General features: G+C 44.5%; 3 protein-coding genes and 1 long non-coding RNA gene across 6 annotated transcripts in view; 1 reads left to right on the top strand and 3 right to left on the bottom strand.

Annotated features, from left to right (window-relative positions):
* The first annotated feature begins 43502 nt into the window (after positions 1 to 43502).
* On the top strand, positions 43503 to 44570 carry LOC136460756 (mitogen-activated protein kinase kinase 9-like). Its single transcript, XM_066460336.1, has one exon. The coding sequence runs from the start codon at positions 43503 to 43505 to the stop codon at positions 44568 to 44570; it is 1068 nt and encodes a 355-aa protein (XP_066316433.1).
* Positions 44571 to 64742: 20172 nt separating this feature from the next.
* On the bottom strand, positions 64743 to 66650 carry LOC136456213 (uncharacterized). The gene is made up of 3 exons (XR_010759383.1): positions 66539 to 66650; positions 66016 to 66183; positions 64743 to 65507 (listed from the first exon to the last, which is right to left on the bottom strand). It is a non-coding gene; the product is annotated as an uncharacterized lncRNA (long non-coding RNA).
* Positions 66651 to 66948: 298 nt separating this feature from the next.
* LOC136460755 (transmembrane E3 ubiquitin-protein ligase FLY2-like) lies at positions 66949 to 68105 on the bottom strand. The gene is made up of 6 exons (XM_066460335.1): positions 68073 to 68105; positions 67856 to 67971; positions 67647 to 67707; positions 67342 to 67405; positions 67186 to 67263; positions 66949 to 67042 (listed from the first exon to the last, which is right to left on the bottom strand). The coding sequence occupies exons 1-6, from the start codon at positions 68103 to 68105 to the stop codon at positions 66981 to 66983; spliced, it is 414 nt and encodes a 137-aa protein (XP_066316432.1). The 3' UTR covers positions 66949 to 66980.
* LOC136456212 (poly(ADP-ribose) glycohydrolase 1-like) overlaps positions 67957 to 72089 on the bottom strand; it is a 4611-nt gene continuing 478 nt past the window's right edge. For 2 of the 3 annotated variants that reach the window (XM_066456000.1, XM_066456002.1), the window contains 8 exons: positions 71946 to 72089; positions 71795 to 71852; positions 70696 to 70893; positions 70472 to 70576; positions 70063 to 70181; positions 69794 to 69937; positions 69622 to 69691; positions 67957 to 69351 (listed from right to left, as the gene is read on the bottom strand). The exon at positions 71946 to 72089 is cut by the window's right edge and continues 101 nt beyond it. In XM_066456000.1, the coding sequence (XP_066312097.1) occupies positions 69217 to 69351; positions 69622 to 69691; positions 69794 to 69937; positions 70063 to 70181; positions 70472 to 70576; positions 70696 to 70833 (711 nt within the window). In that variant the 5' untranslated portion in view covers positions 70834 to 70893; positions 71795 to 71852; positions 71946 to 72089 and the 3' untranslated portion in view covers positions 67957 to 69216. The remainder of the gene's footprint in view (positions 69352 to 69621; positions 69692 to 69793; positions 69938 to 70062; positions 70182 to 70471; positions 70577 to 70695; positions 70894 to 71794; positions 71853 to 71945) is intronic. The other variant, XM_066456001.1, reaches the window with a different exon arrangement.

The raw sequence follows: 72089 nt of genomic DNA, 5'->3' as shown, positions 1-72089 counted from the left end.
ACGAGTGAGCTGGTCCCCTCTGCCTGCACCACTTGCAGGTCATGGTAGACTATGCCAAGGGCAACCTTTAGGACATCAAGCTTGTCGCTCTCCACTTGAAGAAGACTCCTTGCCTCCATGACATCCATGGCTAGTCTAGCCAGGCACCCTTGTCCTCTAGCTTCTAGGCTTTTGAGTTTCCAAGCTCGGTCTAGAGGGAGCTGATCCTCTGCTGTGCCTCATCACGCTCTTAGACAGCCTGGTCGCGCTCCCCGTGGGCCACACCGTGCTCTGAGTGGAGCCTCTCCATGGTCTGGCATAGCTTGTCTTGATCCTTATGAAGCCGAGAGATCGTCTTGGCATCTAGTTTCACCCTCTACTCTAGGGCCGCAGACCCCTTAGCTTCTAGCCTCAGATCTCGCTCCTTCTTGTCCTCCGCCAGGAGGTCGATGATCCACTGGCGGGTCTCAGCATCTCGCTAGAGTAGCTCGTCTCGCTCCTTCTACACTCTGGCGGCCTCCTCCTCATCCTATTATGCCCTCTCTGATAGTTCCTCAAAAGATTTCTCAGCGTCCTCTGTGTCCTAGTGGGCCTTGGCCTCCCGTCATCGAAGATTGTTAGCCTCCGCAGTAAGGGGAGTTAACTCAACCACCCTTTGTCGGAGCTGGGTGGTCACGTCCCTATGCAGCCATGCCTCATCGATGAGGCGGTCTTAGTCCTCCTTATGTTCGCAAAGGAACTAGGATTTCTCTCGGCTACGAGCAATAAGAGACTGAAAAAAGACAGCGGTCAGAACACAAAAATAGATGAAGAAAGAGGAGGGCGAGAGGCAAGACTAAGTGAATACCTAACTGGTGGGAATGATGATGTCTCGTAGGGTGTCCCTGGCCTGGTTCAAAGTTTCTAGCATGACCATGATCCCCTCATTGAGACTCTCCCACTCCATGCCCTCAGTGGTGTCATTGAGGGTGAAGAGCTTCGACGACGGGTCCTATGGACTCATCCACCGGAGCAGGGGCTCATCCTGTGCGAGTGGGTGGTAGCCCTCTGATGTCAGGACCAAGGACAACTCCCTGCCAGTCTCCTCAGCAACTGTCGCGATGTCCTAGGGTCCCTCAACCACAACCCCTCCATCCTACCCACGACAGGCATCATCTCTAGGGCCACTAGTAGCACAGGACACGCCGCTGCCTCAGGCGCCACCACCGCAACTTCTGGCTATGACCCATCCATCATAGCCACCATCACCTCTACCTCCATCAGTGAGATCTTGTCTAGCTACACAACGCCCACCATGGTTGATAGAATGAGTGCGACCGATAGCTCCACCTGCTCCGACATCGGTAGCGAAATCGCTTCCATCGTCGGGTGCTCGGTGACCTCCGAGGGTGCTCCCTTAGCCTCACCGACTGCTAGACCCACCAAGGGCATAGGCACCATCCTAGGCGACGCCTAACCGGCTGATGAGGCTATGACGCTGTCTCCGCTCTCACCCAAAATGAGAGCGGTATCAGGCGATGGCCCCCGCCTTGCCTAAATGACGACGCTCTTCTTGGGCACCAATGCTAAAGAAGTGTCCCATCTCACCCATCTCCGGACACTGTAGAAGAAACAAAAGGCATGAGTCATGATGAAACAGGAGAAAATAGAGAAGCTAGTGACTTACGTTGGCGCTGTTGGGCGGTGGAGACATTTGGGGGACGAACCCCTAGGCCCTTGCTCTGCCTCATTGGGTCAGGACCATTTTAAGCCCATCCCCTGCTCCTAGGCAGAGGGGTCCACCTCGCTTGCATCCGAGGGCATGGTAGCAGAGCCGCCCCCCTCCACCGTCACCTCAGGTGTGGCGATAGATCTGCTCACCCCTGATAGCTCTTGAGGTGCGGTAGCGGGGCCACCCCCCTATGCTAGCACCTCGAGCATAGAGGCAGAACCACCCACTCCTGCTATCTCTTGGGGCAGGCCAATGGCTTGGCCCATCTATGCTGGCCCCGCAGACGTGCTTTCCCCATGTGGAATGGGAAAGGCCCCTGCATGGATGAGTGGATACCTATCAGCGTATCATCGCTCACCAGGTTGTCCCACTCAATGTCGGCAACTACCTCATCATCCTCCTCCTCATCATCATCATCACTATCTGTCTCCTCTCCTCACTCCCATGCCCACAACTTCTATTGCTTCTTCTTCCTCTCATCCTCCTTGGCCTTCTTCTACCACTCAGCCACGGTGCGATTCACTACCACCACAAGCAGGTCCTTCGGCAGCAGGGCTGGGTGATCCATAAAGAGGAGTCTCTTTGGCTAGTTCCCCTATCTCAATATTGACATCAAGGGATCAGAAGTCCAATTAAAAAGGAGGCATGGGGAAAGAAGAATTATGAAATCGATGTACCCCAGTTCCGACCGCATTGGGGGATGCCCCAGCACCGGATACATGAAATCAAGAATAGCACCGGTGTCATCTCGGGAAGGCTCCATCACCTCCTTGATGCGCTACGCTACTTTGGAGGGGGAGAGTGCTCCCTCGGCGAGCGTCATCCCCTTGAGCGACACCCCAGGCGCCATCATGTGCAGGTGAAGCGCACGCTTCATCACCGGTGCCACCCTTCGTGTGTGATAGGCGCCGATGATCCCCGACCCCTTTGTGCCACTCTCCTTCAGGATTCAGATGGTAGTGAGATGGTCCTAGATTTTCTTCATGTCTTTCTCTGGAACCCCCACTTCCTCCATGATTCAGGGACCTCTTTGATGAGGCGCCTGGTGAACTCTAGCAAGGGGGCAGCCGCATCGTTCTTGATGTAGAACCAATGCGAATGCCACCCCTTGTTGGAGGTCGATAGATGCATCGGCTGGTACTTGTTGACCTGGTTGTTGCGGAGCTGGATGCCAGCGCATCCCATCAGCATGTTTAGCTCTTGCCTCTTCTCCTGCTTCTTCAGGAGGGTGATGGCGAAGAAATGCCGCCACAGGTTGAAGTGGGGACTAATCCCTAAGAACCCCTCACATAGGGCGATGAACGTCGCAATGTGCTGGATCCCATTGGGAGTAAGGTGCTACAGCTCCACATTGTAGTAATTCAGCAACCCCTGAAGGAACTTGTGGGTGGGGGTGGTGAATCCCCGCTCGTGGAAGTGAGCGAAGGACACAACATAGCCTTCAGGCGGTGATGGCGTGTCCTCATTGCCGGGCAGCCACCACTCCTTAGCAATGGTCCACGCATAAAGAAGGCTACGGTGAATGAGGCCCTCTAGGTGCTAGAGGGTGACATTGGATCTACACCATGGCTCCATTAAATGATTGGGGTGGATGGATGTGAACTTGATGGTGGCTGAGATGCGGATGCGGGAGGCTTAGGCGATCGGTGGTGGAGGTTGTAGATGCAAAGGCAAGGAGGCAATGTACAAAACCCTAGGGGCGAACCCTTTGGTTTTATAGGGGCGACGGATGCAAGGAAGGCAACCGTCCACCTGGATCTCCATGCCTGCCATGATTCACCACCACGTCACCACATGGGATATGCGCCCGCAATCCCTATCCTTTCTGTCCGAAGACGCACCGAACATTTTTGCCTTCTCGGGTGGACCAGAACTCTTTACCAGTAGAAGAGATATGGGTCAAAAAGCGTTCTTCTAGCCTGCTTGGGCCCAGGAGTTCAAGGGCTGGCCCATCAATGAGTTTGACAACCATCCCAAGGCAGCCTTACGATGAAGGATGGGCTCACGAGCGGCCAAAACCCAGGCACATGAGTGCCACAAGTATCTCAACCCATGATTGAGTCCTAGCTAGGCTGACTCTTACTAGATCCCTGTGAACGAGATACCAGGACTCCAATCAAACTATCCGGTTATCAAAACACCAAATCTCACAGCCATACCCACGAATCACCTAGGGGCTTGAGGGCTACACTCGACGTACCCCCCCAAGTGATTTAATCTGAATCACTTGGGGGCTCAGGGGCTACACCCATCGGGTGCGCTCGCACGCACCCTCTAGCAAGTCAAACCACCCCTCAGGCGATTCTATCCGAATCACCTAGGGGCTTAGGGGCTACTGTCGAGGATCGAATACTAGGGTACCCAAAGAAGAGGAGCTAATAATTATCAAACGTTGATGGTGCCGAATAGACAAGAACACAACTACACCTCTTGCCCAACGACTAAAGGTTAACTCCTCCTCACCTGACCCCTAAGGGCTGGCTCCACCACGTCTGACCCCTGAGGGCTGGCTCCACCTCGTCCAACCCCTAAGGGCAGGCTCCGCCTCAACTGATGTTTGAGGGTAGGGTCCACTTTGCCCGATGTCTGGGGGTAGGCTCTACCTCGCCCAATGTCCGAGGGTAGGGTCCGCTTCGCCCGATGTCTGGGGGCAGGCTCTGCCTCACTCAGCATCCAAGGGCAGGCTTTACCTCACCCGATGTTCGAGGGTAGGCTCCGCCTAACCAAGTGTCTAGGGGCAGGCTTTGCCTTGCTCAACATCCGAGGGCAGGCTCTGCCTCGCCCAATGTCTAGGGGTAGGCTCCACCTCGCCCAACGTCCGAGGGCGCTTCTCCTTCATAACCACACGCACAGATAAGGCGGGGCACTCAAGTCAACCTCAATATCGAGAACCATACCCTGCACACCTATAGGAAAAAGTACCATCAGGATATGACCAGATGGGTGCTTTAAGCCCTTCTAGGCATGTCAGAGCCCAAACAGTGTTGTGGGCGTTGACATTTGTCCTACAATGTTATGGGCACCGGCATTTGCCCTCGGACATGAATCCTAACGGAAACATATGACAACCACTATGGTCCAAGAGGAAACTCATGTCATCTACAGTAACGAACATGGGGCCTCTACACCATCTGCTCCCCGTAGGGTCACGGCTCAGCAACTTGGTGCACCATGTCATCCACTAGGGTGGGATGGGACGTGACCACTTGCTAAATGAAGCCAGAGCATGGCCCTATCAGGATCACCGAACATGCTATCCCTGGCACCATCTGCCATGTCAGTAGGGCAAGCTCAAAGGAAAAGGAAGACCCGGCACCTTCGAAGGACCTTCTCTGCCTCTAGTTTTTCCCCTTTCTCTCATTTTTTATAATCCCTACTCTCCCTTGATCTATAAAAGGGAAGGCAGGGCACCCCACTAAGGGGAGGGATCAATTCAACACACCATGCATCACATAACACATAGTTGAGCAGCAACCAAGCTCTCAGCGCCCTTTCAACCTTTCCATTAGAGACTTGGGACCTGTTCCTCTCTCGACCATTTGTATCCCCTACTACAAACCTTTTAGTGCTAATAACACGAGCAGCAGCAGCAGCAAACTGGACGTAGGGATATTCTGCCCGAACCAGTATAAACCTTGTGTCTTTTAACACACCATCTGACAACAAGCTTGTAATTACTAGTTGGTGTTTACTCGAAACACCGACAACAAGCTTGTAATTACTTTCATATACATTGTGCTTGTGTAGTTGCTCTTATAATTAGTTAGCTTGTGTAGCTCAGTAGTTACCTTCTTGCTTGCGTAGCACAGAAGTTGCTCCTTGTGTGGCTAATTTGGTTTGTGTAACCTTGTTAGTCACATTGTCTAGTTTGTGTAGCTAAGTATTTGCGCTCTCTGATTTGGCATTGGTTGCCTTGTTATTGAGCATTGCTAGTGAGCTTAGGAGCTTTGTGCTTTTGCTTACTAGAATTGTGTAGGAGCTCCCCGGTGTGCAAAATACTAGTGGTATAGGTTTGTGTGACCTTGCTTCTAGAATTGGATAGGTGAGCTCTAGCTAGCCCGACACCTTTGTCGCCTAATTAGGATCTTTATAAGGTGCTACTGAACTTCGATAGAGGGGTATAGTCTTGGCTAGACCAATTGTTTTAATTCTGCATATGTTTTAGTTAGCCGACACGATTAAATTTAGAAAAGACTATTCACCCCCCCTCTGGTCTGCCATCTCGACTTTTCAATTAGTATCAGAGCTAGGTCTCTCATTTATGGTCTTCACCGACCTGAGAGGATGGCGTCTAGTGGGCTAGATGATTGTGAGACACATTTTTGATGGCACAAACTTTGCACTTTGGAAAAATCACATGCTTGATCATTTTCGTGCAAAGGGACCTAAATTTTGGTGGATTATCACTAGTGGTCTCACTCATGTCTTGGACCATAGAAATCTAACCGAAGCTCAAAAGGTTCTCTTTGAACTTGATGCACATACTTGTTGTTATCTAATGGATGCTTTGAGCTTTGATTTGATGAAAAGGATAAACTACATGGGAGCTAGCTTGTGAAATATGGGAATCAATCAAGCACAACTTCGGTGATTCCTCCACATGAGATGATGGCAAGTTCAAGAAAGAGGAGCCCAAGGATAAGGTGCATGAGTGTGTTGAGCTTGACCACAATTTGGTGATTATGAAAGATTGCTCCACCTCATGGTCAAGTGATGATGATGATGATCATACCACAAGATCACTTGACAAGATTGATGATGATGCCACAAGTGATGCCAATAATGATGCTACTCCATGCACACTTGATGGTGATAATGATGGATCATGCTCGGGCTATGAGAGTGATGTTTCTTCTAGCTCTCCAACTACATCATATTGCTTCATGTCACAAGGTGACACTAAGGCATCTAATGCAAATGTGATTGATCTTGATTCATATGAGGAGGCTTCTAGATAGATATGGTTGCATGATCAAAGCTTTAGAAAAGAGATGGCTAAAACCAAGAAATTGAAAAAAATGAAAACTCTCAAAAGCATCTACTTTATGTTACTACTTGTTCACATGAGGAGCTAAAATTGGCTCATGTGGAACTAAGTGTTGCTCATGATAACTTGGTACAAGACCATGCTTTTCTCACTAAGGAGCTTTCCAATGGAAAAACTAAAACTAGTGAAAGCTCATCACATGGGTCAATTAATCAATCACATATTGTTGCTAACCCTTGTGATGTACGCAAGAAGCATGTATCCACCTCTTGTGATGATTTATTAGAAATGCCATGTTCTTCACATATAGATGTTTGTTCTACTTCTATGTCTTGTGAGACTAACCTTTTGAAGGAGAACAAGGAGCTCAAAAATGAAGTGAAGAATTTGAGCAACAAGTTAGAGAGGTGCTACAACTCAAAAGTCACCTTTGAGCACATATTGAAGACTCAAAGAAACTATGGTGATAAGTGTGGCCTTGGATTCAAGAAGAAGATGACAAAGGGCGAAAGAAAAAGGGCAAAGAAGATGAAGAAGCAACAACAATTGAAGTTGTCTCACTCCATGTGCTACCGGTGTCATGAAGTGGGATATCTTGCAAATGGTTGCCCTAACATTGAGAAGCTCAAGAAGATAAAAGAAGAAGAGAGGCTCAAGCATGTGAAGTGCTTCAATTGTCGCACTTGGGGTCACCTTACCTCAATGTGCCCAACCAAGCAATTGGTGAAGCGACAAAAGGAGCCTCAACCAAAGGCACAAGTTGAGCAAGAGAAGACACCCCAAGAACAAATCAAGATCAACCATGAAGATGGTGGTGACTTGATGAAGAAGAAGAAGAAAACAAGAAGGGGTGGAAAGGCAAGGCATCCATTGCAAATCCAAGATACCAAGATGATGAGCAAGAAGGAAGATGAGAAGAAAGCCTATGCTCACATCAAGTGCTTCAAGTGTGGAAACATGGGACACTTTGCCTCAAGGTGTCCTACCAAGCTTGAGAAGAAGGCTCAAGCAACTCATAAGATGCAAGGCAATGAGGAGCACCACATGAGCAAGGAAGAAAAGGCTCAATCAAAAAGAAAGTGCTACTCATGTCGGGAAAGGGGACACATGGCAAATTCATGTCCCCTAGGTAACAATTCTAAGCCTATTTCAATTGTTGATAATAATGTGCTTAGAAAGGATGGCAATGGTACCTTATTGGTTGCAATTGCAAAACATCCCGCTATTCGTACTAAGGCTATGCCTAAGTATGTTGCACCTAACTTGAGAGGACCCAAACTAGTTTGGATACCATCAAAAAGTGGATGAATGATTGTAGGTACAATGGCATTGGAGGCTTGATTCAATTGATCTCACATTGTTCATCACATATTGAGTCAAGTTATGAAACTTAGTGCACATCCTATTCCAATGCCAAGCCAAGAATTAGTGAAGTCCAAAAGTGCTGCAACATACAAGTGTCATATTCAAGTTGTGGATGATTTATTTGATATATATATTTGATGGCTTGCAAGAATTTGAGTTGAAACTTGCAAATTGATTTATCATGAGCTAACTAAGTTATATCTCTTGTTGATCATTTAATTTGGGTGCATATGAGTTGATTGAATTGGATAAATATGCCATATTGCTTGCTATAAGATGATTGAATGGATAATTGCTTAGTAATCAAGTTTGGATTGATTTGTGTTGGATAAATTCATGAGATGACTTTTAGTAAGTGGATTGAGTGGATATATGTCTTGTAGAAGTATTCAAACAAGTTAGTTTCAAGTTTGATTCATATTTGATTAAGTATAGCTCAATAGTTGAAATCTGTCCTATATTGCAAAATCTGAGCTAGATATGATCTTAGCCATGTTTGAGTGACCAAACTTATTGGATCGGCATAAAAATTGGTGTACATGCTATAGACTTATGGTATAATATGCTGTACAAATTTCATAAGAATTGGATAAGAGATGCTTCGGTTTTGGAGTGGATCTTGTCACCTATAGTGCAACAGTTTTCAGAATATAATAGTGATGGAAGAATTAAAATCTGGTAGCAATCTAGAAGTCACATGAAGCTCAAATTTTTACAGGTGCTAGATAACTTAGTAAATCACATCTTCACCAAATTTCGTGGTATTTGGATTTGTACTTTGAGAGATATGCATTTTTTTAAGAGTACAGAATCTGCCAGAAAAGTAACAATTATTGGATTGATCTAGAGTCACTTTGATTGAAAGGTCCTCAAGTTGTAAACATGTTTATAAGTAGTTGAGGTACCTAAGTTTGGTTTTGAGATGATCTAGAAGCATGACAAGCAAAGAGTACAAGGGCTTTTGATTGTGGAGTGTACGTTGCACATATTTGGTATTCAAATTGTAAGATTAAGATCAAACTCAAGATGAAGATGAAGTTTAAGTTCTAGTGACTATTTGAAATCATTTGATAGAAAGAAAATAACTTAAACAAGTAGAAAGAAAAGGACATAAAGAAGGAATTAAGGTTACTCATTAAATGAAGTCCATCACTTGGGTCAATCTACAAATTCATTTCAAGTGAGTGTCAAGAATGATTCTTGTAGAGAGGTCACTTCTCCCTAGTGTAGGGGCTTGCCGCCTATGTGTAGGTAAACCAAGTGTGGTACTTGAAAGGGTAACATGGAAGTGGTGATCCGAGGGACACTTGAGATGCTTAGTTGAAGCAATCAAAAGGGTTGATCAAGAAAAGCAAGCAACACCCAAAAGAGAGCTAGTCGTGGCAATTCAAGTGGTATTCCAAATTGTTTTCTCATGCAAGCATTGATCAAAAGATGAAGCAAGCTAACCACAACAAGATAGTGCACTTGATCATTGGTGGTTCTCATTTCATATGGGTGAAGAATGGACTCTATCTATGATGATTGGTCTTCACCAAGCTATAAATTAGACTTCACATTGCTATTGGAGTCATGAATTGGAATCTATGTGACTATCATCTACTCCAACATAGCAAAGGTATCATTGTAATGTGCATGATCATTTCATCCCTTACTAGTATGCGATTAGTGCATATAGTACATGCTTCATAGGATCATGCATAACAAATGTAATGTTTTAATTCATAGCCTACCACTATTGCTTCAATGATCAGTTGATCTAGTGGTTAGTATATGAATTAGCTCATGAGCTAGTGAACCCAAGTACTTGATTTAATTTGGATTACTAAACAAGTGACAAGTACAACATTGACAAGATAACCCTTGCAAGAGGTGTGAAGAAGCTTGTCATTGATTCAAACCAGACTTGGAAGCTTAGGCAAATCAATTTAGTCAAGTCAAAATTAGAAGCTCATGATAGTGATAAGAGTACAAGCACAAGACAACAATGCAAATGGATATCTAGTTTGTTTGTTTCAAGTTGTATCTAGACTCAAGTATTTCATCAAGAATTCACAAGTGATATCTAGATCAACTCACAAGTAATATCGTATAAGTGGTACTCATGAAGATAGCAAATGTTCAAGAAATGGTTTTTATTGATAAATCCAACAAGTGGTTCCATACTAGAAAATTCTTTCAAAGTGGTATCATCTCTACACATGATATCAACCATACAAGAAAGTGATTCCATAAGTGATCCTCAACTTTAAGTGATCATCAAATGAAGAATGCATCCCTCACCTACAAGAGCTCAAGTTTATCAAATGGATGACCCATGCTATGACATAGGGGGAGGTTTTCCACAAATTGGTATCAAGGTCAAAGATCCTATGTGTGGTATCTCAAGGGCTACATGTGGTGTTATTCCAACAATCAAGTGATGTCCACAAAAAATGCAAGATGCACGCCTCAACCATCTACCCCAAATGCAAACCTTTGCATCAATGAGAAGCACACCTTTTATGGAAATTGATGACAATGGGGGAGAGATTGTACAAAGATATAAAAGCTTTGGGAGAGATTGAGACAAAGGAGTAGAGGTTGGATATGGACATGGACAAAGAGGGAGCAACATTTAAGGATGTGAAAGGATCAAAATTCTTGGACAAGAGAAACACACAAGTAGGGGGAGCAAGCTCATGAACTTTGATTGATTGCATTTGATATGTGCATATTCATGTGCTTGCTTGCATTGCATAAGCTTTTGAATTCAATATGCATGCTTGTGTGGTGTATGCTAGTTGTAGAATTTGATTGATGAAATGAAAACTAGCATGCATAGGATGATAGCAAGACACTTGGTATGCTTTTCAAGTAATGCTAGTACCTTGCTTTTAATGTTGATCTCATGAGGTATCAAATGCTTTTATTTCCAAGTGATATCTAGCTAACCATGGTGCTAAGGATGAACTTAAAGGTGCAACTCTGATTGGTATCACTGCTTCAAAGGTTTACTCTATACACCTTAGCATCATTTGATAGTAATTACTCTCCCACAATTACAATCTATGCATATGCGTGGGCTTCAAATCAAACACTCTAACACTTATGTAGGGGGAGCTAATACTACCATTTTGGGTTTGTGGTACTTGTCCAAAATCACTTACACATGGTAAAATTGCTTGGGCAAGCAACATGGATCCAAAAGAGCTTAATTTCAATATCTTTGTAGAGCTGTCATCAATTACCAAAAAGGGGGAGAGTGAAAGGTCCTTATTTGGTTTTTGTAATTGAGTGACAACCTTAGGTGGACTAATGTGTTTAAGTGAGATACATAGGTGATTAGTCCACAAGTACATGTGTGTGAGCAACATATGCCATGATGGTGATGATGGCTCAAAGATGTTGCAAAGCTCACACATGTGATGATGAAGGAGCTTATTGCACATGAGACATGACATGGAGTCATGTGATCAAGGTGGATAAGATCAAGACATGACTTGGCTTGATGGACCGGTTGCAAGCATGAAGGGCAAGTCAGAGGCTTTGAAGTGATGGACCGCGTGGTGGTGAAGCTTGAGCAAGACTTGGCGCCAATGGACGAAGGCAACGGTGAAAAGCAAGTGAGGTCAAGATCGATGAACCAACAAGGTCACATGATGATATGAAGTGGATCATATCATTATTGATCATTTTCTAATAGTGCGTCCGATTTGTCATGTCAAAGCGTGTCAGAGAGGGCCATTGGGCGGCAATGGCCACTTCGTTTGAATGGGACATGTGGTGGTTAAGTAGTGACTGGATGCAGCGACCGGATGCGTCCGGTCGGCACACCGGACATGTCCGGTGCACACTGACCTGCACGTCCAGTCATCCCAAAATCTACCCAGTGAAGGGGTAATGGCTATTTTAGCCCGTGGGGCTATAAATAGAAGTGTTGGTTGGCCTTTGACCAAGAGTGGTGGAGATCTGAGCACACTAGAGCCTTGGTGGCTTATGTGGTACTGCTTGGGAGCCCTCTAACTCACTTGAGCTTGATAGTGTTCATTCGATCGAGTGAGTGAGCGATTCTAGTGCGATTGCATCATGAGATTGCATCAAGTGGCACTAGGTGGTTGTCTTGCAAGCTAGTGGTGCTTGTTACTCTTGGAGGTTGCCACCTCCTAGATGGCTTGGTGGTGGTCTCTGTCGAAGCCTGCAAGAAGCTTGTGCGGTGCTCCAAAACAAGAGCTTTGTGAGGGGCATTGTGCTCGCCCCATGGGAGCCACAAAGAGCAACAAGTGGTCTGGCCAGGTCAAGTGCTAGAGCTTGTGGTAAGCACTCCACGTGGGAGAGTGTGACTTGTGGGTCACCACTAGCAAGAGGACCGGCGGCAACCTTGGAGCTTGTCTCAATGGGGACATAGCGTGTTGGCAAGCACATGAACCTCGGGAGAAAAATCATCGTGTCAACATTGTTCTAACCATTGGTTTGCAATCCCCTTACACAAGCTTGTAATTACTTTCATATACATTGTGCTTGTGTAGTTGCTCTTGTAATTAGTTAGCTTGTGTTGCTCACTAGTTACCTTCTTGCTTGTGTAGCATAGAAGTTGCTCCCTTGCGTGGCTAATTTGGTTTGTGTAACCTTGTTAGTCACATTGCTTAGTTTGTGTAGCTAAGTACTTGCGCTCTCTAATTTGGCATTGGTTGCCTTGTTATTGAGCATTGCTAGTGAGCTTAGGATCTTTGTGTTTTTGCTTACTAGAATTGTGTAGGAGCTCCCCGGTGTGCAAAATACTAGTGGCATAGATTTGTGTGACCTTCCTCCTAGAATTGGATAGGTGAGCTCTAGCTAGCCTGGACACCTTTGTCACCTAATTAGGATCTTTATAAGGTGCTTGTGAACTTTGATAGAGGGGTATAGTCTTGGCTAGACCAATTATTTTAATTCCACATTTGTTTTGGTTAGCCGGCACGATTAAATTTAGAAAGGACTATTCACCCCCCCTCTAGTCTACCATCTCGACCTTTTAGCAAGGCTCAAGGTGTAGGGGCACATGATGTGAGGCAGGAGGCATAGGGGCATGCAGCGTGAGGTGGGTCTGGTGCGGCTATGTGTGGCGCAAGGTGTAGGGACGCACGACGCGAGGCAGGAGGCATAGGGGCATGCCGCACGAGGCGTGTCTAGCATGACCGTGGGAAGCATGAGGTTATTTTTTTAGGAAAGTTTGTGGCATGAGGTGCAGGGGTGTACAACATGAGGCGGGAGGCATAGGGCGTGTGGCGCGATGCGGATCCATCCTGTCCAGATGGACGAACGTCCTAATAGGAGCATTACCGTTATTTTAAACTTGCAATAGAGCATGATACGATGAATACCTTAAGTATGCACTAGCACCAAAGTCTAGTAGGCATCTAGGGTTGCCGGGCCCTGGGTCTACCACTGGGTTTAGGGTTTGGGTTGTTATGCTACGTCACTAGCGAAGCACGGCCATTTGATCCTAAAATCAAAGTCTTATGATTCGTTTAGCGCAGTAGCACCTCTAGGCTCTATAGCCTTCATGAACATACTCCATCACTAGCGACCCTTTATTCTGAATATATCATAGTGTGTAGGAGTGGCCTGAGCACAAGCATTGATGTACCATGTAGCCGGATCACCACCGATGTTGCTCCAAACGATGAGCTTCACCACCATATGGCGAGGGCAACAAGTAGATAGTGGGGGTGGCAGCCACCCCACACACGCGGGTGTTTATTGAGTAAGCTCAAGTCATAGTCATCTTTGAAAGCCCTAGTTTGGTTTTGGATAATTGATAAAACCTATTAGACTAACCCTATGCTCTAGATGTGTATTTGAGATAGGTTGGTCCAACTCCAAGTGGTGGAGCTAGATGCCATTCATGATGATGGAGGTGGCCAAAAGATGATGTTCAAGTGCTCCAACTTGGAAAAGAAGAAAGAGAAAAACAAAATCCTATGGAGATCAAGGCAAAAGTATTGATAAGGATTTTGTTTTGCCAATCAAGACGCAATAGAGTGTGTGATTGGGTTTTAGGATAGATATATAGTCATACTATTAAGAGGTGTGATCTCATAGTGAATACGGTTATCTAGTGCCACTAGGTGAATTGACTTCATGCATTAGCATTAGTTCCTAGTGAGTGCTAACAACCCTTAAAAATGTTTGTAAAAATTGCTGACTCACGTACACAAGTGATGGAACTTGGTGGAGTTAACACGTTTGCACAAGGGTTGAAGTGCTAGAAGAATTGGAGGTGCTCTGGCTGCATTGGACTCTGAAACCGAGAGCATCAGACGCTAAGTGTTAGCATTATGTGGCTAACCCTAGCTTAGCCTAGCACAGCAGAGAACATTGGACGCTGAGAAGATAGGCATTGGACACTAGGGTTTAGCGTCCGATGTGTTTTGGGCACTCTCTATTTGGGTTTGTCATGACGCTAGCATCGGACGTTGGCAGAAGGAGCATCGGACGCAACAAAGTTACTATTCACTAGTTGACCGCGCTGACGTAGGGACATCGGACGCTGATGAGAGTCCAATGTAGGTCATTGGACGTGTCTGATGTGGCTAGGATCTTTCTAGATGCTCTCTATGTTGGATCAGACACTGGGGAACAGTATTGCCTGATGAGCATCGGACGATGACATGTGTAGGTAATCATTGGTAGCAACAGCTCCATTCAAATGGCTAGTAACACGTGGTGCACGCCTATGGCATCGGACTCTGGTGGCTAGCGTCTAATGCCCCTCAGTGAGTGTGAAAGCCCTAGTTTGGTTTTGGTTAATTGATGAAACCCTAAGTACTAACCTTTAGCTATAAGTGAATATAAGATAGGTTAGTACACACCAAGTGGTAGAGCAAGATGAAGTCCATGGAGGTGAAGATGGACATGTGATGATGGTGATCAAGCTCCAACTTGGAAAAGAAGAAAGAGAAAAACAAAATGGGCACAAGGCAAAGGTATATTTGATAGGGCCATTTTGTTTTGCCACTCAAGACACCAAGTGGGTGTAAGCATAGTTATTTGAACCAGACCGAACCAGAGGTCCGATCGGTAAAAGACTAAACCAGAGCTCTGATCGGTCCGGTTCACCTAAAAGATTGGTATGCAAGTGAACCGGTAATAAACTATTGAACCGGTGGTTTTTTCTAAAGAACTGGTGAAAAACTGCTAAGAATGCTGGAGCCAGTGACATTGCGCACGTGTCTGCCTGATCACGTGGGGGAGGTGGAGAAAGGTGGAGAAAATGGGTAAAAAGGGGGGCTAGAGTGTTGGGATGGGATTCAAACCCCCACCTCACCTTTTGAGAGGAGCAACACTACCACTGGGATACAAAGGTGTTTGTCTCTTTGGTATAGATCATGCTCTATTTGAACTGTATTGAACTGGTGGTCTAAACAGTTGGACCAATCAAACCGTGAACAGAGATGTTCACCGGTTCAATCTCTGGTCTGGTCCTAATAACTATGGTTGTAACTGGATTCAGTATAGGTATTCATACTATCAAGAGGGGATAATCACGGTTAAAGAGGTTGTCAAATGCCACTAGGTGGATTCATACATGCATGTGCATTAGGACCTAGTGTGCTAACAATTAACCCTTGAAAAATGATTGGAAAAAAGCTAACACACATGCACTTTAGTGAGACACTTTGCGGTTAGCAACTTGGAAGCAAGGGTGAAGTGGTTGAAGTGTTAGAAAAAGAAGAAGAGGAGAAGGTGGTGACCAGACCCTGGCTGTCAGGGGTCCAGACCTAAGGCGGTGAGTCCGGTCTAGACTCCCACCGTAGGCCAAGAGTGAGGGTTTGGCTTCGGACCCTGAGTTTCAACATGACCGGACTCTCTCTGTTGGGTCCAGTTGAGCAGCGTTGTGTGCGAGCAGGCGTGGAGGCGACGTGGTGCAAGGAGAAGCTCTGGAACCGCACTGTGCGTGGTCAGGATGCCTGAGTGGGACTGGGTTCGAAGCCATTTTGGCTTTGGAGGAGCTCTCTAGACTCCTCTGGACTCGACAACGCAGCAACTAGACCCTAACTCGTGAGTATGGTCTAGAGGAGTTGAATGCATGCCCATATGCTCGGACGTTGGTGCAGAGCGGCCGGACCCTGGGGGTCTAGGTCTGGTCTAAAGTGTCTCTGTGCGATCATTTTTAGTTACCGTTGAGATTGAACATGTAGGATCTTAGGTATGCCTAGAGGGGGATGAACAGGCCTATAAAAATTCAACTCAAACCGAAGTCAAATTCACCCACGGCACCGCCACTGTATGAGCACGGCACTACCACACAGTGGCACTGCCGCACCAAACAGTGGCACTACTGCACCCGTAGGAGAGATTAGTTTACAATTCAAAATCTACCCAACGAAATTTAGATCAGGTAAATTTCTTAGCTTCCTATAGGGTAGTAGGTCACAGATCGACAGCTAAAAGTGGTGGGAACACCACACACAAATAGATTGGCCTCAAACCCTAGAAATCACCTCAACAACAACAAGAACACAAGTGTAGCACACACAAGCACAGGATGACACAAGCATTTATCTCATGGTTCAGCTCGCCACTAAGGCTTGCCTAAGTCCACATTGTTGAGGTATACCACTAAGGCTTAGCGCTTTGCAACCCTACCTCTTTCTCAAGTCAAGAGAGTGAACTCTTGAAATGAGGGGTGATTTTACTCGCTACAAGAGGTGGTTACAAACCTCTCGGGGCTGCCACAAACTTGCCAAGCTCAACAGGCGATGCTCTGGCCATCTAGGAGCCAAGCTCCAAGAGTAACAAACACAACCATCGGCCAAAATGTAAACCAAATGCTCTTTAGGCTTTGGGAATCAGTGGAGCTGCTCTCTAATCACTTTTGGCACCTTTTTCTCTTAAGGATTGATGGGGAAGTCAAAGGAAAAGCTTGAGAGCTTGAAGGGCACCAATGGAGCAGAGAGGAGATGAGCACCTGCTGATTTTCGTTGGTCTGAACCATTGGGAAAGAAGAGAGAGACATTATGGAGGACAGAGAAAAGTATAAATAACCCCCTACCTCCCAACAGTTACTTAAGTGTGGCAGTGCCGCACCGCGGCAGTGCCTCTCTCCAGGTGCGGCACTGCCGCACCCAGCAAGACAGCAAGGGTGAAGGAGTCATTAAGTTGGCTATCTTGGCTAAGGTGTGAGGATGTTTTGTGTAAAGATTGAGCATTTGGTTGCACACTTTTAACTAGTTGTAGTATCCCCTTTATAGTACGGCTTTTCCCATAGTCAATTTCAAAAGACAAAAGAATTCAAAACTCCTTTGAGCATGATGTCATCCTTATTTGTAATTAGGGGCTCCTCCTTTCCATGTGACATCCTCTCTAATGAATTCCCTGCTTGTCATCTTAATAAATCTCATTAGTCCTCTAATTAGGTGGTCATCGACACTAAAACCCACAATAAGGCTTGATTGCACTTATAATCTCCCTCTTTTTGGTGATTGATGACAACCCAATTAGAGCTTACAAAAGATATGAAATGAATAACTAAGATTTTTTTTGAGCCATGGGTATAGAGCCTCCCCTAAATATGTGAATAGAGAATTGAATTCTCAACTTGGCATAAGAGGCCAAGATTCACACTTTAGTGAAGTGAAAATTGGGGCTCCCCCTACTTCCATGCCTTTTGTGGGGTGCTACACACAGTGTCAAGAAAATATATATGTGATGCATATGACAAATCATGCACACATGTAATTGCTACTGTAGCTGAGTGCGGCACTGCCACACCTAACTGTACGAGCAAGACAGAGTCAAGCACCACACAGCTAGCTCAAATAAAAAAAGATATGCAACCTAGCACAATAAGATGACTTCTAATCCACACAAACGATACATGTCCATATCCGATACATAAAGAGTCAAATAGTAGCATTATTTCACAATTTAGAGTTTTGAGTGACTCTCAAACTTTTCACATAGCAAAGACTAATACTCATCGAATAGGACATGAAGCACAGCTGCTAACCATGGAGTCAAAAAGTTGTTGACCCCTCTAATTTTCTCCCCCTTTGGCATAAAGCACCAAAAAGAGAAGAAAAGAAGAAAGATCAACACCTACTCGTCATCTCCCTGGATGTTCGTCCAATCAATATCATCACCTCCTATAGCCCTAGCACCTCCCATAGTAGTCCTAGCACCACCATCACCATCATTGTCGTTGGAGTCAATACGCACATGGCCATAACGATGAGTAGTGGCGGTGTAGCAAGAGGAACGAGTGGAACGCCTCGGCTCCTATCTCTAACGGTGTCCCTCTAGGGTCTCATCCCAATCTGCTGCTCATCCCTGCTGCTCCTCCTCATCATCTAAATCTATGTTGGAGAGACTTGAAAGGTCATACTATGGAGGAGGTGGAATAGAAGCAAGTGGTGGAAGGTCCTATCCACACTGCTGACACTGCTCAAGCGGTGTCTCTTACACTCTATCAGCTGCATAGGTGCACTTGCCGAAGATTAACTTCAACCACTTGCCAAACTTCTTCATCTTGCCTCCTCTACGAGACCTAGAGCGGGAAGACTCAGGGATATCTACATGAGCATGAGAGCTCCCCGCTCCCTGAGTAGCTGTAGCTGGCTAGGTCTTCTCAATTTTTATAGACGATGTGCATCCCATCCTTCAGAAAATAAAATCCAGTGACCCTCTCAATCATGAACATGAGGTAAGGGGCATATGGCAGCCCCCTCCTCCCATCCTCCACTACAAATCTCAACTCAGTCCACATGAATCTAGGGACATTGAACCTAACCCCACCTAGAGCAAATCTAGCCAACACATTTCTCACATAGCCATTAATATCTAAGGCTGCTCCATCCTTTGGGTTGATGGTGTTCCTGATGAGGTTGTTGAGGATGTAATAGAAGCTATATAGACCACTCCTCTTGCCATCTGCAATCCTTCTATCTCTCCACATGTAACTGATGTCACGGATCTCAGCTCAAGGCTCATCATGAATGTAAGTGTAACCTTTGTGCTCCTCCCCAAAGCCAAAATCCGGCTGAAAGTGACAAAGTCAATTTGGTAGTACTGACCATTAGTCATCTAGTGAATCTCATCAGAGGTCTGGTCATAGAAGTATGTGGCATGAAACTATGCAAGGACCTCCTCATTCCAGTTATACTAGAAACTCATGATGTCTGAAAGCTAGAACATATCACAAGTTTTGATTACCTTGTCAAACTTAGGCTCCTCCTTCTCTTGCATCTCATCCCAATCAATATACTGTATCTTAATGATCTTGGTTTTCTTGGATGTAAGAATGATAGTGGCATAAAAGTTGGAATGAAACCCATTCTAGAATCTATAATCAATGCCCAAATCCTTGCGCACTGCATAGGGATTGATCCCCTTGCCTCTTCCACCAGCTTCCAACTCTTGGAATAGTTGACAACTGCATGCTGGTGGGAGTCATCTAGAGGTCTCATGATGATTTCACCCTCAAAATCTCTCATGTATCTACCATCAAACTCATAGAGATGTTGTGGGGTGTCAGGAATGGCATCAATGGTACGACCTATCCTCTCTAGCCTCTCCTCATCTTCATTGTATTGCTTGCGGCTTCCCCTGTCACCAAGTCCCATTGGAGCTGCACTACTGCCTACTGCTGTTGACCTCCCTCTACCATAGCGAGGTGCATCCTTGTCTCTTTGCTCATTCATCTTCCTTTTCCCCCTTCGGTCACTATCTCCGTGCTCCATCTATGCATAGAATGAACTAGATAAGAAACTATGCAAATGGGACATAGAAAATCACTTGAAGAATAGTCTTGATAAGAAAAAGGACGTAGATCATGAATTTGAGAGACACTCAGTATCTCCACAAGCTCATGACCTCCTTCTTCTTTCTTAGCAAATCCATTTTTCAAATATCTTTCCACATCACCAAACAATTTCTAGAGCATAGTTCAAGATAAAAACACATGATGTCATATAATAGATGGGAATAGTGATAACATTTTGAGTGGGAGAGAGTATATGGTGAATAAATCCAACCAATACATCGATTCATCTAGGGAAAGTCACAACCAGACGCAGTCTCAAACTACGGGGTGTAGTACTACCGCACCTTACCACGACATTGCCACACGTGCTATGCACCGCCCCCAAATGAATCGACCTATTGATTCAATTTGTCCATCAAATCTCCCTCCTACTCATTCATAGTACCTCTAAGAACCCAAATCCATCATAGAAACACTCACATGCATAGATCGAGTAGGTTTAGGGTTCTACCTTCTCAAACGAGGATTGGAAAGCAGAGGGAAGAAACTGCTCGGGGCAAGGGTAGTAGCAGCCATCAGCAACATGGAGGGAGGGCTGGCAGCTGCCATGGCACTACCAAAGACCGACAATGCGTGGCCAAGCAACGGCAACGATGTAGGTGCGAGAGGAGAGAGAGAGACATGGGAATCGGCATCGGGGGAAGAGAGAGGGAAAGAAGTTACTATGGACCTAAGGATAAGAGGAAGAATAAATGGGCCCTGCAGTAAAACCATTTGGGCCAAATCTCAATTGAGATTCAAAGTGCGGCATTGTCGCATGCCTAGCCCGGCACTGCCGCACGACAGGCGTGGCACTACCGCACTCCCTAATCTATATGACTCTCTCTGTATAAGATATGGACACATATCACCTACATACCATGACTAGAAACAAATAATCAATACAGACCATGATCATGATACATAAGTTGCCTTTTATAAATCTTTTTCATGCACAATATTAAAATTTTCAACTCTTTTGCCTAGATGCTAGTTTATCAAACAGAGGCATGCTAAAATTCAAACCATGTTATGAGAATCAAGTATATTTAGCTCACTACGCAAAGCACAAAACCTTGACTCGTCGAGGAGCTTTGTGAAGATATTGGCTAGTTGCATTTTGGTGCTCACATGGCAAATTTCGATATCTCATTTGGTTTCGTGGTCTCTCAAGAAATGATGCAGATGCCTATGTGCTTGGTTCTAGAGTGGCTTATGAGATTGTTTACAAGCTTAATGGCACTCTCATTGTCATATAATAATGGGATTTTGGTAAAATGACATCCAAAATCACGAAGAGTTTGCCTCATAGAAAGTAATTGGGCACAACATGCATCGGCCGTAACATACTCGGCCTCGGTAGTGGAAAGGGCTACACAATTTTACTTTTTAGAACTCCAAGACACTAGGGATCGTCCAAGGAACTGACATGTCCCTAAAGTGCTTTTTTTGATCTACTTTGCAACCGACGTAATCGGAATCCGAATACCCAAGTAGATCAAACTTAGAGCCCTTAGGATACCACAAACCAAGGTTAGGAGTGTGTACTAAATATCTCAAGATTCTCTTAATGGCCACCAAGTGACACTCTTTTGGGTTAGATTGAAATCTAGCACACATGAACACACTAAGCATAATATCGGGCCTAGATGCGCATAAATAAAGTAGAGAGCCGATCATGGAATGATATACCTTGGTATCCACGACTTTCCCTTCAATGTTGAGATCAAGATGTCCATTGGTTGGCATGGGAGTTTTAATAGGCTTGGCATTCACCATGTCAAACTTCTTGAGCATGTCATGAGTGTACTTTGTTTGACTAATAAAAGTTCCATCCTTCACTTGCTTGATTTAAAATCTGAGGAAGAACTTCAACTCACCCATCATGGACATCTCAAATCTTTTTGTCATGATCCTACTAAATTCCTCACAAAAAGTATGATTAGTACTACCAAATATTATGTCATTGACATATATTTGGCACACGAATATATCTTTACCAACTTTGTGAGTGAAAAGGGTAGGGTCGGCTTTGCCTATTTCAAAGCCTTGTTTAAGCAAGAATTCCTTAAGGCATTCATACCATGCTCTTGGTTCTTGCTTAAGCCCATAGAGCATCTTTTGGAGTTTGTAGATGTGGTTGGGGAACTTGGGATCTTCAAAACCCGGTGATTGCTCAACATACACAAGTTCTTGAATGGGGCCATTGAGGAATGCACTCTTCACGTCCATTTGATGTAGCTTGAAATTGTGATGAGCGGCATAGGCTAAAAGCACTCGGATTCCTTCAAGTCTTGCCAACGGTGCATATGTTTCCTCAAAGTCCAAGCCCTATACTTGAGTGAAACCTTGAGCAACCAATCTTGTCTTGTTTCTTGTCACCACGCCATTATCATCTTGCTTGTTGCGGAAGACCCACTTGGTGCCAATGATATTGGTGTTGGGTCACTCCACCAAAGTCCACACTTGATTTCTTTCGAAATTGTTGAGCTCATCTTGCATGGCCATCACCCAATCCAGATCACCAAGTGCTTGCTCAACCTTAAGAGGTTCTAAAGAGGAAACAAACGAGTAATATTGGCAAAAGTTTGCTAAATGTGAACGAGTTGTTACCCCCTTTTGAAGACTCCCAAGGATGTTGTCAATGGGATGATCATGTTGTATTGTTTGCCTTAGCCTTGGATGATCAATGGCCTCTTGTCCATCTTCTAGATCTTCATTATCTTCTTGCTCGAATATGGGTTTTAGGTTCTGTCCTTGAATCGGAGTTGGACTTGCTGCTACTGTCAGAGGGAGTGCGGCACTGCCGCTCTGCTAATTTATAGCAGGGGTCTGCTCCCCCTTAGCATCAAGTATGTCAATGGAACTTTGTTCATTAGGAGCTTGAGAAACCTCCACTTCAGTGACTTTGTCTTCTTATGGTCTTATATCACCAATAGCCAATTGCTTCATTGCTTCACATGGTGGGTCCTCCTTTCCTACAACACTTGAATCAACTTGCTCCACTTGAGAGCCATTAATTTATCAAATGTCATATCTACCACTATTTCAACTCTCCTAGAGGTTTTGTTGAAAACACGATAGGCATGCTCATTTGATCCATAACCAAGAAGAAAACCTTCATCAACTTTAGGTGCAAACTTAGAGGTTTTGGGTTTCTTATTAAGTATGAAACACTTGCCTCCAAACACTCTAAAGTAGGACACCTTTGGTTTGTTACTGGTTAGAAGCTCATATGAAGTTTTCTTCAACTTCTTGTGTAGGTAGAGGCGGTTGATGGCATGGCAAGTGGCACTACAAACTTCTAACCCTTGCGCAACAACGAGAAAACATTGCAATAGGCCCAATTTTGTTGCAAAGGGTAGTTTATACCACGAAATCGCGTTCGTTGGCAATGGTTGCAAAAAGTCACGTTGCAATAAGAACTTGCAACTGTTGCTAGTTTGGCGTTGCAAGAGTTAGCTTTTCTTGCAACGTTGCCAAGTATTGCAATAGGACGTTATCGCAACATTCATTGGCGTGGCAATACGAGCACTTGCCACGTTCGTCTTCGTAGCGAGAGGTGGTAAATACAACGAGCGATAGCGTGGCAATAGATTTTTGTTGCCATGCTATAATTTTGTTGCTTAAGGTGTTGTTGCCACGACCGTTGTGCCATGGCAAGTAAATCATTTGCCACGCAAATGTAATCGTTGCGAGAGAGTATACATTATTGCCACGCTTGTCTTGGCGTGGCAATAGTATCATTTGCCATGCAAATTTATCCGTTGCGAGATACCGTTCATTATTGCCACGGCTGTGTTGCCGTTGCAACAATATCATTTGCCACGCAATTTTATTCGTTGCGATATACCGTTCATTATTGCCATGACCTCGGTGCCGTTGCAACAGTAGAATTTGCCACGTAATTTTATTCGTTGCGGAAGATTAATTGTTATTGCAACAATAGTCATGTCATGGCAATAGTATTATTTGCACCGTAAATAAGTCTGTTACTATACAGCATATTGCCACGCATCACGGCTCGTAGGTATAACTTTTATTGCAACGCTAGTAACATTTAATTTTGGTTTAATAAATCATCATTGCAAATCAATAAACCATATCAAAAGTAATTGCACCCACATATATTAATTATAATTAATCATTCAATATGTTGCCAAACCCATGAAATAGTAGCTAAAATCATAAACGAGTGTACAATTAACTCATTATTTGACAACTTTTTATGAACTTCCTAACATCTATGCAGCACTTGAGAAATTCCTAGCAGCCCAACATGTCATCTCCTCGGCTATGTCCTCGCTTGATTATGAGCCTCCCACTGAAACATTATCCACCTACTACCAAAAGAATATGATTGGGATATTAGAACAATATTAAGTTTACTAATTTTTGCACAAATATAAAGAGATGAAGATATAAAATGGTTCTAATTTCTAATTTCATATACAAAAGCCATCAACCAAGCTTTTGCATAGTTGAAGTTCTACTGCAATTCTGCAAATGAGCAAATGTTGTCGGTCTAGTTGCTGCAATTCCTTTTTCCATGAAAAAGATGGAAGTCATGTTCCATTGTTCCAGAACCACAAACGTATGAATCAATTTCTAGTTTTACTCAAATTCTTACTGTATGCTTATTACAATTATGTTTTTCCATGAAAATGGCATTCTGTGTTTTCACAATAACTTGATATTTTGTTCTCTACTTTCTCAATCTTTATTTTGGTCTCTGTATATCCCTCTCTTTTCAGAGTTTAAATGTTGTTCAAGATGTCAGCAATCCTTACTCCTTGGAAGCGTAGATGGTTGGGAATTTTAGCAAAATTTCATTGTAAGTATAGGTCAATTATATAAGTTCAATTGACTTTACAAATGATAATCTATATTTTTTTGCAGGCTACATACTGAAGGCATGGTTCTATTGGGTAATACAAGTTTTTGTAGCAGTCTAGCAGACACATGCAGCTGTGTTCCATTTGATTGCATTATAAGATGTATGCATTCTCTTTTGCTCTTTATAAATTCTACTAAAAGAAGCAGAGTCTATCAGCAAGCCTTGGGGAGGGATGGAGAAGAAAATATGGCTTTGATCCTATCCATCGTGGCCTTTTCAATGGATTAGATGCAGCTACTGCATATGTTACAGTAGCAGCTGCCTTCTCTGAATTTTTAAGGCAGCAGCAGTTTAGTTGATTAGAAAAATCATAACTTGAGTTGTAGACAACGAAAAATTATATTCTTTAACAATACGAAAAGCCCATGAAATTCTCTACATCTTTCTAGTTATTTGTTAAATAAGATTCTGTAGTTATCATGGTCAAAAAACATAAACACCCACTACTGTCCAGACCAAGGTCAAAACCTAACCGGCTACTTTCAAAATTCATAACTCTAATTCTCTAGGTCTAAAATCATGACCTTTCACGACGACAAACATCTCTAAACCCTCTACAACTTTTGTATTATCAAGTATCACAGAAAAGGTAGATTACTACTCAGAACAACTCACCCAATCAAACCTTCACAAGCTGCAGTTTTCAGCACGCATGTTCAATGTATTTTCTACATATCCTAGTTCAACAAGGAAGGTCACATTTGATAAAATTTCATTAAATCATGCAAGAATTTAGATTCCAATTAGCTGGTTGTTACCTTCCTCCTTTTGGGATTATTTCTTGTCCTATTCATCAGCTACTGTGAAGTGATATATGTCTTCGATGCAGTCACATTTGCAGTGTTTTCATTGAAAAGAGCTCTGTTGGGAGGTGCAATACTTCTAGTGGAGCGAGTAGGTGCTGGTGCACCTTTTTGTACGGTGACAACGCTTCCGGACTGAGTCTACAAACATCAAGTTGTTTGATCTATTTTAGCTACAGTTCAAGGTACATGGAACATAGTGAAATAATGTCATTACCTCCTATAACCCATCTTCATTTTCATTTTCATGTCCACCTGGTCTCATCTTCCTCTTCTATAGTTGGTGCAACTTGTGTACTGGTATTGTTTTGCAGGGTACTCTATACATACAAATATTGGGGGTGAAAGATTAGGCATCACAATCATAAGATTATCAAGAGTACAAAGGATAAAAAAATATTCTAATACCATAATCATAGCTCCTTCTTTGTGCTGCGCTAGTATATTAAGAAATTCTTGCTTCATTTCTTCTCTTAAGTTTATCTTAGAATTTTCCAGCTCCTCTTGTATCCTCCTATTTTCTTCTTTCTCCCTTTCCCTTTCTGCAGCTTCTTGCGCAATCTGTTCTTTGAGCTTGTCAACCTCCGCTTCTAAAGCAATGCTCTTCTCCCTAGCTGCAGCTTGAGCACGTGCATGTACTTCAAGGTTCTCTTTCATAAGTTCTCTGCGAGTTCGATACGTAGCCAAATATCTATGCCCATGTAATTTGGATGATTTGATTTGTGTTGTTTCTTTGTAGCATGACTGGAAAATCATGTTCTCCTCAACAGTTGTAAGTGCTGGTCTATCAGGTTCTAATCCAATCTCACCAATTTTCATGGTTGCATTTTCCTAAATCAAATAACAGAACCTGTAAAGAGTTGCTTGACACTACCAGCAGCTATAAAAAAGGTTGACGAAACATTTACTTACATATACTGAAGCCAAGTCGATGCGTCCAAGACTCTAAAGCGCTTCCTGTTCCACCTCTGATCTGCTTCTCCGGCGGCATGGGTGCACGGCGGCAGGCGCGACGCATCCAAACTCCAAAGCCAGCCATCCTGGGGCGAGGGGCACGGCATGGTGGCCGGAGAGCACCCCAGTAGTTGCGGGGAATGTGTACATGGACGACGCCCAACATCTGTTTGAGGAGATGCTTGCAAGGTAATTAATTTGTTATAGTTCTTGAACGTTCTTGTATGCAACATATATTATCTGGTGAGCGGGTGACGAAACAAATAGGTCAAGGTACATGGTTCCTCCATATGAACTGAAAAATAGCAGTAATACTTGCTTTGCTATGAATTTTGTTTTTATTCTGTACAGATAAACACAAAAAATTTACATACTGCATTGGACATTTTTATGTTTAGATTAATCAGCAAGATCTCTTAGTTATCTCTGGAGGTGCAGTATCACTAATGTCGCCCTCCCTTGATTATATCCTGTGAGTGAAACCAAGATTAGAAATTGAGATGACTTTAGAAGATTAGAACTTCCATATAGGAAGAGTCGAAGACACAAGTTTATTTAATTATTGACCACCACCATGCTGTTATCGCTCTGCAAATTGCCAACTAGATGCATCAGTTTTTTGGTTGAAAAGGATAAATCTTATGGCACTAACAAGATGTTATGTGTAGTGCTGCTAATTGCACATCGCAAGCTTAACATGCAAACAAAGTGTGATGTTATTTATAGTTGGGTTAGCTTATATAAAAAAAGTGCGCTGTTTTTAATTGTATAGTGCTGGTACATATTGGCCTTTAAAAAATGTGGTAAAGTAAAGAAATATATTGCTATGCAGATCCCATTTCTTTTCTAAATTCTACTGATATTTGCAATCTACTGTGTAGATTCTTCAACCTCAATATTAGAAAAACAGGTATTGGATTGAAGCAATGAGTTGGCAATTGAATTTTATCACATCTATTTCAGATTATTGTGCTGCACAATTTCTAGATTATTGTCCTGTACTTCTTTATTCATTTGGGTACTTTTGATCTCTGGTTCAGTCGGCCCCAACAATCGCGTTTGAGTGGGCTCCTAATTTCTCCAATGCTGAATCACATATAGTAGCCGGTGCTGTGTACGGTTGACACCTACGAATTGTATTCAAATTGACAGACATGGATATGTATGTTTGTCATACCATTTCCTTCCTCTTTATCTTCCATACTCAGCTAATTAGTTAAGCCTAGTAGATGTGCATTACTGAACCACCATGAACCCCCATTGTTTGTCTCACGAGGCATTACTAAACCTCCATGAACCCCGTTGTTGGGCTCACACTTTCTATAGGTACTATATGGCGGTAGGGTAGTGTAGTTCCATTCAAGCTTTGATAAAAGCTAGTGTTTATTGCCTTTTACCTTTCTTCCTGGATTTACCAGGAGATATGCATGTATGATTGTTCCAAAGCGTGAATACTGGGCAGAAAATTGCCTTTTAATTTGCTCATTTACGTGTAGTTTATTACTGGTAGCAATGTAGCTTATATATACATACTCTCTGCAAATCACAGTACCAGTCATGGCTGTTAAAACATCAGAATAAAATGTATAACATAAGTATTAATTGGACATAGTTAATAGAAAATTTATTAATTTCTACAAATTAGGTCAATAGATATTATTTATCAGGATCATGAGTCATACAAGTGGCTGCCGGCAGGCGGCGGCGGGCATCGGGCGGCCTTGACGTCGATGCGGAGTTGCGGCGCCACTCGAATCGGAGGCTAAGGCTACTCCGCCGGTAGCTGGGGCAGCTGCCCCATCCCGCCCCTATGGCAGCTCCGTCGTTGTATTACAAGTCACAAGTATAAACCACGATATGGACGTACTAGCTACCGAGACATAGGCAATGACGTGCCACTCAATGGATGAGACATAGGTAATGACGTGCCCCTATGATCATGATGAGGCACTCGGTGGCATACGGCATCGCACTTGGTAGCATATGACATGGCACTCGAGAAGATGAGACTACATATCAAGGTGTTGTTCGACGTGGCATCCTAGCTACATATGACACCACATCTACCTAACATAGTCAAAGATGTGGCACTCGTTGGACGCGATGAGGTAGGCACTCAATGGCATAAGACATAGAACTTGAAAGGTCCAGAACACATATCTAGTCGACATGGCACACTGAGTACTACACCACAACAATGTTAGACATGGAATGAAATGGGACAAATTGTGACTAGTTGGAGATGATGAGCTAGGCACTCGATGGCATAAGACATATCACTCGAAAGGAGCATATCACATAAGACATAGCACTCGAATGGCACCGCTACAACCTCAAGCAGAAATCATAGTCCCGTAGCACCTGCTCAACACTGAGCGGCACTGGAGCTTCCCTAGTTTCAGCCTTGTTATTGAAGCTCGTCTTGTTCCTTCGCCACTTATGGTTCATGGGCAGAAATCGGCGATGTCCCAAGTAGCAATGCTTTGAGCCATGTTTTAACCACAAGTAATCGGTATGCTTGTGACAATAAGGACAAGCAAACTTACCTTTTGTGCTCCAACCAGATAACATCGCATATGTGGGGAAATCATTAATTGTCCACAGCAGAATTGCATGTAGAGTAAAATTCTTCTTCTCCTTCTCATCCCATGTTAAAACTTCCATTAACCCATAGATCATGTAGCTCATCGATCAGAGGTTGCAAATATACATCAATGTTCACTCTAGGAGATTTAGGCCCAGGTATCAATATCGACATCATCCAATAAGGTTGTTTCAAACACAGCCAAGGAGGCAGGTTATAAGGAATCAGTATCATGGGCCAACAAGTGTAATTAACATTCAACATCCCAAATGATTTGAAGCCATCAGATACAAGTCCCTAGTCTAACATTACGTGGATCAGAATCAAACCACTTATACCTGTCATTCATGTGCTTCCACGCCAATGAGTCTGCTGGATGCCGCATTTTCCCATCACTAACCAATTCTTCCTTGTGCCACCGCATCAATGATGATGTTTCCTTTGACATATATAATCTTTGCAATCGAGGAGTAAGTGGAAAATACCTTAGAACTTTGCAAGGAGTGCGCTTCTTTGCTCCACCACTTTCGCTAGACCGCCAATCTCATCAGAATTTGTGTCGTCTTTCTTCTACCTACTCTCACCACATGTTGGACACGTGTCCATATCAGCCAACGGCCCACTGAAATAACACGTAGTCATTCACACAAGCATCGATCTTAATGTATGTGAGGCCAAGGTCGCAGATAATCTTCTGTGCTTTCTTGATAGTGTCTGGGATACAATGTCTTGGGGGGAGTGTATCTCTCCATAGGCTAAGTGTTTGCTCTGAGTTCTCCTTACTCCATCCACCCATGCACTTAAGCTAAAAGAGCTTGACCAAGAATGATACCTTGGTAAGCTGTGAGCCTGGCCACAACTCTTGTTGCGCATCTTTCAACAAATCAAAGAATTTCTTTGCACTCTCACAAGGCTCTTCATTTGTATTGCCACTGGTTGCACCCCTAATTAATGCGGACAACAGATTGTTGGCGGATGATGCATCCTCTGGTGGGCCTACATTCAGATCCCTATCATCATTCAAAAATATGCCAGCGTTACCTTTCTCTTTGACAAAGTTCTCATCAAACCCTTTTGTTAGCAAGTCCATTTGAACCTCGGATTTTCTTTTGTACACGACTCCACAACACCTTGAACATGGACATGGTGCAGTTTTTGATGCATTGGTGCCTTTGAAAATAGTATCAATAAATTTGTCCAGACCTGCTTGCCACTCAACTGATGACTGAGGCAACAGCATCCAACTCCGATCATCATCATGTGCCATTAATTATATCTTCGAAATATCACAATGATTTCCTGTAGCACGTTAAATTGAAGGGATCATGACATTATTATAAACTTTATTTATCAGAGATAAAGAAAATTAAAAATCTGTCAATTTTCTGAGCCAAGCTTAAAAAAGGGCCCTTTACTTTAACTATAATTTAATAAACTTTAATGCATCCAAAGGGCATTTTTATCAAACTTTATATACTAGTATATCTAGAGCAATATTCAGAAGCTTAGCACTGTCCATTGTGACAACAGCTACCCAGCATGTTTTGCTATTTTCTCCATCCATGTCAGAACAGTAGTTAATGGAAACAAATGATTATCTCCTTAAAATAAATGTGATGAACCGAAACTCAGATTGGAGTATTACACATTAAGTCACAATAACTAATCAACACTGCTAGACCAAGCCAAAAACGAAACAGCTTGACCTCAGCATAAATAGAGTACCATTGGCTAAGAATGGAATGTTTTTGCACTGAACCAGACAAATTAAAAGCCAATGCATCTGAATAAGAATCTTGCAAAAATTTGTCTGGATTATCAACAACAGTGAGTAATTTGATCTAGTCAAGTACCAAACTTAACAGTAATATGTAGAGAAAAAACTGAGCAATAATGCAAGCATACGTGATTCTCTTTTTCACGTCGATGATCACTGGCCAGCCGCTGATCGTCTCTCTCGTGGATGATGAAGGGTGCGAGGTGAAACTGGTTCAACGCTCCATCCCCTCTCACACGTCGAGGAAGGACTGGACGGTGCTCGCTCTCCTTATCTTGTCGATGATCAGGAAGGAACTAAGGCACCAATATGCCGTAGTCGCTGTAGGGAATTCAAGGGCCGTGACGACTACGGCCGTAGGGAAGGGGTGCCACGACGACAAAGGCTTCAGGGAGGCCTTGATGGCTTGACCACGCTAGCTGCTGGTGCTGGCTGTAGGGATCAGGGGGGGGCCTCCACCACATTCTTCGCAAGGAGACAGCGTGTGGGGGAAGAAGAGAGGCCACGGGAGAGAAGGAGCCACGACAGGAGCTACAAGCCGTGACCTCTACGTGATATGTAAAATTAGATTAGATCCTTTTTCCAATATAACTGGTCAACATTAATTAATATAGGGTACTTTCGCTATTACTAACACAAACATAGACGTAGCCTAGTGGTAGGAGCTTACTTTCAAGACCAAGAGGTCTCAGGTTCGAAACCCATATTGTTGTCATTTAAAAAAAATTATGCAACCATTAAAGTGGAAAGGCTTAGGTATTGCAACAATGTAATTTTTCATTGCTATATTATAACCTTTTTGCAATGAACGAAACTGCTACATACAACGAAACCATAATCGTTGCAACCTTAGTGATTGCAACGAACTATTTTTTTTGTTGCTATATGTACCAATTTTTTGCAATGCAAGCAACTATTATATACAACGGAACATATTCGTGGCGATATAGATGGGCTATTGCAACCATAAAATAAAGAGTTGCAATATCACCTTAGTATTGCAACAAAAATAAACTTGCCCGCAACGCAAATCAAATCGTGGCAACATTAATCACTTATTGCAACCGTTCAATAATTTGTTGCGATAACACTTACTTTTTGCAACGATCTCCACACTTATGGCCACAAAACAATCTTCATGGCAAAAAACCAATCTATCACAACCAAAAGTGAAAATCGTTGTGATAACAACGCTTGTTGCAACGAAACCATGTCGTTGCGACAAAAAAGCATGGTATAAGGGCCAGAAGTTAGTAGTGTGGTGTTGACGGCTTCGCACCAAAACAAGTCTAGCATCTTGTACTCATCTAGCATTGTCCTTGCCATGTCAATTAGTGTACGATTCTTCTTTTCCACTACACCATTTTGTTGAGGGGTGTATGGAGTTGAGAACTCATGCTTGATGCCTTCTTCATCAAGAAACTCCTCAACTTGGGTGTTCTTGAATTCGGTCCCAATGTCGCTTCTCATTTTCTTGATGGGGAGACTAAACTCCTTTTGATATCTTCTAACAAAAGTCTTCACTTTGTCTCTAACTTGACACATATCAAACAAGAAAAATACCTAAGTGAAACAGGAATAATCATCAACAATAACAGACCATATTTGTTACTCCCGATACTTAGGTAGGCGACCGGTCCAAAGAGATCCATGTGTATGAGCTCCAACGATTACGTCATGGTCATGATGCTCTTTGGTGGGTGAGGTATGCCAACTTGCTTTCTAGCTTGACAAGCGCTACATATCCTATCTTTCTCAAAGTAAACATTTATTAGCCCAAGGATGTGTTTGTTCTTTTGAAGTTTGGCCAAGTTCCTCATCCCAACATGGGCTAGTCGGCGATGACAAAGCCATCCCATGCTAGATTTTACCACTAAACAAGTCTCAAGGTTAGCTTTACTTTTATTGAAATCAACTAGGTAAAGCTTGTTCTTTAAATGACCCATAAAGACAATAGAGAAATCCTCCCTTCTAAAGACTTCCATACCCTTATCCGTAAAGAGACAATTGAAGCCTATCTCGCATAATTGAGAGACAACAACAAATTGTAACCTAACGAATCAACATGTAAAACATTTGTAATTGAATGCTCAAGGGTTATAGCAACTTTACCAAGACCAATCACATCTCCCTTAGAGTTGTTTCCAAAGAGAATATTTTCATTTGAGTCCATCTTTGGGGCATATGATGAGAACATACTCCTTTCTCCAGACATATGATTTGTACATCCACTATCAAGCACTGAACTTGACCCATCGGAGGAGTATGCCTGCAAAACAAATTTAGTTGCTTGATTTAGATCCCTAATTAGACTTGGGGCCTTGCATGTTAGTCACAAGAAATTTAGGAACCCAAATAGAAGTATTCCCATATGTCTTGGCTTCCTTTCCAACATATTTAGCAACCACTTTTCCACTACTATTGTTCCTTAAAACAAAACATGAAGTCAAGCTTTGTCGAGGTGGTTGAAACTTTGGTTGGTAGGCATACTTGTTCATAGTACCCCACACTGATTCCTTTGGCTTCTATTGAACCTGTTTCTGCTGGGACACCTTCTTCTTGGGCTTAGTTTGATTAGGAGCAGAATTGGTAGCCTTCCTATTTTTGCGGGGAGCGGCACAACCGGCCTTCACTGTGGCACTGCTGTGGTGCGGCACTACTGCTCTGGACTATGGCACTACCGCTGATTGTGCAGGCTAATCTGTACCAACTCTTTTCTTCCTCTCAAACTTGACACACTCATAGCCATTTATAATCTTTCTTCCATTTGTCTTGGCTCCTACAGTGTGCCCAATCCCATGCTTGATTGAGGGGTGTCTCCCTTGCTTGAATTGAGGCACTTTTGAGTCATTTGCCTTCTTATCACTTACTTGAGCCTTACCACTCAAGCAGCCCTTGCCAATAATCTCATTGAGTCTAGCAATTTCTTTTCTCAATGCCTCCATGTTTGCAAGGTTAGTGGAATAAGCATTCAAATCAATATTATAACATTTTCCACAACCTTGACTAGTGGAGGTAGTAGAGGCATCCTTTGCATTAGAGGAATGTGAGTTGCTATCCCAAAGAATGTTATATTGCAGCTCAAGTTCTTTGTGCTTTTCATCTAAGTCACAATAATTTTTCTTGAGAGCAATATTTTCTTTCTTTGTGATAGCATGGTCCCCTTGTTCTTTGGCCAAGGCCTTGCGCAAGCATTCCACCTCACTTCTCTCTAATGCAAGACCTTCCTTGCTAGCAATGTAGAGATCCTCTTGTTGGATAAGAGTTTTCTCTCTAGATTCTAGCTTGGCTTGGACACTCTCTAAGTCCTCCATTAGTTTAGTGATGAATAGTTTGGTCTTTCCATCTAAGTTCTTAATTAATTTATCAATTTCTTCATCACTAGAGCTATCACTAATATCACTACTAGAGATATCACTAGGAGGTGGAGGTGGAGGAGCTTTGGCCTTGGATTTAGATTTTACCTTCTCACCCTTTGCCATAAGACAAATGTGAGGGAAGTAGTAGTCATCATTGAATATGTTGGTGAAGAGTCTTGGTGAAGAAGATGGCTCATGGATAGCAATGGTTGCAACTTTCTCATCTTCTTCACTTGAGGTTTCAATAGATGAATCCCATTCATGCCCAATGTGAGCTTCTCCCATGTTTTTCTTGCTCTTTCTCTGGTCGGCCTTGTCCTCCTTCTTCTCTTTCTTATACTTGTTCTCCTTAATCTCATGTGGGCACTTAGCAATGAAGTGATCGGTGCTTCTACAATTGTAGCATGTCCTCTTCTTCTTGTTTGGAAACTTCCTCTTTACTACCTTGTACCCTTGCTTCTTCAACCCTTTGTGAAACCTCCTCATAAAGAGAGCAACATCATCCACTTTCTCATATTGGTCATCATCATGTTCACTCTCACTAGAGGATGAGGTGGTCTCTACTCTTTCTTGAACTTGCTTGATTGATTTGGGCTTGCTAATTGAAGCTTGCTTGTTGGTCTTGGACTTGCTAGTATAGCCTTGCTTGCTTGATTTGTTGGCCTTGAGAGCTACATCCTTGTTGATCTTGATGCCTTCTAGCTTTGCTTGCAATTCTCCAAGCTTCTTCCTCTCATTTGCTTCTTCTCTCTGCATGTCAAAGGTCAAGATTCTCCCAAGTACATCATTTGGTGTGAAGTACTCAAACTTCTTGTCTCTAATTAGAGTTACTACAGTCTCATTTCTTGGTGAATAAGCTTCCAACATAATCTTGACAACTTTGTGATCATCTAGCTCATCACAATCATAGCCTTTAATCTTGCCCACCATGGTCATCAACCTATCAAACATCTCTTGTGGCCCTTCTCCATCCAAGATAACAAATTGATTGAGCTTGGACATCAATAAATCAATTCTTGCTTTTCTCACTTTGTCAACCCCTTCATGTGCAAGATGCAAAGTATCCCAAATTTGCTTGACAACATCCACACCAATCACTCTATTGTACTCATCACCATCCAAGGCACTAAGTAGCATACTAGTAGCTTGACCATTGAGGTGGATGATTCTCATTTCTTCCATGGTTGGATTCTTGGGATTAACCGATGGCTCAAATCCATTGCAAACAACCTCCCAAATGCTGAGATGAAGACCTATAAGATAGGCTCTCATTAAGTGCTTCCACTTGGCAAAGTTAGTCCTATTGAAATGAGGTAACTTGCCCGCGGGCACATTGATGAAAGACTTGCGATCATGGTTAGTCATAGACATAGAAGAATAGTTAAAGGATACGGTGGCATATTTGTTGTCGTCATTCTTCTTGCCCTTTCCTTTCTTGTCCTTCTTGCTATGCACTTGGTAGGACTAATCATCATCACCATCTTTGAAGCTGCTAGATAGCTCACTTGAAGATGCATTGGAGGCTTTTGCTTCTTGTTTCTTCTTGTTTCTTGCTCCTCTACTTTTTCTTCTAGCTTCTCTCTTGAGTCTTCTTTCTTCTTTTCTTCTTTTCTTCTCTTCTAACCGCTGCTGCTCCTTCTTCTTCTCTCTTGCTTCTCTTTTCTCTTTTCTAGCTACCCTTCTTCTTCTTTCTTTCTTCTTCATTTTGAGCTTTTTCGGCATCGGTTGCCTCTAGCTGTGGGAGCATGGAGTTGCTCGTTGTAGAGGCGTTAAGCTCACTGCTGTCGGTGTCATACATCCCAACATCCTCTAGATCGACATTGATGGGCTTCACAACACTGGATCCTCCCCTGGGCTCCATACCTCACGTGGTGAAGGCACATGAGGTAACCCGCTCTGATACCACTTGTAGGATCTCTAGTATGCCTAGAGGGGGTGAATAGGCCTGTAAAAATTCAACTCAAACCGAAGTCAAATTCACCCATGGCACTACCGCTCTGTGAGCGTGGCACTACCGCACCTACAGGAGAGATTAGTTCATAGTTCAAAGTCTACCTAACAAAATTTAGATCGGGTAAATTTTTTAGCTTCCTGCAGGGTAGTAGGTCACAGATCAATAGCTGAAAGTGGTGAGAACACCACACACAAGTAGATCGGCCTGAAACCCTAGAAATCACCTCAACAACAACAAGAACACAAGTATAGCAACACAAGCACAAGATGACACTAGGATTTATCCCATGGTTTAGCTCGCCACCAAGGCTTGCCTAAGTCCACGTTGGTGAGGTATACCACTAAGGTTTAGGGCTTTTCAACCCTACCTCGTTCTCAAGTCAAGAGAGTGAACTCTTGAGATGAGGGGTGATTTTACTCGCTGCAAGAGGTGGTTACAAACCTCTTAGGGCTGCCACAAACTTGCCAAGCTCACCGAGCGACGCTCTAGCTGGCTAGGAGCCAAGCTCCAAGAGTAACAAACACAACCGCTAGCCAAAACGTGAACCAAATGCTCTTTAGGCTTTGGGAATCAGTGGAGCTGCTCTCTAATCACTTTTGGCACCTTTTTCTCTCAAGGATTGATGGGGAAGTCAAAGGGAAAGCTTAAGAGCTTGAAGGGCACCAATGAAGGAGAGAGAAGATGAGCACCTGCTCATTTTTATCGATCTGAACCATTGGGGAAGAAGAGAGAGACATTATGGAGGACAGAGAAAAGTATAAATACCCCCTTGCCTCCCAACGGTTACTTAATTGTGGCAGTGCCACGGTACGGCAGTGCCTCTCTCTAGGTGCGGCACTACCGCACCCAGCAAGATAGCAAGGGTGAAGAAGTTGTTAAGTTGGCTGTCTTGGCTGAGGTGTGAGGTTGTTTTATGTAAAGATTGAGCATTTGGCTGCACACTTTTAACCAGTTGTAGTGTCCCCCTTTATAGTACGGCTTTTCCCATAGTCAATTTCAAAAGACAAAAGAATTTAAAACTCCTTTGAGCACGATGCCATCCTTATTTGTACTTGGGGGCTCCTACTTTCCATGTGACATCCTCTATAATGAATTCTCTACTTATCGTCTTAATAAATCTCATTAGTTCTCTAATTAGGTGGTCGTCAACACCAAAACCCACATTAGGGCTTGATTGCACTTACAGAACGGCCATTGTCAAATGCTATGACATGTGGCAAGGATCAAGGGTCTAGACCCTCACTGCTCATGGTCCAGAGCAGGGTCAGGAGCATGGGTCTAGACCCCTAAGAGAGTAATGACTATAACTTTGTTGGGGCTCTATAAATAGACCTTGGTCGGTTTGGGTTCACTCTTTTGGTCATTCTTACATGTGATAGCATCCTTTGAGCTAAGCCAAACCTCTCCCACTCATTCTCTTGCTTGGTTGTGCATCCTAAGTGGGTTAGGAGTGATCCAAAGTGCATTTGCTTGAGTGATTGCATCTAGTGACACTTGGGGAACGATTTGCTATGGTTTTCTTGTTACTCTTGGCATTTGCCGATGCCTAGAGAGCTTGGAGCAGCAGTTGAGGTTCAGCCTATGTTGGTGACTGTTCATGGCCAACTCTGGTGATATTGTGAGGGGTTCTTGCACCTATTCCCCATGGGTGATCGTGAAAGGTTACTCTAGTGGATTGCTCGTAGCTTGTGGATCCCCATCTTGTGTTGGTTGTGCGACACCCGATTGCGGGTTAGGCATGTGATGCCTATTAGCGCATGAACCTCCAAGTGGGTGAATCGCTACAAGGGGACGTAGCTTGCCAGTAAGTAAGTGAACCTCGGAGGAAAAATCATTGTGTCATCTTGTCTCCGTGGATTTCATTGGTATTCATTATGATTGATCTCTTGCCCGGCTCAGTATATCATTCCTAGCACTTGCATTTACTTTCTCATATACTTGTGTAGTGCTAGTTGTAGCTAGTGTGTAGTGTAGCTTAATTAGTTGTAATTACTCTTGCTAGCTTGCTCACTAGTGGTAGAATTAGTGACCTAGCCATTGATTGATATATAGAGATTATAGCATACTAGACTTCTGGATAGGTGGCTTGCAACACTTGTAGTGCTAGTGCAAAACTCGCTTTACGCCATTTAGTTATCTACCATTTGTCTTAGCGTTGTTGTAGAAATTTTTTATAGGCTATTCATCCCCTCTAGCCATTTAGGACCTTTCAGAGCGTCCGATGTGGGCGTAGTGAGCCCAGTGAAGGGGGCAACGGCTCCTTAAGCCATGGGGCTCTATAAATAAGCCTTGGCTGGGGTTGCTCACTCTCTTGGCTCTCTAACTGATTAATACACCTTGTGAGCATACTCCAACACCTCCCACTCATCTAGCCTTTGATTTGTTCATCCAAAGTGAGATTGGGAGTGATCTTAGTGTATTTGCTTAGAGTTTGAGTATCTAGTGGCACTAGAGATCGTGTGAGCTGTGGGATTGCTTGTTACTCTTGGTGGTTGCCTTCACCTAGATGGATTGGAGCAGTGGTGATAGTTGAGCAGAGGTTGGTGATATTATCTCTGGCTCTAGTTGGTGATATTGTGAGGGGTTCTTGTGCTTATTCCCCAGCAGAGCACCAAAAGCAACTCTAGTAAATTGCTCGTGCATTGAGTGTCCTCATTTGTGTTGGTTCTTACGGCGCCTAAGTGTTGGGGTAGGCATGGTGTCTATTAGCGCGTGAACCACAAAGTGAATCGGTCGTCACAACGGGGACTATCTTGCCGGCAAGCAAGTGAACCTCAGGATAAATCATTGTGTCAATAATTGGTATTCTTGATTGATTTATCTCTTGTTGGTTCGGTATGATTCTCTATCTCACTTGTGCATTACATTTATTCATTCTTGCCTTGAGTAGTAGTAATTTGCTAGTGTAGCATAGTTGAGTAGCTAGAAGTAATTAGTTGTAATTCTTGTGCTAGCTAGCTCACTAGTTAGTTGAATAGAAACTTAGCTAAATTGTGTGACATAGAGACTATAGTCATTACAATTGAGTAGGTAGCTTGCAACACTTTAGTAGAGCTAGAGCAAAAAAACACTATTATCGCCATTTAGTTGTCTAACCCATTGCTCTAATGTTTTGTAGAAATTTTTATCAGGCTATTCACCCCTTCCTATAGCCATTTAGGACCTTTCAGCCTTCCCCTTTTCACGATAAGCTTTGTTGTCCTCGCAGTTTCTCTTTCTTTTGTTGTTGTCGTTTCCTTTTGGGGCTTGGTTGACTAGTTGTAAGAGATTTATTTTTCTCTTTTTCATCGTCTAATAAAATTTACAGCAAAGCTCTTGTTGTCCCTTCAAAAAAAATTCTTCGTATTTACACTATTTGGGTGCAAAGCCATTAGTTAAATTAAGATCATTTTCAATGTCTCTTAAAGCGGCTAACATCTCTCAAAATATTTCTTTTCCATAAACCAAAATCTTAATAACTTATCCCTCCATTCTAAATTATAAGATGTTTTGACTTTTTTAGAGATATTGTTTTTATTATATATCTAGAAAAGCCAAAACGTCTTATAATTTAGAATGGATGAAGTATTTATTATCTATTTAGCTATTTTAGGTAACAGAACCAACTTCGCTAAAATGCTACTTATCTATTAGTAGTTCATGCATAGTGGTGGCACTATGTGCCATATACCACCCTAAAATTTAATTAAAGATTAAGACAAGCAGTAGGGGATCAAAGCAAATATCTATTGCATATGGCAAATTAATTGGTTGTTTTTACTCTCATGTTGGTTTGGTTTGTTCGGTTTTTAAACCCTTCAGTTTTCATGGATTAGTAACTGATCAGATAATTACAAGCTAAAGTATAAAATCAATGTAAAAAGCTCAAATATAAAACCGAAGTCGTAGTCGAACACCAAACTTCTGGAAAACAAAAACCAAAGCCAAAACCAAAAACTGAAAAACCGATAGTTCAGTTCGGTTCTCGATTTTTGGTGAAAAACTCCCCAGCTCTAGTTCTGTATAAAATAACTACATCTAGAGGTTAGAACATGAATTATTATGTCCTCACATAAGCCTTTTTTTTACTTGGTTCATTTTCCACTAAATGTAATCTCCTTCTGAATTCAAATAAGATAAGGAGGAATAAGTATGGCAACTCTTGATGCACCTAAACATTTTATGTGATTGTCAGTACCAAATGGGGCATAAAAAGACTTTGTATGTATTGCTAGTCAATATTTTTGCTTATATTTCACGCAATTTTTTAAATAGTGGGCTAAGACATTTAGCAACAGCCTCCTCTAGGAGCTATAAAAATTCTACCGCAGGATTCAAGGGAAGCTATTTCACTTAGCAGTTTTATGGAAAGATGAAAAATCTTAGTTAGCTATGCACAAAATCATGTAACTAAGGAAGTTCCATGAACACTAATACTCAAATACGTTTATTGGGATCTAGGAGAACATGTCTCCGAGTACATTACTTAATGTTCATTAAATCAACATACTCACAATTATGATCAATATTCATATTCATTCAACATTCAACAATAAAAAATTCAATAATTATTCAATATTTTATTATTACATCATAGTTAAGTAAAGACCACAATGAAGAGGCGTAGACTAATAGTTATCTAGAGTAAGGAATGAATGAATTCTTGTCTTGATCGGTATTACTAGTGCTAAAAGTATTTCGTAAGCCAAATAGTAGTGCTTAGAGGGGCTATATAGTGGCATTAGCGGCATCAGAGGAACAATTGACACTATCATAGTGGTAGATCTTATGAAAAGCTATAGCGAGCTATTTATAACCATGACTCCACAAAGAAAAGAGATGTTATTCATGAGAAGTACACCAACACCTTCCTTGGCTTTGAACTACATATAGGCCACAAACTTTGGACTTGAATTGACATACGATATGTTTATAGACCTGCAAATTTTTAGTTTATGGCACGGTAGTTTTAGCATGCTACTATTGTTTGTGTTGCATAATACGTGTGTCAACTCAATAAGAAAGTTACCAGTGGATATGTTTCTCTCTTCATATATGAAATGATTTCAAAAGAATTTTTATTTTATCTCTTCTAACATTCTAACAAGTTCACTCTTGTTCAGCATATTAGGGCATTGACAAATATGAACTGAAGAGGGCTTTTGGCATTTCTCTATTGCTAATGCGGACGTAAGTTTTGTCAAATAGCCTACTGCTAATACTGCAGGATCATGTTTAAATGCAAATGTTGGTGTACAAAACCTGATCCTTTCATGGTAGAAGCCATTACTTTGTTGCCAATTAATGCTTTCCAATGGTGACTTTGAGAATTCTATCAAGTTCTCACTGATACTGTGGTTACTCTCCAGTGCAGCACTGATACTGTAGTGCATTGAACATGCAACCTCACTATACCATAATTCCGGTGCTTATTTGTGGTGTCGCACCAGAAGTATTCCTTGATGCCACCAGAGCAGAGCTCTCTGATGGTTGCATAGGAGAACTCCGGTGCATGTAAAAAGTGACCAAACTCTTCCAATTCAAACACTTTGAATTTGGCTTCGAGTTTAATCCACATTTGGGATTCATTTGAGCTACCAAGTGCTAGTTCACGAGTGCGCATCACATCCACTCACTAAACTCACTTAGGTCAAGTTACCCATACCCCCTTTATAGCATGACCAAAGGAGAATAAGAACATAAACTACTCTAAGTGTCTCTTAGTTAACTTTAGAGGACACTTAGAACTAGCTCGTCCTTAACATCATGCATATCCTTTGAAAACTTATTTAAATCCATTATTAGGGGCATGGAAACCATAATATCCTAATCATATCTATCATTGTGACCTCACTAAATAGTATCGTTGCAAAATACACATTAGTATTAATGATTATCATTAATCGCCAAAAGTGAACTAGAGGTCTATGCATACATGGACTAGTACTTATTCACAATTGTTTTGGGAATACCTGTAGGTTTTGTAGACTTATTTTTGTCCTTTGTGAATCGATTCCACATAGCTACATGGACTTATAGTTGGATCCTATGATCTGTATACATGAACTGGTCCAAGATAGGCGTGAGCATGACAAAGCCATGCCTATGTTTCTAGTGCAAGCAAATCTTTCATGAGTGACCAATATATTTCAAAGAATGCGAACTGAGCAAGGTCTGCTGGTTAGGTTCCTTGGGGTAGAAGTGGAACCTATCTCTCCGAGTTCAAGTTCTTCATCCAGATTCAAATCCTTGACTTGATATGGGTGCTTGTACTTTCTTGTATTTATTCTAGGATTTAAAGGACTATTTTTATAACGATAAGCAATATGCTCGTCAAAGAGAGACATCTATAGCGACTTCTTCAATCTTGAGATTTGCTTGTCCAATCTTTCAAAAGTGCTCACTAGGGTAGAATGTGTGTGCGGTGATAGGGAAAAGGAATGAGTGTATAAGTATTTATGTTTGTTGTGTGTTCTGTTTGTTAATATAAATGTGCGCAATGAGTGTATGAGTATTTATGTCTGTACTGTGTTGTGTATGTTAATATAAATGTGTGCATCTACTGTGTTTTAAAGAAAATATGTTAGAAAGTTTTATTGAGACAATTAGTTAGTCTGTTTGGATCTTATATACGCCGTTTGTCCAAAAAATAATGTAAAAGTTCACATTTTTAGGAGTCAAACAATTTAAAGTTTGACTAAAGTTACACAAAAAATACTAACGTTTATGATATAAAATAAGTACAATGAGATTAATTATGTAATATATTTTTATAGTAAATTTAGTTGGAGGCACAAATATAATATTTCCTCCATTCTAAATTATAAGATCATTTATTTTTTCTAGATACAATGTATGTAGAAAATCTAAAATTTCTTATAATTTGAGATATAGGGAGTATTATTCACCATAAACTCGGTCAAACTTAAATTAGTTTGACTTATACAAATCTTACAGTTACATACATCCTTTTTGTAATGGATGCAGTAGCTAATAGTTAGCTACTAAAGATTATCTTTGAATGACAACTAATAAATCATATTGTGTCTTACCAACCATCAATATAACAATTAGCTGGCTTCTTAATAGTTACTGGATCTAATAAACGGGTCTTAAACTACGTTTGACTGATAGTACCTCTCCTTTCTTTTTTCCTTTCAAGTCACGCATATATGTCCTACTGGGTGACTGGTGGGACCTCCCCTGCTGTCCTGTGTCCAATCCACTCTCGGATTCCCCCTCCTCCCGCGAGTCGGCCAGCTGGGGGCTCAAGACTTGCCGCCAATTCGCTGAGTCCCGCTCCGACTCCATCTCCCGCGCTATAAATCCAGGCCTCCCGCACTATCTCACCGTACGTCATACGCTGCATTGGAATTGAAACCCTAAGGCATGGTTGTGGCGGCGGCGGACATAACGCTCGAGAGCAGCGGCGCTGGCGCTGCCGTCTCCTCCCGGCGCCCGATGACTTGCCCGGCGTTGCCCGTTGCGCCGCTCCAGTTTTTCCACCGGATCCCTGCCGCGCCCCACGAGATGATGAAGCAGGCACTGGCTCTGCCCGCGGATGACGTGGACCTGCGGCTGTCGGACCTGGAGCAGGTCTGCCACCTCGGAGAGGGCGCCTGCGGAGTGGTCACCAAGGTGCGCCACCGTGGCACCGGCACCGAGTTCGCGCTCAAGACGGCCCACTATGCCCACCCCAGCAGAGCTGCGGACGAGGAAGCCGAGGCGCTCCGCCGATCTGCCGGGTCGCCGCACGTCGTGCGCTGCCACGCGGTTCTCAGCGGCGCTGGCGGCGAGCCCGCCTACGTGCTCGAGCTCATGGACGCCGGGACGCTCGGCGGCATCATTGGCCGCCGGGGAGGGCGCGGGATCCCCGAATGCGCCCTCACCGAGGTGGCCGCGCGGTGCCTCCAGGGGCTCGCGCACGTCCACTCCCGCGGCGTCGCGCACCTCGACTTGAGGCCCGACAACCTTCTCGCCAACTCCCGGGGCGACATCAAGATCGGCGATTTCAGCGTGTCCAGGATCCTATACGGTCGCGCCGACGAGCGCCGCAAGGTCTCCGTCGCCGTTGGCTCCCCCATGTACTTGAGCCCCGAGCGGTTCGAGCCTGATGCCCACGCCGGGCCGCGCGGCGCCATCGCCTCCGACGTCTGGGCCTTCGGCGTCACGGTCCTGGAGCTCTTCTTGGGGCGGTGCCCTTTTCTGCCCCCAGGTGGAGTGAGGCCGTCGTTCGAGAAGCTGAGGAAGGCGATCTGCGACGGGGAGCCGCCGTATGCGCCAGAGCGTGCGGCGGCGTCCCCTGAGCTTCGCGGGTTCGTGGCAGCTTGCCTGCAGAAGGACCCGAGGCGGCGTGCCACGGTGGCGCAGCTGCTCGCACACCCGTTCGTCGCGCGACGCCACGTCGATGAGTCTTGCCAGGCGCTGCGGGAACTCATCGTGGAGACGCTGGAGTAGAACGGTAGCAGGAGCAGAGGTCGATTAACTGATTATTTTCTCATTAGCTGATTGTAGTTTAGAGTGCATAAGATTGTATAATCACTTTTGTGATGATGTTCAATTTCAATTTTGCATATTTGTCCTTAAAATAGAATGCCGACAATGTTGGTTGCCAATGTTTTTATCTAGCGAGACGGTAAGATGTGTGTAAAAACGGCCGTACGTGTCAAATTTGGCATTGCAAAGTGGTTAGTGTAATGTCATAGGTTGATAGGTGGACGTGTTTGTGTTTCTGATGTGTTGATTAGATACGTTTCTGGTAGATGTAGTCATGATAGTATAGATGTTTTTATATTTGAGCAATAAACTCATGTGATATGGCTTTGCATGAACATGTATATGTCGAGTCAAGTCGTGGACTTGCTTGTATATCTTTATTTACGTGCGGGTGCTTTTTTTTTAAATAATGGATTTATTAATCCGGTCTTTATATCCACGGAGGATATACACAGCCAAAAGGATACAAGAGCACTTAGACTCACACCATAACAAAGAGGAAAACACACACAAAAGAGGAAAAAACTATGACCTCGGCACATCCCTACTTCTCGACATTCTCTCCTGAAACCGCCAGATTCGGCGAGTGAAAGTCGTCAAGTCGTTGTCGTCCCTAGCGCGGCATCGCTACGAGCCTCCACAGGTGCCATCTTCATCCGCTTCAAGTAAGGTGACGCCACATGTCACTGGTTAGCCCACCTTCATCCGTCGTCATCCATTCAGATCTAACCGATCAGACATGAGCCGACAGGATTCGCTTCCACTTCGCCGGATTCCATGGCCTCTGCCAGTCGTCACTGGAATCATGGTTGTCGCCTCTACTAGAGCCCTCTGCCGCTGCCGCCGAGGATATCCTCTTCCGCTCGGACTCCCAGGCTTCTGCCGCCTCTAGGGCCACCGTTGCTGATGGGATCCACCTCCTCCTCGCCAAGATCTTCACCGGCGCTCAGACCTTCGCTGCCCCTAGGGTTGACGCCACCACCGAGGTCTTCGGACTCCGAGGCCTCCGTCGCCCCTAGGACACGGATGCCTTCGGACCACCTCCACTGGATCCACCTTCTCCCTATCGAGGACTAGCCGTCGACGCTTAAGCCTCCATCGTCCTCTACCACGGCTGCCGCCACCCAAAGGTATGACGCCGCTACGCACCGCCCTCTCAACCACCTTCGTTGTCGTCACCCGAAGGATGAGGCCCTCAAAGATTCCGAGGCACGACAATCGCCGGGGCGGCTTCCAAGCTATCGTGTCGCACCATTGCCGGGGGGCCTCAGCGCCTCTGCCATGCTGCATGTGCCCAAGCGGACACCACCGCCGGAGCGCCAGCCATGCAGCCGCGCCGCCAACACGATGCAGAGCCACCACGGAGCAGCCACAATATGCCATGCAGGGGAGGGCCTAGACGTGCAGAACGGGAGATGATGACTTAGAATACTAAATTCATGTGCAGATGCTTCTTGAGGGCAAAGCGTGGTCAATAACAGAATCAACCTAGGTTAAGAATGATGTGGTTGATAATGGGAAGAGATTGGGAGCTAGGTTAAGAAAGGAACTAAGGCTCTAATGATCAAGTAGGCCACAAAGATTAGTCTATATACTACTCCCTCCGTTCCTTAATATAAGCCATATAGATTTTTAAAGAAAATTTTAAAATATAGGTACGTATCAGCTCCCACGCTGATTAATTTGGAAACATTCCCACCGTACATAGCACATGCCCCAACCAATCCCTTAGATTTAGAAAGCAATCTGATTGGGAGAGAGAAAATTGCCTGATTTTCCTTTTTTTCCTCGGTCTCACATCCTTCCCAAGGCCGTGCGTTAATATTGATGCTAAAAACTATATGGCTTATATTAAGGAACGGAGGGAGTAGTTAGTATTAATAGTATACTAGCAAGGTAGGCATACACATTCAAAAGTTTCCCATTCAAAATTATGAAAAACCACCTCGTGAGCACATATACTATCCTTCCTTTTCTTAATTCTCTTTTAATCTTTCCTTGTCTCTTGCAAACCATCTTGTGTATTTTGGTAAAAAGACTAACATATCTCTCAATTCACCTCCCATTAATGCCAAACTGTCAGTTTAGAACCTATGGATGTGTAAAACCACGGTTTAGAAAGAAAAAAAAAGTGGTCCAGTGTGTTGTTTATAACAGACTACATAGTTTTAGCGATACTGTGGTTTTCAAAACCATAAATTTATTGCATCCAAACTGTCGACGAAATATGGTCGACAGTCTACCTAGGGGTATGCCCAAGGTAGTAGATTATCGGCAGACAAATGCGCAAGCTACAAACAAGATGGTGACGCAAGACAGACACGAGGTTTTATCTAGGTTCGGCCGTCGTAAAGGCGTAATACCTACGTCCTGCGTCTGATTGTATTGTTGTATGTCAATGAAAGATGTTTTTTGAGAGGGGTCCCCTGCCCGCCTTATATAGTCTGGGGGGCAGGATTACAGATCTGGAAACTAATCCTAACCAATTACAATTGCCATAGGTGGCCGGATAAGGATCCCTATTCTAACCGACCAGGATTTTGCTTGATCTCCAGATCTACCTTGATTCCTTGCGCGGGACTCCAAGCAGATTGACCGAGCCGCACGTCGTCTTCTAGTGGGCCAGACCCCCTGGTCCGAGCTGGCCCAAGCCTAGCCGTAAGGGTATAGGGGTTAATACCCCCACAGCTAGTCCCCGAGCATTGCGACACGCCATTGATCTTCTTCGACTAATGCAATCTGTCTTCATGTCATCTACAACTGGCTGAAACATTGACCAAGCAAATGTGCTAGTATTCTGGTCAGCACAGAGAGCAGTAGACCACGATTATAGCCGAAGATTCCGGTTGTCCGAAGAATGCATGGTGCTCTAAAGAAAAAAGAAAAAGATTTTTTTCCTGATCAAGTGTGCCCACTTGTATTTCTGAAAAGAAATGTAAGTGACCCTTGTACAATAGTAGTTATGGCCAACAGTCAGAGCATAGGGGTCGATAAAATAAGCACATTCACCGCAAGGTGAAGTGTGCCCACTTAGTCCCCGAGCCTGGTAGTAGGTGACATAGGCACGTGGTGCCAGGGTCTAAAAAGAATTCCCAATTAAGTTGAGAATCCAATCGTTGTACAAGCGATACGAGATGCACCGGCAGGTGCATCGTACCAATGTAGTCCCCGAGCTTGCTGGAAGGCGAGGTATCAGCCTTGTAGCAAGGTATAAGTTAGAAAAAATAAATGCCTCTCAACTGTATGCGAGTACTAATCACATGTAGCCGAGAAGAGCGATCTCCGAGCAATGGTCGGAGAATGGTCGGTGCAGTCCCCGAGCGAAGCATGGGTAAACGACGAATCCTCGAGAATAACCGTAGTCAGTTTAGTCCCCGTGCATGAGGGTGATCGAAACAGTCCCGAGCACGAGAGTGGTCGTAACAGTCCCCGAGCACGATGGTGGTCTGGACAGTCTCCGAGCACGATGGTGGTCTGGACAGTCCCTGAGCACGATGGTGGTCTGGATAATCCCTAAGCACAAAAGGTGTGGCAAAAAAACCATATGCCACTTGTACTATTATTTCATGTATTTATTTATTTGCTCTGACAAGTCCGATCTGACATGTCTGGTCAAAGAAGTAGATGGGTATAGCACGTCATACTGCCTTTTTGTCTTATCAAGCAAACAGTTGCGTGGCACCTGTCAGTAGGTGCATCAGCGTGGGCTCTCCCACACTGGCAACAAAGAGGCGCATATATTGGCGTAGATCTCAAGGCTGTGAAAACAACCGTCCACGGCGCGTGCACACGTCTCCCAAGAATCCCGGGTAGACGAAATGACATAACTCTTGGGTTAAATACAGTATAGGATAGGTAAGTTACTATTTACTGAACCCCATTGCCATTCACAACCGCAGCTTTCTTCTTCCTCTCGCCAACCCTAATACATCCGAAATCGCCGCCATTTCCCCGTTCACCAGCAAGGCCAGAGTCATGGCGAAAAGTGATGCACAGAAGAAAGCAGGGGTCATGGCGAAGGAATGGTGGGAATAAAAAAGCAATGAGCAGACCATTGAAGACCTCCTCACCATGGGGGTACTCCACAACAAGGAGCTAGCAGGATGGCGTGCGCCGGAAGGCGAGGGGTACCCCGATCCACAACCAGGTGAGATCATGGTGTTCAAGATTTCTTTAAACGGGGATTTGGGGTTCCAGTACATCCATTTCTTCAGGGGCTCTGTCTTTACTACGAGATTGGGATTTGCAATCTGCATCCCAACTCGATCCTCCTTATCGCCACTTTCATACATCTCTGCGAAGCATATGGCGGCTTCCAGCCCCATTTCAATTTTTTCCGCCATCTTTTCTATCTGCAGAAGAAAGGAAGCGGTGGTTCGAAGATAGCCAGGGGTGTGTATCTCAACCTCCATGACGGCATGAAAGCCTAGTACCTGCACTGCCCATGGAACACGTCGCTCGACGACTGGTACAAGAAATGGTTCTACATCCGTGAAGAGCCGAACATGATCACGCTGTGCGACGTGGGCTACATTCCGGAGAAGAGGACAAGCTAGGTCAGAGAAGCCCGAGCATCTAGAACAGATTCCAGAAATATTTGGAATGATCTCGTGGAAAAAACTGGATGGTTCGAGCAGTGGTCGGAAGCTTCATCAGCCGACGGATCCAGCCCTACCAGAGGAGGGTACATCCTGGCTATGAGTATCAAGGTAGCGTGGACCCGACGAGGATGAGGCAGGAGGCGCTTGACAAAATTCGAAGTCAAAGTCAGAATTAGGCGAGCTATTTAACTTAGCTGATCCAAATTATGCCAGATTGAGCGACATCGAGCACGCTTTCAAGCTTGCCCGACCTCCCCCAAAGGTAACTCGTATTACCTTGTACCCGTAGTCTTATATTGTGGTAGGATAAGTGGAAACTTACTGTGTTCACTCCCTTTTGTTACCTAGGTTAATGGTCGGGATAGAGCGACAGTGTTTGTGTCGCCACCCCCTAGGAGTAGAGTGGCCACAAGGAGCTAATCCCACCACCCAGACCAGCGTCGAGATCGAGGACGAGGACGTCGACTGGACGGTGCTCGGAGCGAGAGAGGAGGCAGCAGGCCAAAGCCGCTGGTAAACGGCCGGCTGCCCCCAAACAGCCAAAGAAGAGATCAGTAACCACCCTGCTCACTGGAGGGGCGCTAACTATCAATGAGCCCGAGAGGCACCTGAAGGAGAACCCAGCCGACAAGCGTTGGTAGGTGATTTTTGCCTGGCTGGACGATGGCATAGACGAGGGAGAAGGTGCAGACGCCTTTCAACTTGTCCCTCGGAAAAGGAGGAAACAACTAGAGTCGATGGAGCAAGGAACGCAGCCAACGACGGAAGCGACAACTCAACCGAACACACCACCGACCACTGCAGCGTGAAGGACAAGCGGTGGAGGAGTCGAGGACCAAGGCCCAGTGATAGTGCTGGATGTAGAGGGAGACCAGGCGTCACCTGCACAGCACGTGGAGCAAGTATGGCCGAAGAGACGCGCCTTCTCCATATCATTCCGCGCTTCCAACATGTAAGTATTTCTAATCTTAATATAAATTAGCAATTTGCATTTAATATGATTGCCTTATGAACTTATCTCAGATGTACTAGCTCAGCGTCCACCGAAAGTCCGGACCAGCTAGCCGAAAGTAGCGTGGTGCCACCAATAAGTGTAGAGCAGACTGCCCAGCAGCCGACCACCGAGGAACCCATAGTAGAAGATTCGTCGGGGCCTCAGCAAGCAAGCAGTCAGACAACAGTCCCCAAGCAGGGTAGTTGAGGGAACAGCCGAGCTAGGCATGAGTGCTCCTAGTGCTAAACCTACTGAGGGCAACACCTCAGCATCGAGGGTAACAGAGCAGACCGAGGAGCAGCGGCCGGAGGTGAGAGCACAGACCACGTTTATCGACGTTGTAGCCCATGGGAAGGCTATGGTGATCACAGATGCTGCTAATGCCAGACCCGCACTAGGACCCGAAGAAGAGCCCGAAGAGGATGAGGTGGAGGAGGTCCTGGGCCATCTGCAAGACAAGCGACAACATGTGTATGTGTCGCGTTGGCGGAACGACCAATGGGTTGTCCATGAGGAAATCCTAGAGGTCGAAGAAACCAAGAAAGTTGAACGGGTGGCGAAATGGCTTGTGACGGAGGTGCAGGTAAGCTTTGCTTCACCCCCTAGTCTTGTTGTCTAGTCGTAGTTGTCTTACTTAGCTATCTGCACACAGGACTTAATGAAGACCGCAAGGTACAGCAAGAAATGCTTCGACTAGATCGAGGGGATCGCTGCAAGCAACAAGGAGCTGACGGCGGAGGTGGAACGCTTGCACCAGCGACTTGAAGCCGCTAATCATGAAAAAATGGTGCAAGAGTCCTAGAACCATAACCTGGTCATCCAGCTCAATAATAAAGAGTGGGAAAGAACAAGTAAGTAGCCATTTTATCATACCAACTACTGACAAGTGTTGTTGCATTGTTGGTAGTAACAGCTGTAGTGCAGGCTTAGAAGCTGAAGTGATCCATCTCTGAGAGGAGAACAGTCGTGCGGTCGTGGAGTGTGATCGCCTGAACAAGAACAACAGAAAACTGGTGAGAGCAGTCGTAGCTCTAGGACCACACAACCAAGATGATAGAGGAGCTGAAAGGTAAGTTGTCCAAACCCCTTTGCTCATTTTTGTTGCCTGTCCGTAGATTGGCATGGTCTGAAGTTTTAATAGCGTGTGCGGTTTGCAGTTATAAAAGTCAATGCAAAGAAGCATCTGGAGGCCATGATAAAGATCATGATGGATGGAAAGCGCAATGCCAAGAGATCACCAAGGACCATGACACCTGAAAAAGCCAGTGCCAGGAGGTGGCAAAGGGCATTTTGCCGGTCCTTAACCTCATCAATCCGGCGCTAGTAGAAGATGTGCCAAGGACGCCGCAGCTGGGATTGATCGAGAGATGCCAAAAGGCATGGGGATGGTTCTAGGAGTTCGTGAAGGAGGCAGGAGAGTACGTAGGCGCACATGTGCTGAGCATGGTACGTGCTCACTACCCCCTGATCGATTTCAAGGCGCCTAGAGGCTGGATACCCGAAGGAGGTAGATCCAGACAAGGCCGAGGAGCTATGGATGACCCAGCTAGACTTGTCGGCGAAGATAATTGGTGACATTAACCTTTGTGGAGGTGCGACACCACCCGTACAAGGAACGCCATCAACAAGTCAGCTGGGAGCGCCTTTATTTTCAAGCCAACCGGCGAAGCCTACGGTCTCGACCAGCCAGGCATCGGCGGGGCCATCTTCTTTAGCTCGATCAATGCCAGAGTCCTCGAGACCCGAGCACGATGTCAGGCCCAGTGAGCAGCAGGTGCCGCGTGCCCCGACCAGCCATTAGTGTAGGCTATAGCTGTAGAAGAAGATGTAGTTGTGTTATTGTAAACTTGGACCTTTTCAGGCAAGCTTGTAATAACGTAACTGTATATCAACATGAGCTTGTTTGTTTTGTAGAAAACGTGTTTAAGCTCGGATATCGTGCTGATGTAACTAAGTTAGAATGTGTTGGCGTTCTGTTTAGTTGTACCAGTTTAGTCGACACGTCATCCTGAAAGGTTTGTATGGCCCTGGTTTGTCTTACGGTCGGAGTGTGAGGATGCGTAGCTTGTGCACACATAGAAACACACAAGTCAAACCAGAGAGCACCTGCCGATCACCCGTAGCATAGAGAGCGGATCCCATGCACGCGTTGGGAGGAACCGGAGACAGGGCCTGCTCCGAAAACCCGAGAAGGAATGGTGGTCGGTTTTAACTGGATAGAGTTAGAATAACAATAGACTTCGAAATGACACATTAGAGTGGTCGGAGAAATCATAATAGCTTTATTGAAATAAATCAATAGTACAAGAGGGGTACATATCTTAGTAGCTAAGCATAGAAACGCCTAAGCTTGTCGATGTGCCAGGAATTGGGTACGTCTGTGCCGTCTAGGCGAGCTAACCTGTAAGATGTAGGGCGTGTAACCTCCTTGATCATGAAGGGTCCTTCCCATGGGGTTGCGAGTTTGTGGACACCAGCCTGATTCGTCTTCCACTTCAGGACCAGGTCCCCGACCATGAAGAACTGCTCCTTGACGTTCTTGTTGTAGTACCTACGCAAAACAGCAAGGTATTTGGCTGTACGTACGCAAGAATCGAGCCGCTTCTCTTCTGCACTATTCACTTCTAGCTCCCGTACTTCATTGGCCTTGTCTTCGTCGAAGTTCTCTACCCGTGCTGATCTGAAGGCTATATCTGCTAGGAGCACTGCCTTAGCGCCATAAACCATAAAGTATGGTGATATGCCTGTATTGCGACTGGGCTGTGTTCTGAGACCCCAGACCATGGCTGGTAACTCTTTGAGCCATCTTCTAGGAGCTTTGTCATTCTCTCTGTACATCCTCTTCTTAAGTGCATCCAAGATCATACCATTTGCCTGCTCGACCTATCCATTAGCTCTAGGGTGTGCCATCGAGACGTATTTTACTACTATGCTCCTTTCATCGCAGAAGTCCCAAAAAACATTCTCGGTGAACTGAGTACCCAGATCAGTGATGATATTATTGGGTATGCCGAAACAGTGGATGACCTAGTCGAGGAATGTGACAGCCTTTTCTGAAGATGCCTTGACCAGGGGCATGTACTCTATCCACTTGGAGAATTTATCAATCAGCACAAAGACGCATGTAAATTTCTAGGGCCGGTTTGAAAGGCCCGATCATATCCAGTCCCCAGCACTGCGAAGGGCCAAGAGGCTGGTATAGTCTGAATCTCATGTGCTGGTACAGTGGATTCTCTTGGTGAAAGAACTGACAACCTTCACAATGGCGGACTAGCTTCTCTGCATCGGCTACGGCTGACGGCCAATAGAACCCTGCTCGGAAAGCCTTGCCAACCAGCGTTCTCGAGGCCACGTGGTTGCCATAGGAGCCAGAGTGGATTTTGTCTAGGAGATGTTCACCATCCTCCTGGGTTATACACTTCATCAAGATTTCCTCCTTCGTGTTCTTGCGCCACAATTTGCCATCGACGAGCAGATACTACTTACTGCGACTGCATCAGGCGTTTGTTTTCTGTCCGATCGGTGTAACCGCTACCATCTGTTAGGTACTTGATGAAAGGTACTCTCTAGTCAGGGCTCCTTAGTGGTCGGAGGTGGTTTGGTGGTGTTTGACGCCGGAACCGTAGCCACCAATAGCTGGTCTGGAGGCTTGTCGACCGCGGGATCTTCTTCTTTGATGGAGGGCGTGAGCAGGTCTTGAACAAATACGCCATGTGGGACTTTGGCTCGGGATGATCCTAACTTTGACAGCGCATCTGCTGCTTGATTTTTGTCCCGGACCACATGTGTGTACTCGATGCCATAGAACTTGCCTTCCAGCTTTCTGATCGCTTTGCAGTATGCGTCCATCTTTTCGCTGGTCGTATCCCAGTCCTTGTTGAGTTGGTTGATGACCAGAGCCGAGTCTCCATAGACATAGAGACAGTTTGACACCGAGCTCGACCTGCAATGCGCAGACCGTGTAGGCATGCTTCGTACTCGGCGGCGTTATTAGACGCCGGGAAATAAATCCTGAGGACATATCGGAGCTGCTCCTTGGATGGTGATACGAAAAGGACTCCTGCTCCTACGCCGTCGATGTTGAGAGAGCCATCGAAGTACATCTTCCAATACTCGGTGGGCCCCTAAGAGGCAGGTGTGCTTAAGTCTGTCCACTCGACGATGAAATCGACAAGTGCCTGAGACTTGATTGTAGTACGGCTTGCAAATTCCAAGGAGAAAGGGCATAGCTCCATTGCCCATTTGACGATGCGCCCGTTTGCATCCTTGTTGCGAATGATGTCTCCCAGAGGGTACTCAGTCATGACCACCACACGATATCCGTCGAAGTAGTGTTTCAACTTTCGGGATGTGATTAGTATGGCGTAGATCAGTTTCTGAATCTGTGGGTACCTGGTCTTGGATTCATTGAGCACCTCACTGATGAAATAAATTGGTCGCTGTACCTTGTAGACGTGGTCGGGCTCGTCGCGCTCGACCACCATGGCAGTGGAGACCACTCGATTAGTTGCCGCAATGTAAAGCAGGAGGGTTTCGTCTTCTCTGGGAGCAGTGAGGACCGGAGGTGATGTAAGGAATTGTTTCAGCTGTGTAAAGGCAGCGTCTGCTTCCTCCGACCACTCAAACTTCTCGGATGCTTTGAGTAGCTTGAAAAATGGTAGTCCTTTTTCGCCTAATCTTGATATGAAACGACTGAGGGCAGCCATGCATCCGGTAAGCTTCTGAACATCCTTCACCTTTTTGGGCGGCTTCATGTCCAAGACAGCTTTTACCTTCTCTGGGTTAGGGCGTATGCCGTCGTGACTGACGACGTTGCCGAGCAATATACCAGATGGAACACCAAAGATGCACTTCTTTGGGTTTAATTTCCATTGGAATGTGTTAAGAGCTGCAAAGGTACGTTCTAGGTTGTCAACAAGGGTGTATGCTTCCTTGGTTTTAACAACTACATCATCAACATAAGCCTCGACGAGGTCGTCTTTTATCTCGTCTTTGAGGCAGGCCTGTATGGCGCGTTGGTAGGTAGCCCCAGGCGTTCTTGAGCCCGAACGACATGGTCGTGTAGCAGTAGGCGCCGAAGGGCGTGATGAAGGATGTCTTGATCTGGTCGTCCTTTTTGAGAGCGATCTGGTGATAACCAGAGTAGCAATCGAGAAAGGAAAGCAACTCGCAACCGGCAGTTGAATCTACGACCTCGTCTATGCGAGGTAAGCCGAAGGGGTCTTTAGGGCAGTGTTTGTTGAGATCAGTGTAGTCAACGCACATTCTCCATTCATTATTCTTTTTGCGTACAAGAACCGGGTTGGCTAACCACTCTAGATGATATACTTCTTTGATAAATCCGGCTGCTAAAAGCCATGTAACTTCTACCCTAATAGCCTCCTTTTTGTCGCGAGCGAACCGTCGTAGCTTCTGCTTGATGGGTTTGGCCTTGCCATCGACATTTAAGGAGTGCTCGATCAAGTTCCGAGGTACACCGGGCATGTCAGCGGGTTTCCATGCGAACACACTCACGTTGCTTCTCAAGAACCTAACGAGCGCGTCTTCCTATTTAGGATCCAGGTTGGCCCCGATAAGGGCCGTTTTGCTGGGATCGCCATCGACCAGCTGGATCTCTTTGTGCTCTTTGGACTTGATGTTCTTGCGTGGGGCCTCGAGCTCTAGGATCTCTAGGTGATCGGCTGGGGTCTTCTTGGCGTCGAGCGTGGTCTCGGCCATGCGAATAGAGAGGTCGTGAGCCTCTGCTATTTTGAAGCTGTCATCCTCGCAGGTGTAAGCTGCGTATACTGTTGCCCCTGAGAGTTAGAACCCCCTTCTCAGTAGGCATCTTGAGCACCAAATACCTATAGTGAGGTATGGCCATGAACTTGGTGAGCGCTGGTCGGACCAAGGATAGCATGGTAGGTGCCTTCGAAGTCGGCGACCACGAAGTTGACGTAGTCGGTGCGGAAGTGGTCTGGGGTACCAAATTGCACAGGTAGCGTGATCTGCCCGAGAGGTGTGGAGCTCTGTCCGGGGAGAACACCCCTAGAACTGTGCCTCGTATGGCTTGAGATCAGCCTGGGTTATCTTCAGGGCTGGCAAACTGTTCTTGAATAGTATATCGATGGAACTGCCGCCGTCAATCAGCACTCTATCGAACTGAACCTTGTTGATACAAGGATCGAGAACCAGAGGAAAATGCCCTGGCTCAGGTATTGCGGCCCATTGGTCCTTTCTGCTGAAGGAGATCTCGCGGTGGGACCAAGGAGGGAGGCGTGGATCGGCGATGAGGTTGTCGGCATTGGCCACGTTCAAGCAAGCGCGGGCGAGCAGCTTGCGTTCTCGCTTGGTCTCGATGGACACTCTGCCCCCAATGATGGTGTGGACGCGGTCGGTTGGCTTGACGTACTTGTGATGGGGATCTGCGTCTTCATCATCGTTGTCCTCGTTACGCTGCTCCCCTACGTCGTTAGGCTTGTCGGATGTATCCGGAGCCTGTTGGCGCGTGTAGATAGATTTGAGAACACGACAATTCTCCATGGTATGGTTTGACTTGGGATGGAGCTGGCAGGGTCCTTTCAATGCTTTGGCGTAGTCTTCTTCGTAGTTGCGACGTCCGCCACCTTTTTTAACGGTGTTGACTTCGCCGTCATCTTCCCGAGCACGCTTGCCCCTGTAATCGTCACTGGCGATTACGCCGCTGATTACGCGGTGGTCGCGGGAATCGTTGCGCTGGTTGCGGCGATCAAAATTGTCGTTCCGACCATGGTTGCCGCGGTAGTCATCGCGGTGTGGGGGGTGGTCGGAGCGTGGAACCCTTGCTGCTTCTTCGACTGATTATCTTTTTAGCATCATCGGCATCCGCATATTTTTTAGCAGTGGCTAGGAGCGCTGTGACCGATTCAGGTCTTTTGCGGAGGAGCTTGTCCCTTAGGGCATCGTGGAAGCGGAGACCAGTGATGAAAGCTTCGATTGCCTCATTGTCGGAGATTGACGGGACCTTGATGCGCATCTCTGAGAAGCGTCGGACGTACTCGCGCAGTGGCTCATCTTTGCGATCTCGAATCCGCTGCAGATCATATTTGTTGCCGGGTTGTTCGCAAGTAGCAATGAAGTTGTCGATGAATGCTTGCTTGAGCTCTTGCCAAGAATCAAAGTAGTTCGCCGGCAAGCTGACCAGCCATTGGTGGCCTGCATGGCCGACGGTGACTAGGAAGTAATTAGACATGACGTGCTCAGTCAGCCATGGCTGATCTGCACGCGGTTTCGTAGAGCATGACCCATAACTCGGGGTTTCTCCTTGCCGTCGTACTTCTGGAGTTTTTCGAGCTTGAAGTTTTTGGGCCATATGACTTGGCGAAGGTGAGGGTAAACTGCTTCAAACCCTGGAGGGCCGTGGGTGGTATCATATTCCATACGGCGATAGCTTTCAGTGGGATGCACGATCGTTGGCTCTTTGGTTAATGCGATCACGTAGATCACGTTCTCCTGAGGTAATGGCGGAGATCGTTATTGCCATCACGGCGATCTCGATTGCCCCCCTGGTTGACCCCTGCGACCGTGGTTATCACGGCGATTGTCGCGGTTGTCTCGGCGGTTGTCGTCCCTGGTAGTCGCGGCGGTTGTCGTCCCGACCACCATCATGACCACCGTTTCCGCCTTGACGGTTGTCTGATGGGTCGTTGTTGCGCGAGCCACGTTGGTTGGGTGGCTGTGAGCGACTTGAGTACTGGCTGGCTGTAAGCTTGATTCGACTGAGACGGACGGAGCCCAGGCTTGGTTTGCAATCTCTGCTGGTTTAGGCCATAGCAGCCGTCAGGTAAGCTTGTATATCATCACGAACTACCTGGATTTCTGGGGTATTGGGTAGTCGTTGCATTGTCGCCATAGCAATAGCTACAGTTGGCGCTTGGAGTCCTGAAGACCTGCTTGTCCCCTACCCTATCAAAGGCATTATTAAGATCATGTGGCTGGACCCTTATGCGTCGTGCCTCCTCTTCTGCCTCGGCTTCGGCTTGTCGGCTGATTAAACCGGTCAATATTGCGTGCTTCGCGTGCTAGCCTTTCTTGTTCTGTTTCGCCAACTGCCGGTGGCTCGTCATTACTGACGACATTGATCAAGTCTCCTCGCCTTGGTGGGAAAGATGGGAATCATGGGAACCCTAGGGAGTGGTCTAGGATATCCAGATCATACTTCAACTTCTTCATTGTCACGACGCTGGAGCTCAGTGTGGACGGAGCCAATAGATGCGATGCTGGACGGGGAGCTTGAACCGCCCTCTTGAACTGTGTGGACCGACCCTTCTTGATACTTCCTCGATCCGAACCATGTTGACGAAGTTGCGCAGGCCGTAGGGCTGAGCCTAGGTAATTCTCCATCAAGGCTTCACACTCGGAGAGCCTAGAGACCCGTTGCGGGGGCTGATCGGCGATGAACGGAATGCCCTTCAGGAGTAGACGTGACCACGAGATCCGTACCGAGTCGTGCAGGACGACTGGCCCGAGCTGGTCAGGGTAGATCTGTTGTGGGTAGTGGTTACCTGCTCAGGTAGGTTGATTTTGAATCAAATCTACCAGAGCTAGGGTTTCAGCAAGCTTGGTGCCGACCCGATCGATGGAGTCGAGCAGGTCGGTGTTGTCGATCTGCCTCCCTTTGTAGCGAGGAAGCGGACGACGGGTTGTCGGCGTGGCCGAAGACGATGCTGGTGTAGCCGGAAGCCAGATCCAACATGGTCGGAGCCATAGCCGATGCCGGTGAAGCAGTGGTCGACGCAGATCAGATCCGCGCCTCCTCCGTGGTCATGGCGATGAAGTTGTCGGAGCCAGTGGTCCAGGTGATCTGGCCGATGGTGAACGTGAGGCCGTTCGGCGTAGCCATGGATCCAGGGATGATGACCATCTTGTTCTTCTAGGGAGCAGTACGCACACCCCCTACCTGGCGCGCCACTGTCGACGAAATATGGTCGGCAGTCTACCTAGGGGTATGCCCAAGGTAGTAGATTATCGGCAGACAGATGCGCAAGCTACAAACAAGATGGTGACGCAAGACAGACACGAGGTTTTATCCAGGTTCGGCCGCCGTGAAGGCGTAATACCTACGTCCTGCGTCTGATTGTATTGTTGTATGTCAATGAGAGATGTTTTTGAGAGGGGTCCCCTGCCCGCCTTATATAGTCTGGGGGGCAGGGTTACAGATCTAGAAACTAATCCTAACCAGTTACAATTGCCATAGGTGGCCGGATAAGGATTCCTATTCTAACCGACCAGGATCTTGCTTGATCTCCAGATCTGCCTTGATTCCTTACGCGGGACTCCAAGCAGATTGGCCGAGCCGCACGTCGTCTTCTAGTGGGCCAGACCCCCTGGTCCGGGCCGGCCCAAGCCTAGCCGTAAGGGATATAGGGGTTAATACCCCCACACAAACGCTTCATGGCACTCTAAAATCAAAGTATTTCACAAAATCATGATATTTTTCTAAAACTACAAAAAATACTTTGCATACATTGTCTAATCCAGCTATTTCTTGCAAAAAAAAAGAGTTTCTCTAGACCCTGAATGGCTCTCTATGATTTGTAAATAGTTGATACAATGCACAAGGTTGAAGTCAAACTTTTAAAGCTTTTGTTACACTTATTAACTTTTGAAGTATTTAGTTTAGAAATATTTATATTTATAGACTATCCATGAAAAGTACTTTATTAAAAACATGTTTTTTAGATACTCATTATATATTTTGATAAAAGAACCGGTCAAAGCTACACCTTTGAGACTCTGTGGTTGTTCAAAACGCCAAGTATATGCACACCGAAGGGAGTAGTATTTGTTTCTTGTTGGATTGGATGCGCGGAGCCATGAGGAGCAATAGAAATCACTATTGCCATGCATAATGTTAGGGTTGAAGGACGATGCATATATATACCGTGATACGATATGAAGATAACAATTAACAAGCATCAGAGCATAAGTCCAACCAGTAGTGACTATGACCAAATTAATCAATAATGATAAAAGAGGAAGGATTACATGCATACTTTTGGCTTTTTAAGCGATTTATTGCTTAAGGTTTTAAACTTGATTTTATCGATCTAAAACTTTGCTAGGTCGTCATTTTAGTGCTTATAAGAAAAAAAAATCAATGGAGCACTGCTCCGGTACTCCTCTTTTTAAAACTACACACATATCAAAGCAGTTAATTTAATAAATTAATATTTTTTTATTATTTTGCAACTAGGTTCCGCATGGGCCCAGCCCATCCAAGCCCAGCACGAGGCCAGCCCTGGTCCATAGGTGAAATCACGTTTGTCCAGGTCTCCATCTTTGGGCCTTTTCAATGCTGTCTTTTTAACAGTAGCCTCAAGTGCCACGTAGAATTGGATAAAAAAAATAGATATTCTATATTTATTATAGGAGCTTACAGAAGGTACATATATTTAGGAAGAGAGAAGGCAGTCCATGCTAAAAAAGAAAAGGAAGATGAAATAAAGGTGAGGCATGATGAAAGGAAAAAAGTTTTTTATAAACTATAAGTTTTGATAGTTTATATTATGTAAATAGTAGTGTCAATATTTCTTAGTTCATCATTTTATTTGTGCTAGAACCGCTAAAAGTGTTAACATGTGTTGGTGGTGCCCTCACGCCGTCGTTTCCCTAGCGTCAGAACTCAAACGCATCTGCTCCCTCCGAATTCCGATCCTTGCAGAAGAAGCCTAGGAGCTCCCTCCTCCGGTCCCTTGCGGCGGCGGGCGGACCGAGCCAAGTGCGGCATCTCCTTCCCCCTCCTCCCTCGATCCCATTTGCTGGCAGCCGGCAAGGAGGTTCGGTGGCGCCGTCGTCGCCGGGAGGAAGAAGAAGCCCCCGCGAGCCGCCGGGCCACCGGCCGGGGGAGGCGCCTGTCCGGGCCCCCCTCGCGCCAACGAGCCGCCAATGCCCCTGTGAGCCGAGAGCCGCCAGATCCAGCACCGAGCAGTGAATATTTGGGTCTTGGCAGTGAAGGAGGAGGGGACATCTTCGCTAGCTCTTGTATCGCAGAAAAGAAGACACTCTTGTTCTGCAGATCGCTGCTGCTATCTGAAGCCTCGTGCTCTTCGCGTCACTTCTCTGTTGAGCCGTTGTCAGAATGTCCACTGCCAAATTGCTGTCGGAAAAAGTTACTTAACCCCACCCCTACTTCACCTCTCAACTATGAAACCGTCTGTTTTACCCCCTGAACTTTCTAAAATCGTCTATTTTACCCCTAGGCGGTTTTCAGCTGTTGTTTGCTACAGCAACAACGGGTCTGCTACAGTAAACGCGGGTTTGCTACATTGCCGTGGTTTTGCATTTTCTTTTTTTTTATTTATTTTCGGTGAATTTTTGAAAAATCATAGTAAATTATAGAAAAATCATAAAATGAAAAATCTAATTTTATTGGACTCCACATGAGTAGATTTACACAGTGAATATATAATACGGTATGCTTTAGTACAAATTTTTTTTTTGTAGCCTTAGATTAATTAGAAAATCTAATTTTGTCTAGGGGTGTTTGGAACAGCTCCACTTCCGTTTTTCCAGCTTCGCTTTAGCTCTACGTTGCCAAACACCCTTAGCTCCAAGAACTCCGCTCTAAAAAAAAGGTGGAGCTAGAGGCCGACTTCACGTTTTTTCTGAAGCACCTCAGGAGGATATTCTAATTTTTGTACTTCCACGTAGGATTAGAGAATAATTACCTACATTGCCGCTCATTGATGACTGTACCAGTTCGTTTCCCTGTATGCGGCTCTTCCTTCTCCGCTCGACGCGGCTCTTCCATACCGACACGGCTCTTCCCCGTACGCTACGGTGGCCACGGGAAGAAAGCATGCCTTTGTTTAATTTCCTATGACTCAAGTTGCAATTTATTGCACAATTATTGGTGTCGGGATGGTGGAATTATTTAGCCAGAATATTTTTTTGTTGTTCTCAGAAAAATTAAGTGCAATTTCTTATAGCAAGCAGTTGGGGTTACACGTGCTGAGTACTAATTAAATGAACAAACATAAATTAGGGGTATAATAGACCATTCGTATGGAAACGACCCATTTTTGGAGTTAAAGCTTGCCAAACAGTTTCAACTGCTCCACAAACTCTATGGTGGAGCTACTCCATGGTGGAGTTGATAGAGCAGAGCTACAAAAACGGAGGCGGAGCAGTCCCAAACACCCCCAATATTCAGAACATCGCAAACATTAACATGGCTGCCTTTGTATGCAGCTGCTAGACGCTATCTTAAAGACATGCAAGCTTGTATATCTTAGTACCAAGTGAACCAACAGCTGCCTTGCTGATCTTATGCAATGCAAGTGGTAGTTGTTTCTATCTGCAATGATGGCCAGAAATCCGAAACCAGGTGCAGGACAGAAGATATGTACAGATGGCATTGTGCTCACGTGCTTGTTGGTTAGAGAATAGGGTTCTTACTTGTTTAGTTAGCAGCCTAGGCCATAGAATAGAATGGCCAGAAATCTGCTTGTAAAATAATTTTGTTATTTTTTCCACTTTATATTCACGATCCTGATCCACAAATTTGGAGATGGTGTTCAAAGCAATTGTTGAGTATGTGAGTACTGAATTCCATCATAGTTAAGTGCTGAATCGCACCCTTGTTTTTCCAAGCATTGTGGACTTGTGTCAAAATAGTGCATTGGTTCTCATGGACTCTACAAACAAATTATAGACTTCTGAAACTAATTTCTTCCGAACGACAGCAAATACTTATAAACAAGTTGTAAACTTTTGTGCAGCCGTTATTTAGTAAGTTCATCTTGACCTGCTGACTGTATTGGTTGATTTCCATGAAGACTTGTTCATGTGTAGCTCTATAATTTCATTGGGGTGGTGTGGTGTCTTCAGTACTAGCCATTGCTGCCCGCGCTTCGCTGCGGGTGATGTGCTTGGTATAGGTGGCTCATATGTTTAATATGTTCCTCATCGCGTTGGTACGAAAGGTTGGTCTATTTGGTACATTAAACGGGTAAATACGGGAAGGAAATATAACATGGCTTTTTTCATTACAATGTTGTAAACGAACATAGAGGTTGGTTGTCATTACATAGTGCCTATTGTAGGCCAGCAAATCAATGATATGTTAGTGGAAAGAAGTATTTGATGGAGTTGGACTCAAGCAACTAAGACACTTAGATTCAAAGCACAACATTGGCTAGGATTGCATTATAGGTGAAAAGAGCAAAAACTACAACACAAGGCCCCGTTCGCGTGCCCTTAAACCCAACTTGATCCGCTTCTTTTTTCATCCAGAATAGTGTTTTTCTCTCACAAATTCCTCCAGATTCATCCAAATTCCTCCAGAATTCCTCCAAGCGAAACGTGAGGGTTTACAAAAGAGTGAATTAGGATCCACTTTTTTAGGCAAAACTACAACACATTTCGTAAATCTGGAATCACACGAAAGACTACACGGCGTCGAACACTAAATTACACCGGGATTTAAAGTTACATGGTTAAGAGCAACCTAGTATAACCAAGGCTTAGTCCAGAAGTCGGGATAGACGAGGGCAATGGAGAAACAACAAGATAATGATTATCCAAAACATGGCGTATGACCAACAGATCCAGAAACAGGAGACTAAGAAGTAAAACATCGTTAACCCTAAGACCAAACTAACCAACGGTAGACTTGAACTTCTTTGAAAATCAGATCCTTTCTTCTCAGATTACACCATCACCTCTGTCAGACGAATCTAGTTCCACAATGACGACTGGATCTCTTAGCTCTGCTTCAGATTCAAGAGGGATGAGGATGAAGGAGAAGAGGAAGGACCAAGGGCATCTTATAGTGGCGAACGTAGATAGGGCGCAGCGCACCGAAAGTGGAGATGGCATGGATGGGATACACTGCTGGTTCATGTTGTGGGGATACAGTCGGCCATGGCGTGCTTCCTGCGCAAGCGAGCGGAGGGGGGATAAAGGAGAGGAGAGAGGGTTCGCTCGATGAGGGAGGCGTGCAGGCGGCCTTGTCCCCAAAAGAAGAAAGAAGGGAGGAGGGTCCGGTACGGGGACGAGGGCGAGTGTCAAAAGCGGACCGGAGGACGGGAAAAGTAGAAGCGCACAGTGCACGAGGACGGCGAGTGCGGCATGATGTCGTGGCCATGCGAGGACAAGGTGCTAACGGGCCCGACACCGACGGCGTCCGCAGGGAACACGGTGACAGTGACCCGACGTGCGTAGTGTGGTCGAGCTGGGCACAGTGCTTGGGACTTGACATCCACTCAGGCTTTTCTAAGCACTCCCTACTATCCAAGACTAACTTTTCCTAGGTGTTCTTCTTTCCTTCCCTTCCTTGTCCACAATATGCGCCAACCTTTGTATGAAGTGAGATCGCAACATCTTTTCAGAATTATCTGAACCATGAGGATGCCAGTGACCTCTGTTCAGGCATGGCTCCCTTTGCTTTGCTCTGTTGTCTATCTATACCACACCCTGATACCCACATCTTTTTTTACCTTTTTTCAGTAAAACTATACCGTACTCGAGTGTTTCTCGAGCGGTGAGCACTCGATTTTCTACGGGTACGATCCAGAACCGATCCAGCACGGACAGCCTCCCGCGCCTGTGCACGACGCGTGCTCTGGAGTCCCGCGCGCGTCGCCCCGAGGTGCATGGTCTGGTCCGCCTCTGCACCGACCAATTGCAGGTGCATGCATGGTGTGCTGTGGCGTGGTAGACCAGACCAGGGTCACCCGCTGCCATCAATCACCTTGCCCGCTGCATGAACCTATGCATGCATAACTATTTGTAGCGGTAGAGAAGTTTGACTTAGAAAAAAAGCAAAATAAATTTGGTCATGGTAGAGAAGTATAGGTTTCAGACTCTCGGAATGTCATCATGGAACAGTTTACTTCTAAAAACTGACACAATAGATTACTTCTAAAAACTGATACTAATAAAATACACTATAAACATCAATATAAGGAACAGCTCGATACAGCAGTGGCAACCTAAACAGCCTTCGAAGGAACAGATTAGCTGCATGAATGGCAACTAAAATGCATCTATGATACAGCAGAACACAATGCATGCGCGATGGTAAACCTTATATAGTTAATACCTGGCGAGGAATAAAGCAGCGAGAACCAAGATAGTGCTGAAGCAGAAGCATGTACAATGGAATAGCAAGGCGGGTAACTGTCATGCCTAAAATATATTGCGGGTGCAGAGGTTTTCTTGTGTCCCTGATGACACTTGTCATAATTTGAGGTACCCAAAAGGAGTACATCAGGAGAAGAAGTGGGCGTAAGAAATTGTGCAGCTCATACATTAGAAGGATTCCTCCCAAAAGAATGACATCTGCAGAGCACAAAGCAAATTAAAGAATACCTTAAAGTTGGATAAGAAAAAAGTAAAAATTTGTACCGTATGTGGAAGATGCAAACAAGCTCACATCTCTTGAAATAATGACATACTACTATAAGTTCTTTCAAGTGTTTTTTTTCCCTTGGTGGGGAGGGGGTAAGATATCTTGTATCAAGTTAACAAAGGAAATGAACACTCTAAAAGCTCTAACAGAATATCCAGGTTTCCATTTATAGCAAGCACCAAGTACTTCACCTACCAACTAAAACATGGGTAAATGTGATTTACATGCAGCAGGTAAGGGGGCAACAAAGGTATGCTGTAGACAAGAACCAGCTAACAGGGGAAAGGTCAGATTGATTGCACATGTAAGTTCTAATAGAAACAAATGTATGGCAAGAAGCATGCCACCACTCTGTATGCAAACAATGTTGATTAGGATTCATTCCAATCGGCGTGATTCTTAGTGAAAAGAAACCAAATGAGCATAGTTACTACTTACAAAAGCGGCTGTAAAGTACAGACAGCTCTCGCCTCATTATCTCCCAACCTTCTCCACTGTTTAAAGGACTACTTGCTTTCCATATGGCGAGAAGGTACCTCATTTCAAAAATAGAAAATACAACAAATTTGAAGAATGCAGCCGTTGCGAAGGCGTTAAAGATTGACTCTGTAGAAAGTTAAACACATAAGAGTGTTATTCGAGTAAATTATAATCACAATGCAGAAGTGGTAATAAAAGTTAAGCAGGCCAATACTCCCTCCATGTCCCAATATAGTTCACTTTAGCTTTGTCCTATGCCAAATTTCTCTAACTTTGACCAGGTTTTTAGAATAATGCATTGAGTGACTGACCAGAAGGGAACTGAACATTGAAGAAAATATAACCAAATACAGACCACAAAGGCACAAATTCTTGAACAAAAAAAAAACTGAAATCCTACTTGGTCATGTTTTAGTTTATTAGCAGATGTTACAAGTCAGAGAACAGAGCACAAACAAATTATGCAAGTCACAGTACTCACCAACCAATATCCCAGCAGTCAGGTGAAGTAGACAGAGATATGCATCCATGATAACTTGTTGGCCAATCATTAAAATAGAAACCTTAGCAGCTCCCTGTAAGCAATACATAAGCAACCACAAGCAAATGAGCTTGGAAGCCATGTAATGCAAGTGGTTTTGTTTTACTAAATGTTTCACAAAGGGAAAAGAAGCGCTTATGGATTGAGTGTTGCTATGCTCCATTTGTCTAATCAGCAGCAAAACTTGAAGGAAAGAGATCTACCATACCCTAGTTAAGGAATTCACAGACTGGACAGACCAATAAAGATAAAACCAACATAAAAAACAGGCACAGAGGATACAAAAGTGACCATCAGTGTGTAGCTAACTGCTTTGTTGTAATAAACTTCAACATTCAAAGAAGCTGCATTCAATAAGATAGGAGAGAAGCATTCCCCATCATCATGGACAGCTGGACTCTCCACCAAACCCTCCAAACGGTACTTCTCGTGTTCTCCATCTAGCTAAACAAAAAGTTTTTACAAAAGCACATACTGTTTCAGCTGTAACTGAATATGAGGAAATTACCAACTAACAGTTTAGTATTGCCACATGTAAATTATGATGAAACACAACAAATTGATTGTGGAATAAAGGAATTACATACCATTTGGGTTAGATGACACACGAACAACCTTAGCAGCTATTTCTGTGTTGCAATGTTTCTCCATGTCATATGTGAGAGCTGATAAGGTGGAAATAACACACATCAAAAATTGCAGGAGGCGATATATAGTATTTGAGTGTACAATTTGAATCTTACAATTCTTCCTTTGGCTCTTCTCTTCAGAAGATTCTTGGAACACTTGAGAGGAGAAAATCCGCAGCTGTTACAAATCAACCAGGTAAAAGTATATTTCATAAACATGCTCATTAATTATAAGAGATCTTCTGGGTACTAGATAAATGCACATTTGATTTGAAGACAACTTAGACAAAGGTATGATGGATACCAAGAAGCTTGTGAAAACTCAGGAAGCAAAAACAGAATTTTGAATGATACATTATGAAATAATATCCATATGTACTACTCATCAAAAACAAAACAAGCTAAATTTGTGAGCTTACCAAATGGTATGGATTTGACAAAAAGTAATCCTCTTCCTGAAGTGGTTCACCATCTGCGCCACTAAAAAGTAAAAAGGACAAAATAAAGTTTCACTAGGTCATACAACAAAAGGAGGGCGTCTAAAATATTTATATTTAACAAGAAACTTTCCACGGGAGAATGAAATTCAAACAGACCTTCAGTTACAAAGAGAAAATAAGGCAGTTACCTGTTTGCTACCATGCGGAGTTGTCTAAAAGGCCATATGTACACTCCTTCTAACCTTATTTGAGCCACTCCACCATCGTGGGCATTGTTAATGACATCATGGAATGTAATTGAACCCTGAACATGTAAGGAAAGTAACCAGTGAGTACAACATACTGAGGAAAAGGATCAATCTTGCAACAACATCCATAATCATAGTTAGCTCAAGGGTTGGTCACCAGCACCCGCTTCCTCTCCTCCTCCCCCGCCATTTGCACAAAAAACAATCAGATTCATCACATTTGCACAAAAAACAATCAGATTCATCGTGAAAACAAAATTTCTGAAATCAAGCACATCAGTAGCAGTTGAGAGAGAGACAGAGAAAGAGAGAGAGCCGATGCTCTTCAGATCCAGGATGGGAGATGCTATTCGCAAAAAGAAAAGACAGAATCTGCTCCTCCGTTGGCCACCAGAGACCCAGGACGCCGGATCTTGCTACCGGGGGAGAACCAGGACGACGCCGCCATCGCTGTTGTGGTGCAGCCGTGCAGGGCCACTACTGGTCACCGGGGAGCCATGCCGTCCTGGTTGAGAACGCGATTCGATGACACCGCCGCCAGAGGAGACCACGCCACCAGGGAACGCCGAGCGCGCGGGCCTGGGCACGCCATCGCAGAAGAGGAGGAGCAGCTTCGGAGCGCTGGCCACCTGCCGCCGATGCGTCCGGCCTCCTGCGGGGGAAGCCGGGGGATCCGCCCATCAGTGTGGCCACCAACCACGGCACGTAGATGCAGAGACGCCACCGGCAGCGTGAGGGCCGCTGACACCATCGATGGGGTGGAGGATGAAGGCCGGAGCTCGAAGAGGATCAATCCACGGCGCCCCTGCACGGATCCTCCTCATCACCGGAGGGAGCAAACTTTGTAACTCTTCTTTTTATCAATAAAAATTAGTGAGGCTCGTGGTAATTGATTCAAAATAAATTTTGTTGTGCATCGTACAAGCTACTTGTTCTGCATTTCTAAAAATGTATCAGGCCCAATTAGTAGTTATCTCTAGGAGAGGCTCCACTAAACTGTACCGAACGAGGATCCTCACTCTCTATAAAGGGTACACCAACTTTAGAAGTTGTACAGCAAGAGTTTAACTTTCTAATCATGTGGCGTAAGAAAAAAAATGTGGAAGGGATGTATAGTACACCTCTAATCTTTCCAAAGTGCATCCTCAAAGGTGTAGTAATTAACAAAAGGGCGGAGAGCCTATATGATTAAGAAAATACAGATTTCACCCCCAAAAAAAAAGAGGCATACAGATTTATTTGATCCCTATGCATCAATCAGCCACCTGCATCTAAATGGAAACACATGTATCCTGTACCTGTCATGCAGCAATCCACTGAATCATGCTCTTGATTCCAGGGTTTCCACCAAAAGCACCACAACCCCAATTTCCTGTTGAAACTCCTATGTACTCATTGGAATTGATACTTGGAAAGTCACCCTTGTTGTGTGAATCCTGAACAGTATTTAAAAATGGAAAACATAATCAGCAAATATATGACACATCTGTCATACCTCTGATGCTATGCATATACAGGCTTAATGTTTGGGCATTTCTTGAGATTACAGCACCAGAGTGCCATTTTTTTATCTGCATTTAGTTACATCATTGGCAGAACACAAGAAAGAAACTAAAAGTTGCAATGTTGACTAAGGCCATATTGGCTGCAAAAATAAAAGGAAAGCGCTGTTGAGTGAAACTCAATGGAGTGATTAGTTAAACAACCTGGAAAAGCTTCACATAAAGCTGGTTTTTGATTGAACGAAAAATCCACAAGAAAGCCTTGTTCACTTCCCTGAACAAAGGATAGTTAGAAACAGTGGAACCATAAATATTATCTGCTTACAAAGGATATCATCACTGACAACTGTGACATTCAAAAAAAGTAACTTATTACCTTAGGAGACAACCAGATTCATAGTGTAACCTAGCTGGACAATCCAAAGCATCAATTGCCGCTATCCTAGTTCTCCGTCTCCCCATTGAATCAAAGGGTTCGGTATCTAAATAGTCATCGACAAAGTGGAAGGAGGAACCATAACTGCAAGGAGAAACAGGTACTGAATTCATAGTATCACACAAGGGAAATCATACAAGGATCATATCAGTCACTTCATCGAATCTATGAACTAAATTAAGCAAAAGGTGGATAGGGTTTTCACTAACCCCATATACTGTGAGAACCGTTGTGCACCAAAAATTTCTATAGCCTCATTATCTTCCATAGAAGCCATGAATAGCATACCCACAATCAATTCGGGGTTTATCATGAAGCGGATCTCTTCCTGTACCATAGAGGAAAACACAGAGTGGTTACACAAAACCACAAGAGAGCATTGTAACATATGTAATCTATTTGAAAAGTTTTCAATTCACAGCAGAACGCGAAGGACTTTTTTAAGCACAAATAGGAAATGGTGGATAAATTGCAATTCATACTGTGCTGATGCACAAATTCATCTGAAAACTGCTGAAAATGAACATCATCACATGATCACACAGACCCTAACCAAAGTAGTTGCTACGAAATCTAAGATTGGGTAAACTAAAAATCTGCCAATCAAAAGAAAGGTACCTGCACACAACCCCTGGAAAGGGCACCTCCTCCCAAATATTTATTTGCAAAGTCAACTTGAAGAGCTTCTTGTTCCTCATCTTCTATAAAACCTGAGGAAAATACCTACTAATGAAAAGGAACCAGATAATCAGAAAAATTTATAACCTGAAAGCAATTTTATAACCATTACAACACAAACATATTACTCAGTATCAGTAAATCAGTATACAGTGGTCTCTTACCTGGAATTGGCAGAGGGGTGCACTAGATGCCAACCACGCATGGATGTCAGGGTAGGGAATGCTATCAGAGAGGCCTCGGCGGGGAAGAACTTTGCGCTCAAACGAAACGAAACCAGTAGGTGTAGAATCAGTCACCATCTCGAAACAGCAAGGCACCTCACTTTGTGCTCCTGGCTTTGCGATCGGTGAATCAGCGCCCTGCAATCGGTGAACAGAACATGAACATAGGTACTCGCGTCGTCGTGGGCAGCGGATGTACTCGAGGCATTCCTGGTGACAGTAACAGGGAACAGAAAATTAACACATCATTCAAGTAAACAAAAAACACCCTTTCCAAATGGCAACCGATGAACCACCACTTATATGCAAAAAAAAATCATAGCCAACTGGCAACGAAAAACTGGTAGCGCTTCCAGATCAATTCACCGTACACTCAAAAGAAACGACAATAATAAGAGAGTACAATATCTAAGCTGCAACGTGCAAGCATTGTTTTACTCCTTTTCTAATCATGCTGCCAGAAAATTCCATGTGGTGCCTAGCAAGAAATGAATCACCATCCGCCAAGTACCTTTTTGCTGCAAAAAGCCCAGCATGATGTTACCTTTTAACAAGACAAGTTGCATTTAGTCTTTTATTTTACAGCTATCAGTCAGTCAGCATTACAAAACAATCATCTAACAGACGAATGATGTTCTGTTTGTAACAAAAAAAGGTAAATTGTGCAAGAAACAATATAGATGGTGATATAAAAAATACTACTACACGCTGAGCTGATTCTACCATAAGATGGAACCACCATGCTGAAGAAGTCACACAAGCTATTAAAGCAATGCATAGTAAGGTAATCTCGAATGGCCACTGCACAAACATAGCTAAACAATGGAATTGATCTGAGACATGAATAATGCACTCAGGTTCCAGATTTAAAAACTTTAGCACCAAAATAATAGACTATTCAATGGGAATCTACTAATCTCAGTCAGTTCCTTCTGATACTTCTTTAATCATAAACTTTTCTGTAAAATCTAATGGCATTCTAGAATTTTTTCTGTAAAAAACCTATTCCATAAACCTGCACTGCATGCAGCAAGCTTACTGAGGAGGATTCAAGCTTGATTGTTTCGTCCTTGGTCCCATCAACCTCAAAGAGTGTTCTGCAACCCAATTGAGCTCCTTACTGATGTGCAAATACATAAAAAAACGATGAACAGATGGTGAAAAGATGTTGTTAAAGAGTTCTAACTTACCATTGATAGGCAACAACAAAACAAACATGAGGTAGTAATCCGTTGTCGTTGGCTCGTTACAGGTCACGCACATGGCCATCAGCTCCTCACAGGGCAGGGCAGGGCACGGAGACGAGGTTGTCGTAGGGGAGGGCAGCGGTTCTG

Source organism: Miscanthus floridulus, chromosome 6 (genome assembly GCF_019320115.1).
Source record: "Miscanthus floridulus cultivar M001 chromosome 6, ASM1932011v1, whole genome shotgun sequence".
Lineage (NCBI taxonomy): Eukaryota > Viridiplantae > Streptophyta > Magnoliopsida > Poales > Poaceae > Miscanthus > Miscanthus floridulus.
The sequence above is the reverse complement of the archived record's forward strand: the minus strand, read 5'-3'. Positions and strand labels throughout refer to the sequence as shown.

Bases quoted from the DNA above. Each gene is read 5' to 3' on its own strand.
- LOC136460756 (XM_066460336.1), top strand. From the start codon at position 43,503: ATGGTTGTGGCGGCGGCGGACATAACGCTCGAGAGCAGCGGCGCTGGC.
- LOC136460755 (XM_066460335.1), bottom strand. From the start codon at position 68,105: ATGGCGGGGGAGGAGGAGAGGAAGCGGGTGCTG. The intron at 67,972-68,072 runs GTGACCAACCCT...TTACATGTTCAG, and splicing joins AGGAGAGGAAGCGGGTGCTG to GGTTCAATTACATTCCATGA. The intron at 67,264-67,341 runs GTAAGATTCAAA...CCACCTTATCAG, and splicing joins GAAGAGCCAAAGGAAGAATT to CTCTCACATATGACATGGAG.